Here is a 72,089-nt window from a genome sequence, read left to right on the forward strand (position 1 = left end):
AGGCATCCCTATGAGGGAAGTATATAGCAATACAAGATTTCCCAAGAAACAAGAAAGGTCTCAAATACACAATTCTAATCTTACAACTAAAGTAGCTGGAGAAAAAAAGCAAATAAAGCCTAAATGCAGCAGGAGGAGAGAAATAATAAAGATTATAGCAGAAATCAATGACAGAGAAATCAAAAGAACAGTAGAACAGATCAACAAAAGTAGCAGCTGGTTCTTTGAAAGAATTAATAAAATCAATAAACCCCTAGCCAGACTTATCAAAAAGAAAAGAGAAAGGACTTACATTAATAAAATCATGAATGAAAGAGGACAGACCACAACCAACACCAATACAAACAATTATAAGAACGTATTATGAGCAATTATATGCCAACAAATTAGGCAATCTGGAAGAAATGGATGCATTCCTAGAGATATATAAATCACCAAAACTGAAAGAGGAAGAAACTGAAAGGCTGAACAGACCCATATCAGCCAGGAAATTGAAGCAGTAATCAAAAAAATCTCTCAACAAAAAGTGAGGCAAGGTGGCGGAAGAGTAGGGCCTTCGTTTCATCTGGTCCCCCAAATATAGCTAGATAACTATCAAACCATCTTTAATACCTATGAATTCAACCTGAGATGTAAAGAAAGAATGGCTGGAACTCCACAAATAGAAAAGTGACCACTACTTGCAAGAGAGGAACAAAAAGCCTCCAGGAACAAAGACCTCACATGGCAAACTGCTTACACTGAGCCTGGCCACTCCACCCAGACATAGACACCTGACAATGAGTGCAGCAGGCCCCTTCCCAGAAGACCAGCTGGAGGAACAGGGGAACAGCAAGTTTACTGACCAAACAGGACTAAAAACCTCCAAGACTAGCGGAAAATAGTATATAGAACTTGAGGGCTTTCTTATGATTATCTTTCAGGTTAAAATTTTCCAATATTCTTTCTTTTTTCCCATCTTAGCTATAATATTTTATCAACTCTTCATTTTTAAGTTTTTTTCTTTTTTAACTTTATATTTTACTACTACATAATATAGATATATTCTTCATTTTTTGCTTCCTTTCACCATATTCAATTCTATTTTTATGTATGCTTTGCTTTTTTAAAAAATAATTTTGAAATTAAGTACCTTCTAACATACAGACAAAAATACACTCAGAACCAAGTGGATCACTGTTTTGGTCTACTCTATGAGAGTATATTCTCTCTCCCTCCCCACTTCCTCCCCGCTTTTTTTGTTTTTACTGCTGTTTCTCTATATGTTTTGCTTTTTTATAATTTTGGAATTTATTACCAGGGTGAATGAGGCAGAAGAGAGAATAAGTGACATAGAAGACGGGATGATGGAAAGGGAGGAAGCTGAGGAAAAGAGAGAAAAATAACTAAGAGCCATGAGGAGAAGCTCCAAGAATTAAGTGATAGTTTGAAAAAAAAATAACATCCATATTACTGGGATTCCAGAGGGTATGGAGAGAGAGAGAGGATCAGAAGGTATATTTGAACAAATCATATCTGAGAACCTCCCTAATCTGTGGAAGGAAACAGACATTCATATCCAAGAGATAAAGAGGACCCCTCCCAAAATCAACGAAAACTGATCAACACCCCAACATATAATCGTGAGGCTTGCAAATTTCAGAGATAAAAAGAAAATCCTGAAAGCATTTCGAGACAAGAAATTCCTAACAGATAGGGGGAGAAATATTAGATTAACAGCAGATCTATCCACAAAGACCTGGCAGGCCAGAAAGGGCTGGCATAATATATTCAGGGTACTAAATGAGAAAAACATGCAGCCAAGAATACTTTATCCAGCAAGGCTGTCATTCAGAATGGAAGGAGAGATAAAGAGTTTCCAGGACAGACAGAAACTGAAAAAATATGTGACCACCAAACCAGTCCTGATAGAAATATTAAGAGGGATCCTATAAGTGAAGAGGGAGCCCAAAGAAACACAATCTGCAGAAACATAGACAGTACAGGTAATACAATGGCACTAAATTCATATCTTTCAACAGTTACTCTGAAGATGGATAGGCTAAATGCTCCAGTCAAAAGACACATGGTATTAGACTGTATAAAAAAGCAATACCCATCTAGATGCTGTCTATAGGAGACTCATTTTAGACCTAAGGAGACCTTCAGACTGAAAGTGAAGTGGTGGAGGACATGTACCATGCAAATGAACCTCAAAATAAAGCTGGGGTAGCAATCCTTATATCAGATAAATTAGATTTTAAATCAAAGACTGTAGTAAGAGATGAAGAGGGACACTATATCATATTTAAAGAACCTAACAATTATGAATATTTATGCCCCTAAGGTGGGAGCAGCCAATTACATCAACCAATTAATAATCAAAATAAAGAAACACATAGATAATAATACATTAATAGTAGGAGACTTCAACACTCCATTCACAGCAAAGGACAGATCTTCTGAGCAGAAGAAACAAGGGCTTTGATTGACACACTGGACCAGATGGGACCAGTGTATATTCACAGATATATATATAACATTCCATCCTAATGCAATAAAATACACATTCTTCTCAACTGCACATGGATCTTTCTTCAGAAAAGATCCTAGACTACAAACTAGGCCACAAATCAGAACTCAACCAATTCCAAAAGATTGGGATTATACCCTGCTTATTTTCAAACCACAATGCTCTGAAACTTGAACTCAATCACAAGAAGAAATTTGGAAGGGACTCAGACACTTGGAGGTTAAAGAGCATCCTCGTAAAAAATAAGAGGGTCAACCAGGAAATTAGAGAAGAATTAAAAAGATTCATGCAATGAGCACTGGATGTTATACTATATGTTAGAAATTTGAATTTAAATTTTTTAAAATGTTAAAAAAAAGAGATTCATTCAAACTAATGAAAATGAAAGCACAACTGTCCAAAATCTTTGGGATGCAGCAAAGGCAGCCCTAAAAAGGAACCACCTTTCAATACAAGCCTCTCTCAAAAATTGGAAAAATCTCAAATACACAAGCTAAACTTACACCTAAAGGAACTAGAGAAAGAACAGCAACTAAAGCCTAAACCAAGAAGGAGAAGAGAAATAATAAAGATTAGGGCAGAACTCAATGAAGTAGAGGCCAGAAGAACAGGAGAACAGATCAATGAAACTAAGAATTGGTTCTTTGAAATAATTAATAAGATAGATAAACTCCTAGCCAGACTTATTAAAAAGAAAAGAGAAAAGACTCAAATTAATAAAATCATGAATGAAGGAGGAACAATCACAAGCAACACCAAGGAAATACAAATGATTTTTAGAATGTATACAAATCAAAACCACAATGAGATACCACCTCACACTAGTGAAAATGGGGAAAATTACCAAGACAGGAAACAACAAATGTTGGAGAGGATGTGGAGAAAGGGGAACCCTCTTGCGCTGTTGGTGGGAATGTGAACTGGTGCAGCCACTCTGGAAAACTGTGTGGAGGTTCCTCAAAGAGTTAAAAAATAGAACTGCCCTACAACCCAGCAATTGCACTGCTGGGGATTTACCCCAAAGATACAGATGCAGTGAAACACTGGAACACCTGCACCCCAATGTTTATAGCAGCAATGTCCACAATAGCCAAACTGTGGAAGGAGCCTCGGTGTCCACGAAAGATGAATGGATAAAGAAGATGTGGTCTATGTCTACAGTGGAATATTACTCAGCCATTAGAAACGACAAATACCCACCATTTGTTTCGACATTGGTGGAACTGGAGGGTATTATTCTGAGTGAAGTAAGTCAATTAGAGAAGGACAAACATTATATGGCCTCATTCATTTGGGGAATATAAAAATAGTGAAAGGAAATAAAGGGAAATAAAGGGAAAGGAGAGAAAATGAGTGAAAATATCAGTGAGGGTGACAAAACATGAGAGACACCTAACTCTGGGAAATGAACAAGGGGTAGTGGAAAGGGAGGTGGGCGGGAGGATGGGGTGACTGGGTGATGGGCACTGAGGGGGGCACTTGGTGGGATGGCCACTGAGTGTTATGCTATATGTGAGCAAAGTGAACTCCAATAAAAATATTTTTAATTAAAAAAATAAAAAAGAATGTATCATGACGATTTATATGCCAACAAATTAGGCTGTAACAAGTAGATGCATTCCTGAAAACTGTAAATTGCCAAAACTGAAATAGAAAGAAATAGAAAACCTGGACAGACCAATAACTGGCAAGGAAATTGAAGCAGTTATCAAAACCTCCCAAAAAACAAAAGTCCTGGGCCAGATGGCCTCCCACCAGAATTCTACCAAACATTTAAAGAAGAATTAATACCTATTCTTCTGAAGCTATTTCAAAAAAATAGAAATGGAAGGAACACTTCCAAACTCATTCTATGAGGCCAGCATTATCTTGATCCCAAAACCAGACAAAGACCTCATCAGAAAGGAGAATTACAGACCAATATCCCTGATGAACATAAATGCAAAAATTCTCACCAGGATAATAGCTGATAGAATCCAATAGTACATTAAAAGGATTATTCACCATGACCAAGTGGGATTTATTCCTGGTCTGCAAGGGTGATTCAAATCCACAGATTAATCAATGTGATACACTACATTAATAAAAGAAAGGACAAGAACCATATGATTCTCTCAATAGATGCAGAGAAAGTATTTGACAAAATACAGCATCCTTTCCTGATTAAAACTCTTCACAGTGTAGGGATTGAGGGAACATATCACAATATCGTAAAAGCCATCTATGAAAAGCATACAATGAGTATCATTATCAATGGGGAAAGACTGAGAGCTTTACCCCTAAGGTCAGGAACATGACAGGGATGTCCACTATCACCACTGTTGTTCAACAAAGTACTAGATGTCCTAATCTCAGCAATTAGACAACAAAAAGAAATAAAAATCATCCAAATTGGTAAAGAAGTCAAACTCTCACTCCTCACAGAATGACATAATTCTTTATGTCAAAAGCCCAAAATTGCTAGAACTCATACAAGAATTCAGTATTGTGGCAGGATACAAAATCGATGCACAGAAATCAGTTGCATTTCTATACCCTAATAATGAGACAGAAAAAAAAAAGAGAAATTAAGGAGTCAACCCATTTACAATTGCACCAAAAACCATAAGATACTTAGGAATAAACCTAATAAAAAAAAGACAAAGGATCTATACTCAAAAAACTATAGAACACTTATGAAAGAAATTGAGGAAGACACAAAAAAAAATGGAAAAACATTCCATGTTTGTGGATTGGAAGAACAAATATTGTTAAAATGTCTACCCTACCTAGAGCAATCTATATGTTCAATGCAATCCCTATCAAAATACCATCAACTTTTTTCACAGAGCTGGAACAAATCATCCTAAAATTTGTATGGAACTAGAAAACATCCTGAATAGCCAAAAAAAAAATGTAGAAAAGGGAAACCAAAGGTGATGGAATCACAACACCAGACTTCAAGCTGTATTACAAAGCTGTAATCATCAAAACAGACTAATAGAACAATGGAACAGAATGGAGAACCCCAAAATGGACCCTCTCAAGTCTATGGTCAACTAAACTTTTAACAAAGCAAGAAAAAATATCCAATGGAAAAAACACAATCTCTTCAACAAATGGTGTTGGGAAAATTGGACAGCCACTTGCAGAAGAATGAAACTGGACCATTTCCTTATACCATACACAAAAATATACTCAAAATAGATGAAAGATCTAAATGTGAGGCAGGAATCCATCAAAATCCCAGAGGAGAATACAAGCTGCAGCAACTTCTTACTAGACATGTCTCCAAAGTCCAGGAAAACAAAGGCAAAAATGAACTATTGGGATTTCATCAAGATAAAAAGCTTTTGCACAGAAAAAAAAAAACAGTAAACAAAACTAAAAGGTAACCTGTGGCATGGGAGAAGATATTTGCAAATGCCTTATCAGATAAAGGGCTAGTATCTAAAATCTACAGAGAACTTATCAAACTCAACATCCAAAAAACAAATAATCCAGTCAAGAAATGGGCAGAAGACATGAACAGACTTTCTCCAAAGAAGACATACAAATGGTGAACAGATACATGAAAAAAATGCTCAACATCACTTGGCATCAGGGAAATACAAATCAAAACCACAATGAGATACCACTTTGCACCAATTAGAATGGCTAAAATTAACAAGTCAAGAAACAACAGATGTTGGTAAGGATACAGAGATAGGGGAATCCTCTTGCACTATTGGTGGGAATGCAAGCTGGTGAAGCCACTCTGGTAAACAGTATGGAGGTTCCTCAGAAAGTTGAAAATAGAGCTTCCCTATGACCCAGCAATTGCACTACTAGGTATTTACCCCAAAGATACAAATGTGGTAATCCGAAGGGGCACCTGCACTCCACTGTTTACAGCAGCAATGTCCATAACAGCCAAACTATGGAAAGAGACCAGATGTCCAAGGACAAATGAATGTATAAAGAAGATGTGGTGTATATACACAATGGAATACTACTCAGCCACCAAAAAGAATGAAATCTTATCATTTGCAATGACATGGATGGAACTAGAGGGTATTATGCTAAACAAAATAAGTCAGAGAATGACAATTATCATATGATCTCAACTCATGTGTGGAATTTAAGAAACAAAACAGAGGATCATAAGGGAAGGGAGAGAAAAGTAAAACAAGATGAAATCATAGAGGGAGACAAACCATAAGAGACTCTTGACTATAGGAAATAAACTGAGGGTTGCTGGAAGGGTGGGATTGAAGGGGTAACTGAGTGATGGACATTAAGGAGGGCACATGATACAATGAGCACTGGGTATTATTTAAGACTGATGAATCATTGAACTCTACCTCTGAAACTAACACACCGTATATTAATTAATTGAATTTAAATTTTTAATTAATAGAAATAATTTTTTAAAAACAGAAATTCTGGAGCTAAAGAATACAATGAGTGAACTGAAAAATTCAATAAAGAGATTCAATCATCTAGAAGAAAAAAAATCAACAAACGCAAAAAGAGGTCATTTGAGATTACTCAGAGAAACAAAGAGAAAAGAATGAAAAGGAGTGAAGAAAGCACATAGGACTTAATTAAAATCACCAGAAGAAATGATACACATTATCAGAGTTCCAGAAAAAGAAGAAAAGGACAGACGCCTATTTAAAGAAAAAATGGTGGAGAATTTCCCACAACGTGAGAGGTTGACATCATGAGTCACGAAGCCCAAAAGTTCCCAAAGAGGTCTACAAGGAGACACATTTAATTTTTAATTTATTGAAAGGCAAAAAGAGGGCAGCCCTGGTGGCGCAGCAGTTTGGCACCGCCTGTGGCCCGGGGTGTGATCCTGGAGACCTGGGATCGAGTCCCGCGTGGGGCTCCCTGCATGGAGCCTGCTTCTCCCTCTGCCTGTGTCTATGCATCTCTGTGTGTGCGTGTGTCTCTCATGAATAAATAAATAAAATCTTTTAAAAAAATGAAAGGCAAAAAGATAATTTTGAACGCAATTTGCCATGCACAAAGAAGCCTTTCAGTGGTTTTCTCAGCAAAAACTTTGCAGACCAGGAAAGAATGGGATGATCTATTCAAAGTATTTAAAGAAAAAACTGCCAACCAAGAATACATGGCAAAACTGTCCTTTAAAAATCAAGGATAAAATAAAATAAAATAAAATAAAATAAAATAAAATAAAAATCAAGGATAGAAAAGGTTTTCCCAAACGAAAACTGAAGGAGTTTATCAACACTAGACCTGCCTTACAAGAAGCACTAAAGGAAGTTTTTCGAGTAGAAATGAAAAGATGCTAAGTAACATAAAAGCTTACAAAAGTATAAATCTCTGCTGAAGGTGAATATAAGGACAAACAGAATATTGTAATACTGTAATGGTAGTGCATAAATCACTTTAACAGTAGTATATAAATTAGAAGACAAAAACAGTAAGGATAACTATAACCACAGAAATTTGTTACTAGAAACACAATATAGAGAAAAATAGAATCTGTCATCAATTACATAAAGTAGTTTCTGCAAGCAATTGAACTTAAGTTGTCATCAGCTTTAAAAAGATTGTTATAATTACAAAATGTTCAATGCAAACCCCATAGTAACCACACACCAAAAAAAGTACAGTAAAAAAAAAAAAAAAAAGTACAGTAGATTCACAAAAGATAAAGAGAAAAGAATCCAAACACACCACTATTTATAAAAAATAAAATAAAATAAAATCATGCAGACAGCAATAGGAGGAACAGGAGAACTACAAAAAAGGCAAAACAATTAACAACATGTCAGTAATAAGTCTTTACCAATCAACAAATACTCTAAATATACATGGACCAAACTCCCCAATCAAAAGACATACTGAATTGGGAGGACAAGACCCAATTACATGCTAACTACAAGAGACATACTTTAGATTTAAGGAAACACAAAATTTGAGAGTGAAGGGATTAGTAAGGTAGTCCATGCAAATGGCAACAAAAACAGGCATACCAAAACTTATGTAATGCAGCAAAAGCAATACTAACAAGGAACTTGACAGCAATAAACACTTACATTAAAAAAGAAGAAAGATTTCAAATAAGTCAACCTAACTTTATATACCATAGAACTAGAAAAAGAACAAAGCCTAAAGTTAGAAAAAGAAGAACAAAGCTCAAAGTTAGAATAATAAAGATTAGAGCAAAAGTAAATCAAAGAAAGAATAGATAAGCGATAGAAAAATCAACAAAACTAAGACTTGGTTTTGTTTGAAAAAAATAAAATCAACAAATCTTTAGCTTGACTAAGGAAAAAATAGGAGACTCAGATAAATAAAATCATAAATGAAAGGGCATACACCACAATGGATACCTAAGAAATAAAAAGAATCAAAATAGATACTATATTTTTAAGACTTATTTATTTATTTGAGTGGGGAGGGGTAGAGAGAGAAGGAGAAGCCCCAAGCAAATTCTTTGCTGAGCATGGAGTCCAACATGGGACTCAATCCCACAACCCTGAGATCAGGACCTGAGTCAGATGCTTAAACAACTGTGCCACCCAGGTACCCCTGGAAACAATACTTTAAAAAAAAAGAAAAAGAGTCTTAAGAAGTTATTATGAACAATTATATACCAATAAATTGGATAATGTAGAAGAAATATATAAATTTCCAGAAACATACAACCTACCAAAATTGAATCAAGAACATCTAGAACACCTGAACAGACCAATAACAAATAAGGAGATTGAATCAATAATCAAAAACCTCCTAACAAAGAAAAGTCCAGGACAAGATGGATTCATTGGTAAATTCTACCAGTCAAAGAAGAATTAATATCAATCCTTTTTAAAGTCTTCTCAAAAAAAAGAGGAGACATGGGAACACTTCCAAAGTCATTTTATGAGGCCAGTATCACCCTGATAGTAAAGCCAAAGACACCATAAGAAAACAAATACTAGCAAACCAAATTCATCAACATACTTAAAGGATTCTGAGGGGACGCCTGGGTGGCTCAGCGGTAGAGCCTCTCTGCCTTTGGCTCAGGGCGTGATCCTGGGATCCAGGATCAAATTCCACATTGGGCTTCTTGCGGGTAGCCTGCTTCTCCCTCTGCCTGTGTCTCTGCCTCTCTCTCTCTCTCTCTCTCTCTCTCTGTGTGTGTGTGTGTGTCTCTCACGAATAAATAAATAAAATCTTAAAAAAAAAAAAAAAGGATTCTGCATCAAACCAACTAGGATTTATCCCTGGGATGCAAAGATGGTTCAATGTATCAAAATCAATCAAGGTGACAGACTATATTAACAGAATGAACAATTAAAAACCACACAACCTGGGACACCTGGGTGGGTCAGTGGTTGAGCATCTGCCTTGGGCTCAGGTGTGATCCCTGTCCAGGGATTGAGTCCTGCATTGGGCTCCCTTCGAGGAGCCTGCTTCTCTACCTATGTCTCTGCGTCTCATGAATAAATTTTTTAAAATCTTTAAATGAATGAATGAATGAATGAATGAATATAAAAACCACACAACCATCTCAAAAAATAAAAATAAAAGCCATGTGATCAACTTGATAAATGCAGAAAAAGCATTTGAAAAAATTATGCATCCATTTATGATACTCTCAACAAAATAAATGACATAAAAGAAATTTAATGCGATGAAGACCATATATGAAAATCTCACAGCTAACATCATGGGCAATGAGGAAAAACGGAAAACTTTTCTTATAAGATCTGGTACAAAAATTAATTAATTAATTAATTAATTAATTTAAAAAAAGATCTGGTACAGTGCAAGGATATTCACTCTCACCACTTCCATTCAACATAATACTGGAAATCCTAGTCAGAGCACTTAAACTAGAAAAATAATTCACACATATACACACACACCACCTTGTGCCCTCCTATATGGCATAGAAGAATCAGCAGTTAATCAGCCTGAAGTCCCAGCCTAAGATGAGGATTTTATTTCCACAAATGGTGACTTCTATTTCTCCAGAGCATCACACCCTACACATTAAGAAATGACTGAAGACATTCATTTTGGTCTATAATGGCCAAAAAAATCCTCAGGAACAAACCATGTAAAGCGTTGAACATATTTTTTAAACATTCTTATAATTTATCATAGAAGGGCACAGACATAAAAACAATAAAGAGTTATTTGAGGAAAGGAAGCTCTAATATAAGACTAGTGGAGTTCCAGAAGGAGGAGATAGAGAAAATGGAACAGAGGGCAATATTTGAAAAGATTCGTAAGAATCTCATGCTCATGGGGCACCTGGCTAGCTCAGTCAGTGAAGCATTTGACTCTTCATCCTGGAGTTGTGAGTCTGGGCCTCATGTTGTGTGTAAAGATTACTTAAAAATAATACCTTTTTTTAAAAAAATGCTCATAACTGATTTTAAAAATCATTTATTTATTCAACACATATTTTTGAGTGTCCACTATACATCTGACAGTGTTCCAAAACTGAGGATATAGCAAAGTCCAAAACTGTTAAAAATTCCTGCCATAATGAGCTTATACTCTGGTAAAGATAATACAGATGGTAAACAAGATAAATAAAATGCACACCATGTTACATACTGATATGCACAAAAGATTAAGGGGAGGTAGAAGGTCAGAGATTACCATTTTAGATGGCATACTCAGGGAAAACCTCAGAGATGGAGCATTTTCAATAATGGTCTGAAAGAAGTCAGGAACCGTGCAGATAGATAGGTAGGAGAAAGGCAGTTGCAAAATTTGTGGTTATACCTGTCCATTTCTAGGAAAAGCATAGAGGCACAGAGTTGTAACAGAAGGAAAAAGCGGGAGACTGATAGGAAGTACAGTGTGACATAATAGGGGTGAGACATCCAGATCATACAGAGAGAGCTCTGCAGACCCATATAAGAATATTGGCTTTGACTCTCAGTGAAATTGGAGGCATGTGAGCAGAGAAGTAACATGGTCTGCCTTACAGTTTAATAGAACCCACACACACACACACACACACACACACACACACACAAAAAAAAATAGAACCACACTAGCTCATGTGTGCAGTCTAGGCTGGAAAGAAACAAAGAAAAGATGTAAGGACGGGATACCGGGCTGGCTTAGTCAGTAAAGCATACACTCATGATCTCGTGAGTTCCAGCCCCACACTGGGCATAGAGATTACTAAAAAAATAAAAATTAAAAAAAATAAATTCAAGGAGACCACTTAGGAGGCTCCTACAGTAATTCACTAAAGGGATGAAGGTGGCAGCAGGTAGGGAGGCAGAGGGGAAGAAGGACTATGGCCCAGGATATCCAGATGGAATGGATGTGAAGTGTGTAAGAAAGACTCCCAAGGATAATTCCAAGTTTTTGGCTTGAGCAACAGGAAGTAATTGCCACTTACTGTAATGGGGAACATTTTTAAAAGATCCTTCTAGTTTGGGAAATAGGAGGAACTCAAATTTGGACCTGAAATTTGGACTGCCTATCATTAGATTGACATACAGAAAATTAGCAATATACAACCATTTTGACCTACAAAAATAAAAATTGCATATGATTCAACTTAATAGATATCCAGGAGAAAAATGCAGCTGCATACTGTTGGGAAAGACACATGAAGGAGACTCATGTTTGGGGGTCACCAACATACTTAAAGGAAGGCTGTGAAAGTTGACAGGAAAAAAGAAAAGGCCAGAAAGAGGTCCTGGGATGAGAAGCAAACAGCTAAGGAAACTGAGATGAAGCCAGAGACACACTGGGGAAGTGTGAAGTCTTGGATGCCAAGGGGGATAATGTTTAAAAGAAACAGTGATGGTGTAAAGTGTTGCTCCTAACTCAGGATGAGAACTGAAAATTAACCACTGGATTTCATAATGTGGGAATCACTGATGACCTTAATGAGAGTGCTTAGAGATGACTGGCATGGACAGAAGTCTGATTATAGTGGGTTCAAGAGCAAGTGGAAGAAGTAAAATTAAAGAATCCAAGTAGAGTCCACAAATTTGATAGTTTCAGCATATGAGGAAAGAGAAAATTGATGTAGAAATGGAGGAGAGGAGCACTTGGGTGGTTTAGTTGGTTAAGCAACCTACTCTTGATTTCAACACAGGTCATGATCTTAGAGTTGTGAGATCAAGCCCCATGTCCGAGGGCTCCAAGCTCAGTAGGAAATCTGCTCAAGATTCTCTCCCTCTCCCTCTGCCCTTTCTCTCTCTCTCTCTCTCTCTCTCTCTCTCATAAATAAATAAATAAATAAATAAATAAATATTGTTTTAAAAAGAAACTGAAGGAGAAAGTCATGTCAGCAGAGTTTTTGTTGAAGATGGAAGACTTTACCTCTCAATTATACATTGAAGATACTGAATTGGTGAAGGTAGTAAAATTTGATGGTGCTGGACAGAGAGGAGGGGATTGGTAAAGCAATGTCCTTGAGGAGGCAAAATGAGAGGAGATGAACTGCACAAATGGAGAAAGTGGGTTTTGCTAGAAGCACAACATATCACTTATGGGAAGAGGACAAAGGGCAAAATATATAATCCCAGTGGAGCTTAATGAATGGCAATTATGAGCATTTTCAAAACTATTTTTTGATTGCTTCTATCATCTCAGTGAAAAAGAAAATGGTGGCCATCTAGGAGAGAAAATAAGGGATGAGGTATCAGGTTTGCAGAGAGAAGCAAGCACACAATGCTCATCTGCAAGACTGAAAAAGTGAATGAAACAGAGCAACACAGATAACAGGGCAGCAATTAGTAGCCTACTTGAGGTTGTTGATCATGAATTTAGAGAAAGATTAGTCAGTGGGGTTGAGTATTTTCTTCCAGCCCTACTTCGCTGCACAAATGCAACCACAGAGTAACAAATGTATTAGTCAGCAAAGCAGGAACCAGGAAAGGGAGATGAAGATATAAACATGATAATTATTTATAATGACTGTCCATGGAATTTAGATTCCAGGTAAAGAGGGAAGTGAGAACCTGATGGTGTCAGTTTCAGTGAAAGGTGGTAGGATCAATGGAATTTTCCAGAAGGGCCAGGAGGACTGATTAAGTTTGTATATTTAAAGGACTAAGCTAGGAAGTTGGGAGGTGGTGCTCTGAGAATACAGTGTTTGAAATTGCAGTTATGGAGAAGTTACAATTTGGAGTAACGGCAAGGTCAAGAGTATGAGTCAATGAGGAAAGAGGACAAAATTGCTGAAGGGAAAGAGAAGTCAGAGGCCAAGATTTGGGGGGGAAGAGAATCCATGAATATATTAAAATCACCACAAATTACAACAGGAGTAGGGTGAGTGAGAATCATAGTGAATCAAGGCTAAGTCTTCAAAGACTATGACAGAGACATTTGCTACACATACATTTGATAAATGATGGGTATACTGTATGTCTTAAAGCCAAATTTTTTAAACAATATTTTGATTGTTTACAGATTGTGGTAATACTATGAAGGCCATAAAGAGAGTGATGAGATAGAATGAACAAAGAAAACCATTTCAAATAAGATGATCATGAATGGCGTTTTTGAGAAGGTGCTATCCAAGTTGGTCTTTGACAAGGAAGGTACCAGCACTGCATAAAACTGAAAGAAATGCTGAAACCCATTTTTTAAATTAAAAAAATGGAAGATAGGAACATTTCAAAGAAGAAGATATAAGAATTGCCAATAACAAAAAAGAAAGAAAAATGGCCAATAAGCATAATGAAAAATGATCCACCTTGATTGACAATCAGAAATGCAGGATGAAAATACATTTTACTACATCAGATTTAAGAGTCTTACAGTAAGAGATGTTTGCAAGGATGTAGTGAATTAAAAACATACTCTGCTCATATAAGTGTAAACTATGAAAAACATTTTGGGAAAAACAATGGGAGAGAAGCATTACCTATTAATTTGAAAAGACACACATAGCACCAATTAGTTATCCATTCCTAGGTATATACACTAAACATGAGTAAAGAGTCCATGATCTAAAACCAGGCAAGTCTGCATTTGATTCCCACATCTAACCCAAACTAGGTATCTAATTTTGGATAACTCAGCTTACTACTCCTAGTGTCGGCTGTTGTGAAAAATGAAAAGATCATTTGTTTTAAATAGGGCAGGAGGAAACTTTTGTAGGTGAGTTATGTTTATGGCATTGATTGTGGTGAGAGTTTCACAGATGTTCATTTCTTCCAAATTCAATTGTATACATTAATATATACGGCTTTACATATGTCCAACATACCTCAATAAAGTGCTGTGTGCTTTTTTTTAAAGAAAATGATCTTTTTTAAACAGTAGAATGGTAGATTTGTCAATCATTGCTCAAGAAAACAATTTAATTATATAGTTTTAAGTTCTATTGATATTATTGATAATTTTATAACCTTAACCCTCAGGAAGAAAGTTCCACAAATATTTTACTTTGGCATTGAAACAGGAGTGTTCCTAAAGAGAAATCAGTATTTTCCATTTACTCCTGAAATGATAGACCAAGCTCTAAAGAAATTTTATGGAGCATTTGGGTAAGTCCATTTTATGGGGGAAGATGGGGGAGGACTGGGGCCCATCTAATGGAGTGGTCTTTTCTCTAAATGGATGAAATCACAGGAAAACAGTAGTCCTAAAGATGAACAAAGTTTGAAGTTCTATTATTGGTATATCTTTTTTTTTTTCTAAAGTTGGGTTCCACAAGTTTTCTGCATCCTAGAGGCCCTCGGAAGTCTTCCCCTCGCCACAGCCTGGGTCACTGAGGGCGCGGGGCGGGGCCTCGGAAGGGGCGGGGCCTCGGAAGGGGCGGGGCCTCGGAAGGGGCGGGGCCTCGGAAGGGCGGGGCCTCGGAAGGGGCGGGGCCTCGCGTGACATTTTGCGACTCTGGTTCCGCCGCGTCCTTTGAAATGCCATTGGCTCAGACCCGTCGGTGTGAAGAACCTGCGATTCCGACGCCGCCCGAGGCCAGGCCCTGCACCGCTGCTCGCGCCACCAGCCCCCGGCCCGCGGGCCTCCCGGGAGGCGCCCCCCGAGTCCCGGGCATCGGGCCGCGTCGCCCCGCGCCCCCCGCCGCCTCCCCTGGCGTCCAGACCCGGCACCGCGTGCGGGACCCAGGCCCCGGGAGCGCCGCCCGCAGCGCCGGCCCGGGGATGGGCAGCCGGCCCCGCAGCCCCAGCGCCCACCCCGAGCCCTGCTGGGGACCGCCGCGCGGAGGACCCGGCCCGGCCAAGCGCCGCCGCACCCCGGAGCCCGAGGGCCCGCAAGGCATGGAGGGGCCCCCGGCCGCCGGCGCGCTCGCCTCCGTGGTGGTCCTGGCCGCCGGCTCTGCCCTGCAGCTGCTCCTGGACGACGTCGACCTGGTGCTCGAGCCCGAGCCCACGTCGGTCCTGCAGGTGTCCCTCGGGGGCCTCACCCTGCTGCTGGTCCCCGAGGCCCTCCTGCGCGCGGGGGGCCAGGGCCACCCGCCTGCCGGCCCGGAGCAGGGCGCCGTCCCGAGCGCGCCCGGGCACCAAGCCGCCGGCCCGCACGAGGCCCTCTGCGCGTCTGTCCCGGACGTGGCCGCCCAGGAGGAGGCCTGTGCGGAGGACGCCGACCCCGAGCTCCCGCCGCCGCGGGCGGGCCCCACGGCCGGCTGGGCGCCTGAGCTGCGGGCCTGCGCTGGGGGGGTGGCCGGGCCGCGCCCGTGCCCGCGCCCGCGGGCCCCCGGCCCTGGTCCAAAGAGGCTCTCTCCTCTCCGCTACTTCGACCTGGACCCCCACCTCCTGGAGCCCTTCCCCGGCTCGCCACTCCAGCCTCTGCCGCCCTCTCCGAGTCCGGGTCCCCACGTGCGCCCCCAGCGCCCTCCAGGACCCTCCCCCAAGGCCCGGAGACGCCTGTTCCAGGAATGAACGGCTCCCGCAGCCTCTTGCCACCCAGCGAGCACCTTCCAGCATACGCACAATTCTGGCAAACCCGCAGGAGGCCCAATGGGATTCCCAGCATCCTTTACACCGAATTTTCTACAGCCTGGAAACTGCACCTCATGTGCAAGCAATTCCTTTCTCCCTGCAGACTGGCTATAGTAGCAAATGAAGATGTCAGAAAGATAAAACAGATTCTAGATCTCATCTGTGAATTCGAAAATCTGCCCAGAGATGCCAATGTGTTTTCAGAAGTCTGGGCTTCTTTACAAGAAAGGCCCTTCCGTTCCCCTCGTTTGACATCAGTCATCTTCTCTTTCTCCAGCACTATACACCGTTGCTCTCCTGGTTCTCTCCAAGAAATCACTGGATTTCTCATGATATGAGTTTCTTGTATATTTTCCCATGAATTAATAAGGACTCTAAGGTGTTTCTCTTTCTTGGTGTTTCCAGCTGCTCTTCTGGGAAACCGCAAAATAGTCTGATGGTTACCGTAGGTAATAGTAAAATGTTTGTTCATAGCTACATTTTACATGCCTGAAATTCTCTTCCAATCCGTTTCCTTTTCACTATGAGTACTTTGGATTTTATCAGATATTTTCAGCATGCATTGAAATAGGTATTTCTTTTTTAAATCTGTTCATCGGTGGTTACTAAATGTAATGTAAAATGTTTGCGTTCCCGCTATTCCACATTGTTTTAGACATTTCAAATTCCACCCTGAGGTGTTTTTTTTTTCTTATGTAAATAAAACCTGTAATTTTTTTGAATTTAATTTATTACCATATTTGCTTCACATTTTTGTAAAAGAAATAAACTACTACTGGTAAAGCTGAAGTCAACAAAATGATTTCATTTTTGAAGAACAATACTATTTAGATTTCCCAACGTACTTTCTCCACTCTTCTGTACCTTTTAATTCTCATATTACACTCTCAAGTCTAGCCTCAGTTTTCCTCTTGCTGAAGAATATCCTTTAACAGTTCTTTCCACTAGATCCTATTTTGGTAAACTATCTTGGTCTTGTAAATCTGAACATGTCTTTGTATGGTAAACTCTCTTAGTCTTGTATGTCTGAAAATGTTTTATTATGCATTCATTCTTACTTCTAAAAATGATACTTAACTACTTTGAATATATTGGTTTACTATTCTGCCCTTTTTTGTGGCTGTTACAGGCACAAAGTCTTCTGCCAATCCAGTTGTTATTTCTTATATAGGTGGCTTGGCTGTTCATTATAGCATTTTTAATGTTTCTTTTCCTTTGGTATTCTACAGTTTTACTGTAACATCTGTAGGGTAGAAACTATTTTTATTTGGCCTGATGAAATTTGATTAACTATCAATGTGGGAAATTTTCTCTTGCCTGAAATCTGACAAAATTTTATGCTTTATCTTTTGAAATATCTCATGCATCCCATGTCTGGAAATCTAGTCAGATACATAATGGCACTGCTCAGTCAATCTCCCATGAATCCCAACATCTTTTTTTTTTTTTTTTAGATATTTAGTTACCTATGTAATCTCTATGCCCAATGTGGGGCTTGATCTCACAAGTCTGAGGTTATGACCTAAGCCCAAACCAAGAGTCAGACATTCAACCAACTGAACCACCAGGCACCCCTACCTTCTTTCTGTTTCAACAGTTCCCCACTTAGTATTATAAACTTCTGGTTTTGTTTCATAGATGGTATTCCATCTTTTATACTTTGAAATTTTTTAACATCAGTTAAAACTCTATTACTTCAATCCCTTATTTGCTCTTAATCACATTAGAGTGCCTTGGGTGCCTTGGGTGATTTTCATTGGTAAGCATATTTTTTCTTTTATTCAGCTTTTATTACACAATTAGAGACTGTTGTGATTTTTATTCAATTTGGGATCCTGATTAGAATAAGAACAGTGAGAATTATGCCTTATAAACATTACATTATTACTACATCACTGTGATATGGCTTCACACTGATTGTATATAGAGAAAAAAATAAGAATTAAGGCAATAGCCACATGTGCAAACCAAGCACAATACCCTGACACAGTCCTTAGTAAAAAGCTCTTTTGGTTAGGTGATGGTTGATATTGCTGCATGCAGGTCAGTCATTGAAGCATATGCTTCATTTATTTAAAAAATCTCTCCTACTGGCCCATGATAGCCAGAAGAAGCTTTCGGTAATCTCCACTTGTGTCACTTGAACTCATTGTGCCCAGTGTCTTCTGATACATCTGACTGAACACCTGTTTTATTTGTACAAGATCAATCTCACTTCAAGTGACCATAATCCTGACCAGGGTGGAGTCATCTGTGCCAGCACCTTTCATAGAATAGTAGAACCTCTCAGCAAAGAAGGCTCAAGACACATTGCAAGATAGTCTTTAAATCACTTTCAACATTTCCAGAAAATTCACGGGCAACACTACTTAGCAAATCTTGATTAGCCACCCTGGAATAAGCCTCTACAGTAGCTTTCAGCTGAGGAAAGCTTCTTGCGGCAAGAATCATGTTAAAGCAAGATTCATCTGTCCCAAGTCTCCCCTCACCAGCTTGATAGAGATGTTGAGCATCTTCCTGATCCACTGGTGGTTAACATTCTGGTTCTCACCACAATTTCCCTGGCACATGGATACAAGTAAACGTTCAAAATGCCCTGATGTGTCTGACCTAATGTCCTTTTCAAGGTTTTGTCCAAATTCTGATTGATAACATCTGACAATCTCTCGGATTTTCTGATTTGTTCTTGTGCACAAAATTGCAATCAATACACGTTCCTGAGTTCCTGCTCCCTTCATTGCATTCTGTAAACTCCAGCCATCATAATATGTAGATGGCATGAATAGAGCAAGGATCAGTTCTTCCATATTTCCACTTAACTCTGATTTGAGGTCTTTGATTAAATCCTTGCCATATATGGTCTTCAAAGCTGCTTTAATTTTTTTGCCTCTGATCATTGGAACGGTTGACCACAACGTCCACAATTGCCTGTTCGTCTGTCCCAAAACCCTTCATTGCTTTCCAAAGAATTTCTGCATTTCTCATGGCGTCAAAGTTGGCAGCTGGTCGGATCGTTCCTTGGGTTTCCTGAGTCGTTGCGGCAGGCTGACTTGGGTAAGGAGCTTGTCCTCCAGGATACTGAGATGGCATCTGTCCTCCAGGAAAGCCACCAGGTAGTTGGACCTGTGTTGGGCCACCACAGTAAGACTGTGAAGGTGGCTGTGGAGCACCAGAAAAGGCTGCTCCAACTGGTGGGGCTCCAACCCTTGGCCTGGAGGAACTCCAGGATAGAATTGAGCTCCCCCTGGTGGTGGGGCACCAGGATAGCCTCCGGGGGCTGGATAACCTCCAGGGACAGGATAGCCCCCAGCTCCCACGTAGCCACTACTTGGGGGTGGTGAGTAGGCACCTCTTCCCATTGGAGGAAAGCCACTAGGATAAGGATACAGACCCGAAGTGGGGAAAGAGGACTCCTGACCTGCAGGAGGATGTCCAGGGAAAGGTGGGTAGCCTGTTGGGGCTAGTCTGGGCATGGCATTCTGGCCCTGGGGAGCAGCGTCACAGCCTAACCCTGGTCGCCAGCAAGATCGGTAAGCACATTTTGAGTGGGAATTCATCTTCTGCATCCCATGGTTAAAATTTTTAGTTTCCACTTCCTCAGAACCAAGGATCTTGAAACTCTTGTAATTTGTTTCCCTGGAAAACCACAGGCCTAACCCCCCAAATAATCACACAGTGGCCATTCCCAGTTTCAATTTGTCTTTCTCTGATCAGCTACAGGCACAGGGCATCCATTTTCAGCACTATGTGAACCTAATAGTCCAAAATGTCTTCAAAAAACCACTCCTGAAACTTGTGGATAAAAATTATTTTAATATTTTTAAGGAATATCATAACTTATAAAAATGTAAAAGAAATCCTCAAGGCAAAAATAGATAACATATCACAAATCCAGAGAGGAAAGTGGGTACTCAAATAAGGCAGTACATAGGAGTATCTAACATTCTTTGGTGACCTAAAGCTTTGGTTTTAATGGCCTTTTTATCAAAGAGAGAAAATAAAATTCAGTCACATAGCCCTGAAAAAAATTCCAGGCTTCCAGAAAGTGATATCTCCAATATGTAATCTAATAAGCAAAAGAGAAAAAAAATACAAAAGTAGATGGGACTTAAATGTATCTGTCTCAGTCTTAACTCCAGGTAGAATGAAACACAATCTGCTAGGGGTGGAGAGATCTGAAAGTTTAGTTTAAAATGCTCTCTGGTAAATGGCGAACCTGACAAAAGTAAAACAAGTGTTCTCCAATGGGAATACACCTTATAATCAGGGTTAAGTATCTTCTCAGAGATAACCTTCCAGTGATTCTGAACTCACAATCCAAAATCAAAGAATAAGAGTGCCTGGATGCCGGTCTGGTTAAGCTTCTGACTCTTGATTTCTGCTCAGGCCTTTCTTTTTTTTCTTTTTTTCAAACACTGTATTTATTTATTCATGAGAGACACACACACAGAGAGAGAGAGAGAGAGAGAGAGGCAGAGACACAGGCAGAGGGAGAAGCAGACTCCATACAGGGAGCCCAATTTGGGACTCGATCCCAGGACTCCAGGATCACGCCCTGGGCCAAAGGCAGGCGCTAAACCACTGAGCAACCCAGGGATCCCCCTTTTTTTTACCCTCAAATGGCTGTTGAATTTATTTGCTTGATCAATAATGGTCCTGGCAAAAATTAGTTAGCCAATGCTAAGACAACTGTAATGAAATACTAATTTTAAAAATCCATGACACCTTGATAGAAATCAGAGTTTGCATAAACAGAAAAGAAATCTTCAATATTGCCAGCAAATGTGAAATGAATGTAATAGGACTGACAGGACAGCAAGGCTGCTTTTATAAATTTATATTTGACACATGACCATATTTTCAGTCACCATAAAATAGTATGCTGACTTCTATAACAAAGATTTTTTTCGTACAAAAATCAAAGAATGGCCAACAAGTCACAACAGTACAATAGGTAGAAAATAAAAAACCGCATCAAACAGGTGCTGAAAATAAATAGTAATTAGGAGAGGACAGAGCCCTCATGGGAGGGGGGTTGTTTCCATCACCTTGGGTGTGCTGTGAGAGCTGACCTACCTCATGAGTGCCATTTATTCAGACAGAGCACCTTTAACTGAACAGAGGTGCCTGAGAGCTGACCTCCAGATGCCTCAATCACCAGAGAGGTTGAAGAAGCAAGAAAACGGGGTTGGGGATCATAGCTATCATTTAAAGGAAAAGTGTTTTTCTATTGCTGAATCTTGTCAGTTGGAGTCCATCAGCAGTTTCACTGAGATGATACAGGTAATTGAAAACTTTCGTTTAAGAGAATATACGGCTTATTCAGGCGAAGAGACTTTTACATTCTAGCCCAAGCAATTAATTTAAGTCATTCTGTGTTTAATGATCTCAGGGTGGTTAGATCAAGCCCTGTGACTGGCTCCATGCTCAATGGGGAGTCTGAGAGTCTCTCTCCCTCTCCTTCTGCCCCTCTCCATGTTCATGCACACAGTCTCTCTCTCTCTCTCTCTAAAATAAATCAATAAATAAAGAAATCAAGGAACAAGAGGCTGCTGGGAAGATGGTGGAGTAGGAGGACCCCGGGCTCATCTCATGGGGCATGGCCACCTATGGAACATCCACATTGGCATAAATAACCCAGAAAGTGACCCGAAGACTGGTAGAACCGACTCTCCACAGCCACAGGTAGACAAAAGGCCACAGCGAAGTGGATCCACACTCTCTGATATGTTCTTGGCCAGATCCCATCAAAGTAATGCCACAGCCGGGCAGTGTGCAAGCAGCCCAGGCAAGGGCTGATACCACCCCAAAGCGAGTCTTGCTCTAGGGAGAGGGGAAGATAACCACACACACCAGTCTGACTGCGACACCAGCAGTGGGCTGGGGGCAGGCAGCTGGTCTGACTGCCAGCCCCAGCCACCAATAAAAGCTTCACAGGGGACAACACAGGGAAAGTGCCTTGCAGTTTGGTGATATAGTGCATCTCTGGCAAACATCTGGTCTGACTCGACACAAGCCCAAGGCAGATCCAGACTGGCTAACAGCACAGGCATGAGACTCTGCCCACAATAGGCAGTGAGCCACCATAGCCTGGACTGAAGGCAAACACAGCTCAGCCCCAACAGTAGGACACCCTCGTAGCAACACACATAGGAGACACCCCTGTAGCATCATTTTCTGGTAAAAAGGAGACATTGCACTGGGGGAACTATAGGATCTCTTCTTCATAAAGTCACTACCTTCGTGTGCAGGAGATATAGCTCACTTTCCTAACACATAGAAACAGGCACAGCAATAGACAAAATCAGGAGACATAGGAATATGTCCCAAATGAAGGAATGGAACAAAATCATAGCAAGAGACCTATGCAAAATGGAGATAAGTAGTACGTCTGATAGTGAATTTAAAGTAATACTCATAAAGATACTTGCTAGAATTGAGAAAGGAGTGCAGGACTTCCATGAGACCCTCCACAAAGAGATAGACAACCTAAAAAAGGACCAATTACAGATAATGAACTCACTAAATGAAATTAAAAATAGACCACCTGGAATAAATAGCAAACAAGAGGAAGTAGAAGAACAGATCAGCAACCTGAAGGACAGAGTAATGGAAAGTAATCAAGCTCAGCAGATGAGAGAGAAAAAAAACATGCAAAATGAGAATAGACTCAGGGAACTCAGTAACACTGTCAAGCATAGTAACAGTCGCACAATAAGGATCCCAGAAAGAGAAGAGGGAGAAAAGGGGGCAGATATACTTGAAGAAATAATAGCTGAAAACTTCCTGAATCTGGGAAGGAAAGAGAAATCTAGATCCAGGAGGCACAGAGAGCCCCCCAAAAAAATCAACCCAAAGAAGAACTAAGACACAAAGTAAGTAAGATGGCCAAAACTAGTGATAAAGAATTTTAAAAGTAGCAAGAGAAAGGAAAGCAGTTACCTGCAAGGAAAACCCCATAAGGCTATAAGTGGATTTTTCTACAGAAACTTTGCAGGCCAGAAGAGAACAGCACGATATATTAAAAATGTTAAAAGGAAAAAATCTGCAGCCAAGAATACTCCCAGAAAGGCTTTCATTCAGAATAGGAGGAAAGATAGAGTTTCCCAGAAAAACAAAAGCTAAAGAAAGTCATATAAAATTTTTAAATTTTTTTTAAAAAGGGGGGGATCCCTGGGTGGTGCAGCGGTTTGGTGCCTGCCTTTGGCCCAGGGCGCGATCCTGGAGACCCAGGATCAAATCCCACAACGGGCTCCTGGTGCATGGAGCCTGCTTCTCCCTCTGCCTATGTCTCTGCCTCTCTCTCTCTCTCTCTCTCTCTGTCACTATCATAAATAAATAAAAATTTTTAAAAATTTAAAGAAAGTCATGACCAGGAGCAAAACCAGCCACGTCCCTGTCACACATGATGCCATCAGCCTGTGGGTCCCAAATCCGTAGTCCAGCTGCCCTCCTGCCAAGTCAGCACCTACTGCCAGCCACCTGCTCAATGCCAACATACCTTCACCCTAGATTGACAAGGACTCAAACTAACACCCTTCTCCTCAAATTCCAGCTCCTGTACTAAAAAGTCTGTGCACAAAAGTGGGCATAATTATAACAGCAGAATGAAGCAACCCAAATAGTAACACTAATTCTCTGGAATATACATAATGGATAAAAGGAGTGTCCTAGGCTGAGAACATCTCCAACAAACACATCAAGGAACAATATGTACAGCATGACTCTGGTTACTAAAAGAAACAAATCCGGGAAAAATAAAACAAGACAAAATTAGAGAAGGAATGATGCTTGGGTGGCTCAGTGGTTGAACAACTGCTTTTGGTTCAGGGTGTGATCCCTGGGTCCTGGGATCAAGTCTCGCATTAGGGTCCCCCCAGGGAGCCTACTTCTCCCTCTGCCTATGTCTCTGCCTCTCTCTGTATATCTCTCATAAATAAATAAATAAAATCTTTTTATAAAATCAGAGAAAGAGACAAACCATAAGAGACTCCTGAAAATGGGAAACAAACTGAGGGTCCCTGGAGGGGACAGGGTGGGGGGATGGGGTAGCTAGGTGATGTGCATTAAGGAGGGTACATGATGTAATGAGCACTGGGTATTATATAAGACTGATGAATCACTGACCTCTACCTCTGAAACTAATAATACATCATATGTTAACTAAATGAATTTAAATTTTAAAAAAGATACAACCTCCCCCAAATCAAAGAACATATAAGCAAACAACCCACCATAAGTGAGAATAGATGACATCCAAAACAAGAAAAAGGAGAATCAGTTCTTCAAATCATAGAGGTTGATGAATTATCATATATAAAAATATTTCCTTAAAGAGTTTATTTGACAGAGAAAGAGCAAGAGGACAAGCAGAAAAGCGGGACAGAGAGGGAGAGGAAGGAGAAGGCTTCCCACTGAGCAGGAAGCCAGATGTAGGGCTCAATCCCAGGACCCTGGGATCATGACCTGAGCCAAAGGTATATGACTCAGTTGGTTAACTGAGCCATCAGGCACCCCAAAAGTATTTTTAAATAAATTTAATTTGACTACGGACACAAAAAGGGGCAACATAAATGTAACCAAGAAAAAATATCCAAAAATATGGCAGCTTTAAACAAGAACTAAAGAAAACTTCTAAGGACTGAATATATAAACATGGAAGTAAAAAAAAATACAATAAATGGGTTAAACAACAATGTAGATAGAATTGAAAATGGAAATACTGGACTAGATAAATCATCCATAAAACTAAGGATGGTAAAAACATAAAATAGAAAAGAGAGACAAAGAAACATTATCAGAAAGAGAGCAATTTTACACGACCTTTGGTGATAGAATCGAGAGAATAGGGAAGTAGCATTATTCACAGAAATAACTTTTTTTATTTTTTATTTTTTTAATAAATTAATTTTTTATTGGTGTTCAATTTACCAACATACAGAATAACACCCAGTGCTCATCCCGTCAAGTGTCCCCCTCAGTGCCCGTCACCCACTCACCCCCACCCCCCGCCCTCCTCCCCTTCCACCACCCCTAGTTCGTTTCCCAGCGTTATGAGTCTTTACATTCTCACAGAAATAATTAATGCGAATTCTCCAGATATGATGATAGAGAAAATCATTCATTCTTTCATTCATTCAACAAATGTATATTAAGTACAAGCTATGTACTAGGCACTCTTCCAAACTCTGAGACTACAGCTAAGGATAAAACAGTTAAAAGTCACTGCCTTCATGGAGTACAATAATTCACACAGGAAATAATGCTGCCTTACATTAAAGTAGTCATAAGAGGAGTGGTATGAAGCAACATGTAGTTGGAAATATTTTGAACATAGAGAAAACTGGATTTCTTTTTTTTTTTTTAAGATTTTATTTATTCAAGGGAGAGAGAGAGGGCACCTGAGCAGAGGAAGGGCAGAGAAAGAGAGAGAATCTTAAGTAGGCTCCATGACCAGCGCAGAGCCTGACTCGGGACTGAATCTCATGACCCTGAGATCATATCCTAGGCCAAAACCAAGAGTCAGATACTCAATCAAACTGAGCAACCCAGGCACCCAGAGAAAATTGGACTTTCTTAAAGCGAAAGGTGGGACAAAGTCAAGGATAACACAAAGGAAAACTTGAGGGTTTGGGGCCTCAGTATAAAAGGGATAGAATTGTTATCTTCTAAGATTTGGAAAGACCTTGAGGGGAACAGATATAGAAAAAATAAGATCTATTCAATTTTGAACATGTGTTGTGTGAAGTGCCTGTTACATAACCAAGTGGAGATATTGAAGAGGATGTGAAATAGAGGAGTCTGGATTGCATGGGAGTGGAACAGGATGGAGATAATACCCGTGTTTTGGAAGAACATCTAAAGGGTGTTTTGAAATCACCAAGAATTATGAGAGCATCAATATGGGAGGAGTGACAAAAAGCCAAAAGTAAAAAATATTTAAGGAGAGAAGGAGACGAGCCCTGGAGCTGGGAGAGTAGAGAACTACACTAAGAGAGATTAGAGGCTGGTTACACTCTGATGACATGAAACTCAGGAAGGATGGATAAATGGTTTGGAAGCATCAATGAGGAGCAAGGAGAACATACACCACACCTCTAGCCATGTGTACGAAGAGTGTGAGAGAAAACACAGGCTCCACTCCAAAAGCCTCCAGGGAAATCATACTATTTAGAAGAAGGAGGTTTCAATTATAGCAGAAAGATAAAGAGACTATCAGGGAAGTTCTAGATTTTTGGCTGTGGTTAATTTTGAGCTCCAGAAGGCAAAATTTTAAAATGAAGGAGATGTAGAGGGCTAGGAGGCAGTGAGAAAATACCATATACTGAGTGTCTGAAGATTGTAATCTGGGATACGAGGGATGAACGGATTCTTACCATGAGCAAAAGTAAAAGGCATAATGGGATTAGTCTTCATGCTCCGATGGCAGATGGCAATAGCAAGACTTTCAGCACTGAAGACAGGAAAAAAGAAGCATTTCCAAGAATATACATAGTTCTGGATATAATTCAGTAGCCTTATTCAGGAAGCACAATAACTTTCAAGATTGATAAACTGTAAAAATACATGTTTAGACGGATTATCGTAAGCCCACAAATTCAAAGAGAATATTTTTGTACACAGAAAGAAAAAGCAACTACAATGAAGACAATCAGACAACTCGCTTTTCAAAACCAACAGTGGAAGCCGGTACACATAACAGCAGCAGAGTATTATTACTAGACAACAATTTTTTGACCTGGGATTTTTCACTTAATGAAACTATCTTTCAAAAATAAGCATAAACAAAGATTTTGTAGACCAATAACCCTTATTAAGAAGATATAGCAATTTAATTAGTACTGTATTAATTGTTATGTACTAAATGTATCAAATGTAAAGTATTGATTAAAAGCCTTAATGGTGTGAAATTGCCTCAGGTTAGACAATTAAATCAATGCAACAGAATAGAAAAATCAAACCACAAGAACAGGTAGGATGGCTCATTTAGTTGAAGGCCCCAAAAGACTAAGAGCTCTTTTTCTTCATTTCCTTAAAAAACCTGCTACTGCGCTACGCTGGACGTAATCTCCTCTGGCGAGGAGGCGGGGCTTCCGTTGGGACCGCCCCCTCCCGTCACCTGATTTCTATTCCTAACCCCGCGCGCTCAGGTCGGTGGGAGGGTCACAGAGGCTAAAGCCTGGAGACCGCGGCTGCGCCACCAGCCCCCGGCCCGCGGGCCTCCCGGGAGGCGCCCCCCGAGTCCCGGGCACTCGGGCCGCGTCGCCCCGCGCCCCCCGCCGCCTCCCCTGGCGTCCAGACCCGGCACCGCGTGCGGGACCCAGGCCCCGGGAGCGCCGCCCGCAGCGCCGGCCCGGGGATGGGCAGCCGGCCCCGCAGCCCCAGCGCCCACCCCGAGCCCTGCTGGGGACCGCCGCGCGGAGGACCCGGCCCGGCCAAGCGCCGCCGCACCCCGGAGCCCGAGGGCCCGCAAGGCATGGAGGGGCCCCCGGCCGCCGGCGCGCTCGCCTCCGTGGTGGTCCTGGCCGCCGGCTCTGCCCTGCAGCTGCTCCTGGACGACGTCGACCTGGTGCTCGAGCCCGAGCCCACGTCGGTCCTGCAGGTGTCCCTCGGGGGCCTCACCCTGCTGCTGGTCCCCGAGGCCCTCCTGCGCGCGGGGGGCCAGGGCCACCCGCCTGCCGGCCCGGAGCAGGGCGCCGTCCCGAGCGCGCCCGGGCACCAAGCCGCCGGCCCGCACGAGGCCCTCTGCGCGTCTGTCCCGGACGTGGCCGCCCAGGAGGAGGCCTGTGCGGAGGACGCCGACCCCGAGCTCCCGCCGCCGCGGGCGGGCCCCACGGCCGGCTGGGCGCCTGAGCTGCGGGCCTGCGCTGGGGGGGTGGCCGGGCCGCGCCCGTGCCCGCGCCCGCGGGCCCCCGGCCCTGGTCCAAAGAGGCTCTCTCCTCTCCGCTACTTCGACCTGGACCCCCACCTCCTGGAGCCCTTCCCCGGCTCGCCACTCCAGCCTCTGCCGCCCTCTCCGAGTCCGGGTCCCCACGTGCGCCCCCAGCGCCCTCCAGGACCCTCCCCCAAGGCCCGGAGACGCCTGTTCCAGGAATGAACGGCTCCCGCAGCCTCTCAGCAGCGGGCTTCAGGCACTAGTGATCCTCGGTGACGCACTGTGAGCACATTCCGCCCCTCAAACATGAAGCACCTTCGTGGTAGACAGTGGGCAGCTACGGTTTTTGTTTTTGTTAGTTTTTGTTTTGTTTCTTTAGCTAAAATGCCTTGACTGGTAGCAGGCAAGGATGGATAGATAGATAGATAGATAGATAGATAGATGATAGATAGATAGATGATAGATTCCTTCTGGTAAGGGCCTTTAGTTTAGCACGGAGAGTAGATCCCATATAGCCAAGGATGAATTTTTAGATCCCTTGCCTGTGTTGGCTGCATGAGCTGTTTCTTCCACCTCTACCATCTTCAGCCAACCCTATTCTTATTTCACCCCTACACTTGCTTCAAATTCATGTCATTTTTAATTTATTTATTCATGAGAGACACAGAGAGAGAGAGGCAGAGACACAGGCAGAGGGAGAAGCAGGCTCCTTGCAGGGAGCCCAATGCGGGACTGGGCTGAAGGCTGTGTTAAACCGCTGAGCCACCCGGGCTGCCCCATATCCCCCTTTTTTTTTATCACCTCCTAATGCATCTGTCCTTCCTCTCCATTTCACATTGTTTTTCCTTCCCTTTGTGATGATTTGCCTGTATGAATTCCTCAATGTCCTTGGCGGTGTTTCTGATCACCAATCTTTTTTTTTTTTTTTTTAAGCATGCACAATATTTATTAAGAAGAGCTTTGTGAAAAAGAGGCCAAATAAAAGCAGAAAGAGAGAGCTACCTTGAAGTGCTGCAGATCTAGAGACAGCGTCAACAACCTCTTCGGAAGTTCTGGAGTTAGAATGGTCACAGTTGTCTCAGGAAAGGCTAAAATAGCCCAATTCCCTGATCAATCAGCCATTGGGTGTGAGGAACCAGGGAAGAATCATAGCCCAAGGCAAGGCCACTTTCTTCAGCTGAGACACTTTCCAAAGGGATGACAACTGAAAGCTGTCTGTCTGTCCATAGCATTCCTAGCACTTATGGAAACAATTCTCATTGAAGAGGAATCTGGGTGGCGCATCACACTGCCCACTACAACATCATATATCGATCCTGTTTATCATAATAGCCATCTCCATTTATTCTGATCTTTAATTATAATTAAAGATTAAATTACTGACTAGCAGTAAAGAAATTATAATTTTCTTCATATAGGTCTTGAATATTTGGATAAAGACTGATCACCATTTTTTTCTCTTTCTTTTTGCTTTCCAAAATCCTTTCCCTGAACCTGGTCAACCAAGATAAATGTGTACTTAATAAATAAATGAATAAATAGCACACAAATGTAATGCATTGGGTTTTTGGAAAATATTTCTAAAATTAGAATGTAAAAAACCAGTGAAAATAATATTTAATAAAAAGAGGAAAGGAGAAGTTATGACATTGTTTCATTACAGAAGCAGACTGTACAATGGCATGTTCTCCTATAGTTTAACAATCAAATGGGTAGATCTTTCAAGTTTTTATTTAAATTACAGTTAGTTAACATATAGGATAATATTGGTTTAAGGTGTACAATATTGTGATTCAGCACTTCCATACATCACCTGGTGTTTACAAGTGCCCTCCTTAATCCCCATCACCAGTTAACCCATCCCCCCCCACCCATCTCTCCTCTGGTAACCATCAGCTTATTGGCTATAGTTAAGAGTGTTTCTTCGTTTGCCTCTCTTTTTTCCCTTTGCTCTTGTTTTGTTTCTTAAATTCCACATATGAATGAAATCATATGGTATTTGTCTTTCTCTGACTTATTTCACTTAGCATGTTCTTCAGCTCCATCCATGTCACTGCAAATGGCAAGACTTCAGTCTTTTGATGGCTGAATAATATTTCATTGTACATATACACCACATCCTTTATCCACTCATCAGTTGATGGACAGATGGGCTGTTTCCATAATTTGGATACTGTAGGTAATACTGCTATAAACATCAGGGTGCCCATATCCCTTTGAATTTTTGTATTCTTTGGGTAAATACCTACCAATGTGATTGCCAGATCATAGGGTAGTTCTATTTTTAACTTTTTGAGGAACTGCCATGCTATTTCCCAAGTGGCTGCACCAGTTTGTACTCCCACCAATAGTGTAAGAGGGTTTTTTCCTCCACATCCTGGCCAGCACTTGTTGTTTCTTGTGTTGTTGATTGTAGCCATTCTGACAAGTGTAAGGTGATAGCTCATTGTGGTTTTGACTTGCATTTCCCTGGTAAGTGATGTTGAGTTTCTTTTCATGTGTCTGTTAGCTATCTGTATGTATTCTTTGGAAAAAAATGTCTATTGGTGTCTTCTATCCATTTTTAATCGGATTATTTGTTTTTGGGTTGTTGAATTTTATAAGTTTTTTGTATATTTTGAATACTAACCCTTTATCGGATATGTAATTTGCAAATACCTTCTCCTCAAATGGGTATTTCTGAATTTCATGGTAGTCTGGGCTTTACTTTGGTTTCTTCTCAGGGTGAGAAGAACGGCTACTCGTAAGAAGGCACTACGCTTCACAACATAGACATTTGGTCTAATATATTATTAAGCATTTTTTCATACTTATAGGCCCACCACCCAGAATTGGCAGCTCTTATTTCTGAGCTCTTCTTTGTTTAATGTCTTTTTTCCTCCAAAGAAAATAAATTATTATAGATAATGTAATCTGATCTCCATTTCCTATCCGCACTCCTCATTGCCAGAAGATTTTGGGTATCATTCTAGTCAATATATAAATGCTACATGTATACATGTATGAATATAAATAATCAGTGTTGGAATCCCTGGGTGGCGCAGTGGTTTGGCGCCTGCCTTTGGCCCAGGGCGCGATCCTGGAGACCCGGGATCAAATCCCACGTTGAGCTCCCAGTGCATGGAGCCTGCTTCTCCCTCTGCCTGTGTCTCTGCCTCTCTCTCTGTGTGTGTGACTATCATACATAAATAAAAAAAATTTTAAAAAAATAAATAATCAATATTTATGTTTATAGACAATTAAGTTTACATAACTAGCATCATGTTCTTCAGTTTACTTTCCCCCCCCCCCACTTTGTTTACAAATCATTCTCTATAAATACAGGTGACCCTTGAACAACATGGGTTTGAACTGCAGAGATCCACTTATATGTGAATTTTTTTCTGATAACTATAGTATAGTATTTTCTCTCCTTATGATTTTTGTGATAACATTTCCTTTTCATTGGCTTACTTTATTACTATATTTTACTTCATTTATACAATACAACATATAATACATATAACATACAAAATATTATTAAATTGACTGTTTATGTTATCACTGAGGCTTCCAGTCAACAGTAGGCTATTAGTAGTTAAGTTTGGAGGGAATCAAAGTTATACACAGATTTTTGACTGTGTGGGGCTTGGCACCCCTAATCTTCTCACTGTTCAAGGGTCAACTGCATCTATATGGTTCATTTCTCCTAAAGATTTCAGTTTCCATCATATGAATATGCCATATCTTATTCATTAATTTATTAATGGATATTTGTATTCACAGCTTTTAACATTACATACTCCAGTAAACATCTTCACACTTGTCATCTTATGCACCTGAGGAAGTGTTCCTATAGGAAATACACCTGGGAACTGTATATATGGGTGGTATGATCTTGTACATTTACAGTTTTATAAGATGGAGTCAAATTGTTCTCTAGAGTGGTTGTAACAATTTTTTTTAATTTTTATTTATTTATGATAGTCACAGAGAGAGAGAGAGAGAGGCAGAGACACAGGCAGAGGGAGAAGCAGGCTCCATGCACCGGGAGCCTGATGTGGGATTCGATCCCGGGTCTCCAGGATCGCGCCCTGGGCCAAAGGCAGGCGCCAAACCGCTGCGCCACCCAGGAATCCCTAAACAGCCTCTAGAAGTCTTTCACCACACAGTATCACCAAACTTTACATTGTTTGCCAATAGTATCTCATTTTTAATGCAATTTCCCAATTACTGGTAAGATGATGGAATTTTTCATATGTAATTGGAATAATACTTCAAAAATAATTTCAGATATATTTTCATACACTGCAGATCTTATGTCTCTCAACTTGTCACTCATTAAATCTAATAAGTCTAACCTTTTCAGTGGGGAAAACAAGTACAACTGAGATTAAAGCAGTTAGCTGTCAGTCTAGAGTTTCAAAGCCAACTCTTTTTAGCCCGTTACTAAACAAATATGAGAATTACATTTTCTCCACAGAAAAATTGCATCTTCATTTCCTAAGCAACCTTTCACTATCAACAGCCAATTTGGGAACTTCGAACATAGAGTTTTAATAGAAATCATTGTGCAGGGATCCCTGGGTGGCGCAGCGGTTTGGCGTCTGCCTTTGGCCCAGGGCGTGATCCTGGAGACCTGGGATCGAATCCCACGTCGGGCTCCTGGTGCATGGAGCCTGCTTCTCCCTCTGCCTATGTCTCTGCCTCTCTCTCTCTGTGTGTGTGACTATCATAAATAAATAAAATTTAAAAAAAAGAAAGAAATCATTGTGCAGAGAAGACAGAGGAGTTCTTTTTTGTTTCGTTTTGGTTTGGTCTGGGTTTAGTTTTTTGTTTTTTTTTTTTTTTTGTCTGTTTTTTTTTTTTAAGATTTTTTATCTATTTATTACAGACAGAGAGAGACAGAAAGACAGAGATAGGCAGAGGGAGAAGCAGGCTCCATGCAGGAAGCCCGACGTGGGACTCGATCCTGAGTCTCCAGGATCACGCCCTGGGCTGAAGGCGGTGCTAAACCGCTAAGCTACCGGGTCTGCCCTGTTTTTAAAATTAGTTTCAGAGGTGAAAATTAGGGATTCATCAGCTGCATATAACCCCCAGTGCTCATTATATCAAGTGCCCTCCTTAATGACCACCACCTATTACACTCTTCCTTATTCATTTGGGATTTTTTATATATTCAAGATACTAATCCTTTATTTGTTTTATATTTATAAATATATTCTTCCAGTGTATCACTTGTTTTTTAGCCTGTTTAATTGTACAGAGCTGTGTAACTCTCCTATGCTGAAATTTCACAATCTTTTATGTTTTTACTTTTTGTGTCACTTTTAGAAGTCTTTCCTAGGGAAGAAAATAAAGGTATTTCCCACACTCTCTCCTGATAATTTTAAAGACTTGGTTTTTTTCCAATTCAGTTTTTTAATCTCTTAGGATTTTATTTTTGTGTATAGTTTGAAGTACGGATTAAATTTTTTAGATTAAAAGTTATTATCCCAAAATCTGTTATTTAATAATCCATCCTTTCCAGTTTATAATGACAATTCTGTTCTGTATGAATTTCATATATGATAGCAAATTAAACACAACTTTCCTTAAACAAACAAACAAAAAACCTGAGTGAGTTTGCCACCAGTATACCCTCTCTAAAGGAAATCCTAAATAATGTACTTTAAACAGAAGGATAGTGATCCCAAGGTGAAAGTTCTGAGGAGCAAGGGGAAAAAGAACAAAGAGAGTGGTGCATATATATACATATATACATGTATGTATACATATATATACTTGCACATATATAAATTTAAATGAATAATGGCTAACTAAATCAATAATATCTTAAAAGGATAAAAACAAAAAAATATAGATATAGGATTAAAATATATGCTAGCCATCAAGTGAATCAGGAAACAAATCAGACTAGGAGAAAATATTTGCAAAAGATGTATTTAGTAAAAGACTGTTAGTTAAAATATACAAAGAATGCCTTAAACTCAACAATAAGAAAATAAATCAATTCAAAGAGGAAAGCTCATAGCAATAAATGCATACATTAAGAAGCAAAAAGGATCTCAAATAAACAACCTAACTTTAACTTCATGGAACCATAAAAAGAAGAATAACCTAAGCCCAAAGTTAGTAGAAAGAAGAAAATAACAAGGATTAAAGCAGAAATAAAAGAAATAGAAACTAAAAGACAATAGAAAAGGTTAATGAAACTAAGAACTTTTTTTGTTTTTGAACAGATAAACAAAGTAGACAAACCTTTAGCTAGACTCACCAAGAAAAAAAAGACAGAGGACTCAAATAAATAAAATCAGAAATGAAAGAGATATTATTAGATTTTTTTTAATTTTTTTTTAATTTATGATAGTCACAGAGAGAGAGAGAGAGAGAGGCAGAGACACAGGCAGAGGGAGAAGCAGGCTCCATGCACCGGGAGCCCGATGTGGGATTCGATCCCGGGTCTCCAGGATCGCGCCCTGGGCCAAAGGCAGGCGCCAAACCGCTGCGCCACCCAGGGATCCCGATATTATTAGATATTATCAGATATTCTGATACCACAGAAATACAAAAAAAAGTCATGAGAGACTACTATGAGTAATTACAAGCCAAAAAATTGGACAACTTATGAAGAAAAAGACTAAACTCCTAGAAACATTCAACCTATCAAGACTGAATCATGAAGAAATAGAAAATCTGAATAGACAAATTACTAGTAAGGAAATAGAATCAGTAATCAAAAACCTTCTAACAAATAACAGTTCAGGACCAGATGTCTTCACTGGTGAATTTTACCAAACATTTGAAGAAGAATTAACACCAATCCTTTTCAAACTCTTCCAAAAAATAGAAGAGAGGGGAACTTGCGAACTCATCCTATGAAGCCGGACATTACACTGATACCAAAACCAGTCAAGGACATACTATAAGAAAAAAAAACAAAGTTACAGGTCAGTGTTCCTGATGAATGTAGATGCAAAAATTCTCAACAAAATATTGAATTGAACAATTCAATATTGAATTGAACAATACATTAAAAGGATCATTACACCATAATTCAGTGGGAATTATTCTAGGGAATGCAAAGATTGTTCAATATCTGCAAATCAACACTGTAATGCACTGCATTAACAAAATGAAGGGTTAGATCCTCTCAAGAAAGGCAGAAAAAGCACTTGACAAAATTCAATATCCATTTATGATTTTTAAAAAACCTCTCAAAAAGTGGGTATAGAGAGAACATACCTCAATATTATAAAGGTCATATAAGACAAGCCCATAGCTAACATCATACTTGGTGAAAAATCAGAAAGCTTTTCCTTCAAGGTCAGGAACAAAATAAGGATGCCCACTCTTGGCACTTTCATTCAGCATAGTATTGAAAGTCCCGGCCAGAGCAATTAGTCAAAAACAATAACAAAAGTCATCTAAATCAGAAAGGAAGAGGTAAATTCTCAGCATTTGCAGATGACATTATATGTAATATAGGAAATCCAAAAAACTCCACCAAAAAAAACTTAGAACTAATCAACAAATTCCGTAAAGTTTCAGTATACAAAATCAACATACAAAAATCAGTTGTGTTTCTATTCACTAATCAGAAAGAGAAGAAAACAGTCCCATTCATAATTGCATCAAAAAGAATAGACTAAGAATGTTTTAAAAAGAGATGAAAGACCTTTATGCTGAAAACTATAAGATATTCATGAAAGAAACAGCAGAAGATACAAATAAGTGGAAAGATATTCCATGCTGATTAATATAAAAAATATTACTAAAATGTTCATTTCCAAAACAATCTACAGAAACAATGCAATCTTTATAAAAATACCAATGGTATTTTCACAGAAAGAGAACAAAGAATTTTAAAATTTGTATGGAACCACAAGAGATTCCAAATAGCCAAAGCAATCTTGAGGAAAAAAACAAAAACAAAAACACAACAATAACAAAAAAGCTGGAGGCATTACACTCACAGATTTCAAATTATAGTACAAAGCTATAGCAGTCAAAATATTATAGTATTGGCACAAAACAGACACATAAATCAGAAATAAATGCATAGAGAATGCATTAGAGATCCCAGAACAGAAGAGAGTCCAGAAATAAACCCATTTATATGTGCTCAATTAATTTGTTTTTTCTTTCTCTTCTTTCTTTCTTTCTTTCTTTCTTTCTTTCTTTCTTTCTTTCTTTCTTTCTTCTTTCTTTCTTCTTTCTTTCTTTCTTTCCTTCCTTCCTTCCTTCCTTCCTTCCTTCCTTTCTTTCTTTCTTTCTTTCTTTCTTTCTTTCTTTCTTTCTTTCTTTCTTTCTTTCTTTTTCTTTCTTCCTTTTTTCTTTTTAGGTAAAATCCACCCCCAATCTAGGGCTTAAACTCACAACCCTGAGATCAAGAGTGACTCTACTGACTGGGCCAACCAGGTACCCCTGGTCAATTAATTTATGACAAAAAAGCAAAGAATATACAATGATGAAAGGACAGTCTCTTTAATAAATGAAGCTGGGAAAACTGGACAGCCACGTGCAAAAGAATTAAACTGGACCAGCCTTTTACACCATACACAAAAATCAACTCAAAGTGCATTAAAGATTTGAATGTAAGACCCTGAAACCATAAAACTCTGAGATAAAACATAGCGGGTAAGCTCCTTGACTTTGGTCTTCGCTATGTTTTTTTTTTTTTTTTCAATTTGATTCCAAAGGCAAAGGCAATAAAAGCAAAAATAAATAAGTGGGACCATTTCAAACTAAAAACCTTCTGCACAGCAAAGGAAACCATTAACAAAATGAAAAGGCAACCTACAGAATAGGAGAAAATATTCACATATCATATATCTGATAAGGAGTTAATATCCTAAATATATGAAGAACTCATACAACTCAATAGCAAAAAGCAAACAAAAATAATTTGATTTAAAAGTGAGCAGAGGACCTGAATAGACATTTTACCAAAGAACACACACAGATGGCCCAACAGGTTTATGAAAAGGCGCTCAACATGACTTATCAACAGGGAAATGCAAATCAAGACCACAATGAGCTATCATCCCACACCTGTTGGAATGGCTGTTATCAAAAAGACAAGCAATAGCAAGTATTGGCAAGGATGTGGAGAAAAGGGAACCCTTGTGCACCTTTGGTGGGAATGTAAATTGGTGCAACCGCTATGGAAAATAGTATGCAAGCTCCTCAAAAAATTAAAAGTAGAACTACTATATGATCCAGCAATCCCACCTCTGGGTATTTATCCAAAGGAAACAATAACACTAATTCAAAAAGGTATCTGCACCTCCATGTTCATTGCAGCATTATTTGCAGTAGCCAAAATGTGGAAACAACCTAAGTGCCCATCAATGGCTGAATAGATAAAGAAAAGAAAAAAATATATATATATACATATTATATACAGTTGACTCTTGAACAAGATGGGTTTGAACTGTACAGGTCCACTTATGTGTGGGTATTTTTTTTTTCAATAAATACAGCACAGTACTACAAAAGTATTTCCTCTTCCTTATGATTTTCTTTTTTTTAAGATTTTATTTATTTATTCATGAGAGACACAGAGAGAGAGAGAGAGAGAGAGAGAGAGGCAGAGACACAGGCAGAGGGAGAAGCAGGCTCCATGCAGGGAGCCTGACGCGGGACTCGATCCCAGGTCTCCAGGATCACGCCCTGGGCTGAAGGAGGTGCTAAACCTCTGAGCCACCAGGGCTGCCCTCCTTATGATTTTCTTAATAGCATTTTCTTTTCTCTAGTTTACTTGATTGCAAAGATACAGCATACTATATATATATATATATATATATATATATATATATATATATATATAAAACGATGTGTTAATCAAGTGTTTATGTTATTAGTAAGGCTTCCCATCAACAATACACTATCAGTAGTTAAGTTTTTGGAAAGTCAAAAGTTATATTCAGATTTTTGACTATGCAAGAGTAGGTGCCCCTAACCCCTGAGTTGTTCAGATTGTTCAACTATATAAACAATGGAATATTATTCATCCATAAAAAGGAAATCCTGCCATTCATGACAGGGATGGACTTTGAGGGCATTATGCTAAGTGAAATAAGTCAGACATAAAAGATAAATACAGTATGATTTTACTTAATATGTAGGATCTTAGAAAAATTCATAAATATTGAGAACAGACTGATTGTTGCCAGAGCTAGGAGGAAGGATGAGGCAGGAGGGGTGAAGGGAGTCAAAAGATAAAAACTTTCAGTTATCAAATATATAAGTCCTGGGAGTGTAATGCATGGTGACTATAGTTAACAGTGTATTGCATATTGGAAGTTACTAAGAGAGCAGATCTTAAAAGTTCTCATCACAAGAAAAAAATTTTATATGGTGATAAATGTTAACTAGACTTACTATGGCTATCATTTTGCAGTATATACATATATTGAATCATTATGTTGCACATACACGAAAAGAAAAGAGTAGAATCAATCTCATTTGCAATTGCACCAAAAACAATAAGATAATTAGGAATAAATCTAAAGTAGTAAGATATCTATACTCTGAAAACTATAGAGCACATATGAAAGAAATTGAAGAGGACACAAAGAAAGGGAAAAGCATTCCATGCTCATGGATTAGAAGAATAAACGTTGTTAAAATGTCTATACTACCTGGGGATCCCTGTGTGGCTCAGTGGTTTAGCGCCTGCCTTTGGCCTAGGGCATGATCCTAGAGTCCAGGGATCGAGTCCCAGGTCGAGCTCTCTGTGTGGAGCCTGCTTCTCCCTCTGCCTGTGTCTCTGCCTCTCTCTCCTCTGTGTGTGTGTATGTGTGTGTCTCATGAATAAATAAATAAAATCTTTTTTAAAAAAGTCTATACTACCCAATGCAATCTACACATTTAATGCAATCTCTATCAAAATACCACCAGCATTACAGAGCTAGAACAAATACTCCTAAAATTTGTATGGAACCACAAAAAACCCTGAATAGCCAAAGCAATTTTGAAAAAGAAAAACAAAACTGGAGATATCACAACTCTACATTTCAAGCTATGTAACAAAGCTGTAATCATCAAGACAGTGTGGTACTGGCACAAAAACAGACACATAGATCAATGGAACAGAATAGAGAACCCAGAAATGGGGAATCTTGGGTGGCTCAGCGGTTTAGTGCTTGCCTTTGGCCCAGGGTGTGATCCTGGAGTCCTGGGATCAAGTCCCACATCAGGCTCCCTGCATGGAGCCTGCTTCTCTCTCTGCCTGTGTCTCTGCCTCTCTGTGTGTCTCTCATGAATAAATAAATAAAATCTTAAAAAAAAGAGAGAGAGAGAACCCAAAAATGGACCCTCAACTCTATGGTCAAATAACTTTGACAAAGCAGGAAAGAATATCCAATGGGAAAAAAAATCTAACAAATGATGGTGGGAAAACTGGACAGCAACATGCAGAAAAATGAAACTGGACCACTTTCTTACACTATACACAAAAATAAATTCAAAATGGATGAAAGACCTAAATATGAGACAGGAAACCATCAAAATCTTAGAGGAGCACATAGGCAGAAACCTCTTTGACCTCAGCCATAGCAACTGTTTATTAGATATGTCTCCGGAGGCAAGGGAAACAAAAGCAAAAATGAACTATTGGGACTTCATCAATATAAAAAACCTTCTGCACAGTGAAGGAAACAATCAACAAAACTAAGAGGCAACCTATGGAATGGGAAAAGATTTTTGTTTTAGCTTGAAGTTACTGTATCCATTTGTACTTCTTGCTGAGAAAGAAAATAGAATCTTCAAATTCATTCTTTAAAAAACCATCATGGGGCAGCGCTGGTGGCTCAGCAGTTTAGCGCCGCCTTCAGCCCGGAGCCTGATCTTGAAGACCCAGGATCGAGTCCCACGTTGGGCTCCCTGCATGGAGCCTGCTTCTCCCTCTCGCCTGTGTCTCTGTCTCTTCTCTCTCTCTCGAATAAATAAATAAAATCTTTTAAAAAAGAACTTTAAAAAAATAAAAAATAAAAAAACCATCATGTCTAACTTGGTTCACCTAGGGTCAAAGTGAGGGAGCAACAAGAATGGTGGGATTGGGCAAGGGCAGGAGATGGAGATATTGTAGGACTGGATAACCATGGTATGGAGAAACTGAGGACCAGGACTACAGGACACAGTGGTCCATGTTAACAATGAAGAAAGAAAATTGTGCTGAATGGGCAATACTGTTGGGGCTTTTAGTTCTGGCATTAGTCGTAAGTACCTGGTCTCCAAAACTCTCCTTACCAAGAACCTATCATACTCCCTTTTGACAAAGAATGATTTCTGAACATGACAATCACACACACACACACAAACACACACACACACACCACCACCACCACCACTACTGTTAAAATACTATATTTTTATAAGAGCTCAAGAATAAGTTTTATGGCTTTCTTCAAATTAGTATAGTTCTTAAAATCTCATTTTCAAACGTATGACAATAAAGCATACAATAAGGTTGAAAGGAATGGAACTCTTTCAGGTATTTTTCCCTGCCCATCAAACTCAGGTAGGGAACGGAAGGACTCACTTTCCCAGAGACTTTGTCAGAAGTCTGGCACCCTATCCTTCCCCTCCCCTCCCCACAGACCTCTGGACACTGCATTCCAGAAGCTTCCATGCCTTCCCTGACCACTGACCATGATTATCTGGGGCCAGGTTAAATACTAGCAGTTGATGATGGGCACCTGCTATGTATGCACACTTCTCAACCTGATTTCATTCAAGCTGCTACTAGCCCTATTGTTCTCCTCATTCTACAGATGAGAAAACTAAGGCTCACGGGGTATTAAAATGGGGTGCCTAAAATCTCCTAGCTTTAAACAGTGAAGCTTCACTGTTTCAGGTGAGGTCTAGAAGGACAGCAGCCCAGAGGCCCCTCCCTGGAGATAGTCTTGTGAGGATCCTAGGACACATCCCTGGCAGGCTCCTCTGTCCAAAAGCAGGAAGCATGGAGACTTCTGAAAAATCCCTCCCTGGAGAGAATCAGGCAATGATGAAGGGGCAGGGAGGGGTAGCACTCCGAGGAGAGAACTGGTGTAAGTTTTGAAAAAAGCTTTTACGCTAGGAAGAAATGAGTCTTAGGCACATAGACTTTGGAACAATATAAGTAGCCATCATATCTCCTTGAGCTGCATGACTCTGTGGTGTTGGGACCTCACTATCCCCATCTGTCAAGTGGGCAGGTGTCAGGCTAGATTCCCTCAGGCTAAAGCTGGGAGACATCTATGAGAGGTCAGAGCAGACGGTGAGAAAGACATGGAAGAGGGCAAATGAGATAGAAAATGGGAAAGAAGGGCAATCTCACCTGGCCAACCTGCTCAGCCTGCCTCTCCCAGGAAGCCTTCCCCGAAGCCCACCTCCATGGCCCTATTCCAAGCTCCGCTTAGGCACTCCGCCGGGGCCCAGCACAAGGCCTGCTCTGGATAAACGGAATGTTGGTGAAGTGAAGAAGCAAATTTGGGGGGAGAGGACACATGAACAAATGAGTTGCCTCCACTGGGGGCCAGCAGGTGCTGGGAAAGCCCCGTGGAATCGAGCCGACTGAGCGTGCGAATCAGTGACCTGTGAGTACACAAGAGAGCGAGTTGGTGAAAGAAGGACCAAGACTGGGCAGCTGCCTCCCTAGAAGGGGGCTTGGGAGGGACACACCAGCTGGCTGGTTCTGGGGGCGGGTGCCAGCATCGGGGGCCCAGAGGCAGGTCCAGAAATGGAGTTCTGAATGCAGGCTCGGTGCCCCCGAGGCCTGATCAGGAGCTAAGGTTTGGAAAGATGCAGGAAGAAGCTGGAAAGCCAGAGCAAGTTGGTGAAGACACTCCTTGACACCCCCAGCTCTGCACCTTGTGAACTCCTGCTCATCCTCCCACAGTCAGCTAACTGCCTCTGACTTCCTTCTCCAATTATAAACAGCCAAATCTCTTCCATCGTAACTTTTTTTGAAGTGACTGTCCAGCTTCTGATCACTTTTCCCACCGGCTCTATTCGCTCTGGGGGGTCAGGGACAGTGCACCATTTTACTGAATGGCCAGCTCCAGCTTTGGGTCCGGCACACCGCAGGCACTCGGGAAGTCCTCATCAAATACAAGAACAAGTGAGAGAGGGCAGAGGTGGTGATCTGGAAGGCAGTCCTTTCAGGGCCCCGGTGGAGGGCGGCCTGCTGAGGACAGATGGGTGGGGAGAGGCACCCCTGCAGTCTGACCCCAGACGCCCAGAGAAAAGGGGAGCACCCAGGCTGACAGCGGCTGTCTGGAACCACTCAGCATGCTCCAAGCAGGCTGTCAGGGATTCTTTGCCCTGGCTTCAGGGCCAAGCTGGGAAATTGTTTCAACCAGCTTGCCCTGCCAGGGCCTGATATCATGCCACCCATTTTCTCGCCCTCTGCTGTGGTTTGGTGATCAGGGATTTCGCCTGTGGCTCATTCTCCAACACACAAGCCCAGATGAGCGGCGCGTTCTTCCTCCAATTCGCACTTGGAACCAAAACATCCTGGCCCTGGTTTTACTTTCCCTCATAAGCCCTTGCGCTTCCCTGACTGAGGGTCCCTCTGAAATCCTAGAGGTTTGTTCCCAAGCGGTGTATTCCATACACAGCTTGAAGTGGGATTACAGTAGAGATAAATAAAAGATTAGTTTCCAAGTTTTGGGACTAAATAAAGGATCAGATTCTTGGTGATTGGGAGATAAAAGGAATTTTTGGGTTTGCTCATGGATGAACCAATTCAGAAGCAGTTTGGGGCGGTGGGTGGGACCAGGAGCTCAGTCTTCCCTGGGGTCTTTTTGTGGGCTTCTCTCACTACCCACCCTAGCCATCTGGTTTCACTTCTGGGACAAGGCTGAGCAAGCTAGGACAGCAGAGAGCCCAAGCAAGGAGGCTGGTTAAACCCTCTGATCGGGCCAGGTGTTGAATCAGGGATGGCTGAGCATAACTGGTTCCTACCCTGGATTCGGAGGGTCTTCCAAGTCCCACTGGAATGTAATGTCCAGATAACACACTGCGCTTCCCTGGAAGATACTGGCATGACAATCATAACTCTCCAGAACATCACTAGCAACCCAGGATTCAGTAAAAGCAGCCCTCTGGCATTGGATATACTCTCTGTTTTTTAAGATTTTATTTTTTTAAGTAATCTCTACATACAATGTGGGGCTCAAACCCACAACCATGAGATCAAGAGTCGTGCAATCCACCGACTGAGCCAGCCAGGTACCCAGATATACTTTTATTTTTCACACAAGTTTAACAGCATTATCTGTCTCATTTGTCCCTAAGGCCTGACAGATTTGGTGCAGCAATTTAGAATGGAGAGTAGAGTCCCTGAAAGAGAGACAACTGAATATCAGAACAGGGAGAGGGCACCATAAAAAAACAAGGAGAAGGGTTGTTTAGCGGTTTAGCGCCACCTTCAGCCCAGGGCATGATCCTGGAGACCAAGGATCGAATCCCACGTCCGGCTCCCTGCATGGAGCCTGCTTCTCTCTCTGCCTGTGTCTCTGCCTCTTTCTCTCTCTCTCTCTCTCTCTCTCTCTCTCTTTGTATCTCTCATGAATAAATAAATAAAATCTTTAAAAAAAAGGAGAAAAAGAACTCAAGAAGCACTTACTGTGGGCCATTAAAAGGCCTGACAAAAAAAAAAAAAAAAAAAAAAAAGGCCTGACAGGGGCACTTGGGTGGCTCAGTGGTTGAGTGGCTGCCTTTGGCTCAGGTTGTGATCCTGGGGTCCTGGGATCGAGTCCCACATCAGGCTCCCCACGGGGAGCCTACTTCTCCCTCTGCCTGTGTCTCTGCCTCTCTCTCTGTCTCAAATGAATGAATGAATGAATGAATGAATGAATGAATAAATAAATAAATAAATAAATAAATAAATAAAATCTTAAAACAAAAAAAAGGCCTGACAATCTCCAGATGGTGTTTTGCATTCTGAGTCCAACAAACCAGCCTAAAAATTAGGCTGTGCCCATCAAGCTTTATTTGTAAAGGCAAAGAGTCCAAATGGCTTCCATGCTTAGGTGACTAATAGTACAAAGATCTTCTCTTCTAAAGTATGAGTTCAGTTGATTAAGAGTTAATATCTGTAGAACATCCCATTGGTTGGAGAATCCCAATTCCCCATTGGTTTAGGAAATTAAGAAGTTGCTCCAGTTGGATTTATATTAACAGTATTATATCAGTATGGTAATACTAGTAGTAGTGGTAGTACTAGTAGTAGTGGTAGTACTAGTTAGTAGTAGTAGTAGTAGTAGTAGTAGTAAGGAAAAATGGGCATCATCTTATGAGAATTTACCAGGCACTATTGTAAGTACATTTCACATATTAATTTGTTTAATCCCTGTAAGAAGCCCTGAAGTTAACAGAACTTGTTAGCGGTAGGTAAAAGGCTCTGGGAGGATAGGAAAGAATCATAATTTTTAATTAAATTTATTGTGAATTTTTAACAAGAGCTCAAAATCCAACTATCTCTTAGTAATTCATGAATTCAGTCTGAATGATGATGAGGACAACAATGATGAATATGACTGTGAAGTCAAATAACTTCATCTAAAAATATGTTTGTTTCTCTTTTTTTTTAGGTGGGGGGAGCAGAGAGAGAGAGAGAATCTTAAACAGGATGCAGGGCTCGATCTCACAACCCTGAGATTGTAACCTGAGCTGAAATCAAGGGGGCGGGGGAGGCCAGTCAGAACCAGAAGGACCTGTAGCAGACAACAAATTGTTCAGGAATATCCAAGAGGTTGTAATTATCATTTTAACTCTAACTAGTTGGCAGTGATTGCCTCCATGTGTGGGGGAAGGCTCTGCAGCCACATCCAAGATCACTGACAAAAATGCTTCAATTGATTAATCATGCCTATAGTGGGTGCAGAACTAGAGAGTGCCTGCACATGGACTGCATAGGCACATTGGTCCTATATATGGACAAATCTTAGGTTTTATTGATAGGGAAACTGAGGCCCAGAGAGACAGAAGCTGTCCAAGTCTCAGACCAGGGGCTAAACTAGTACCAAGGTCTCCAAAATTGTAGTCAAAGGTGCTTCACGACTATCCAGTGCTGCCTTTCCGATTCAGCCAAGATGAGTAAACTGAGGAATGGATTAAATAGTCAGGAATCAAAGATCTTCTGGTGTTGGTGGGAGGGTCCTGTGTGGCTCAGGGGAGGCAGAGGGGGCTAAAATGATAAGAGGACCGACTAGGGAAGTGGCCTTCCCATTTCTCCCTGACCAAGGGCAAAAGGAAGAAACCCACATTACTGAGCCCTCACCTGTGCCAGGCACCATGCTAGTCACATCAATTATTCCATTTAATCCTTGCAGTTAACCTGTGAGGAAGCTCCATCTTGCAGAGGAAAAACCGGAATGGGAGAGGCTAAGTGACTAAGCCAAGGTCGCATTACTCAAGTGGCTGAGTCAGGACAGGCTCCCAGATCTTTGTGGCTCTACAGCCCACCCACAACTACGCAGGGAGGTTTAGAGTATATGCTTTGGGGTCAGAAAGACCTTATTTTGAGTCCCAACTCTACCACACACTAGCTCTGTAACTTTTAGCAGGTGTCTTAACCTCTCCATGCCTTAGTTTCTTCATCTATAAAATGGGGAGATAGTAGGGCTTAGCTCAGAGGGTTGTTGCTAGCATTAAATGAAATAATATATGTGAAGTGCTGAGCCAAATTTGGCACACAGTAAATGCTCAATAAATGGTAGCTCTTACTGTTGCCCAGGCACCACACCGCCCCAGACTTACCACCTAACACCTGCCACCCAGTGGTGGCCCAGATGTCCCACTTACAGAAGGTCCCATTCTTAGGTCATCTTGTTCTTTTCGCTGTATCCTACAGCAGGAGTTAGAACCCCCAGAGCCCCATTTGCAAATGTATGCAAGTACTAAATCACAGGGAGTGTGTCTTTGGAGAAGTTAGGAAACCCATTATCCACAGACAGACTCACCTCAGAGCAACTGCCACAAGATGGCAGCCATAAATCAGCATAACTCATCCAAGCCACACCCTGGGCTTCTCTGTCAGACAGGGACTCTCCCACCTCTGTTCACACCACATCAGTGACTACAGGTCCTGGCAATGCGCAGAAACTCTTTAAAGCTGTTGCCAAGGCTATCATTGCTTTCCTGACCTTCATTAGAGATTATTAGCACATCAGAGAGGGATGATTAGAGTTTTAACCTAAGAAAGTGAGATATTGTGCTTTTATTTACCCTTTAGTGCCCGAGAACAATTGACGAGTTTCTTATAAATGCTTCTTTGATGGATTAAGTGTCCCCAAAATATATACTTAAATAAAAGGGTTAGTGAGAGGAACAAATAAAATTAACTACTTGTGTCTGTGGTGCAATTGCAAATAAGGGAGCTGCTGGCTAGGGACACTGCAATCTGTTTTATGTCTTCTGATGACATTTAATCTACAAAATACATGGGTTCTGAATCTGGGCCTTGGCAGTAGAAGGCAGGGGTCCCTATTTTCTATTTTCAGAAATCAGATCCAAAGGAATAGCGAACTTAGAAGGCCTGAGACCCCCACCTCCAATGGGTTCCAGTGTGTGCTGGCATCCCCTCTGACCCCCTGACCCACGAAGGGGCACCCCTACCCTTCATTCCACAAAATGGCATCTATTGTGCTTTATATGCATTGTCTTATTGAATGCTCCTCAAAAAACCTTATGCAGGTAGTGTAACTACTGCTATGGTCCCCATCTTATAGGTGAGAAAACTGGAGCTCGACGATGTTAAGTAATTTGCCCCAAGTTCACAGCCAGGAGGTGGCAGGTCCAGGAGGCAGACTGAGTCTCTGACCCCAGTACTTAGCTTCTGACAGTTTCATGATTCTCTCTCTCCTGCTACCCAAGGAAATCTTAAGCACCATAAAGGTTCAGACAGTGAGGGTACAGAGTGGAAAGACCGTGGTTACTACCCTTAAGAGCTTTTCCATTTATTGGGGGGAGGAATAATTGTCACAGTTCCTACGATGAAGCTGGGACATGTTTCACAGAGAATAATCTAAGATGAGGAGGTTCTTGTGCCAAAAGCCCAGGACCTAGAGCTACTTTCCATGGCTCACTTCTCCCAGAATCCCAGAGACGTGCTATTTTGACTGGTGTTTCACTGTATCAGACAATGGGGGAGAGCTGGGCAGTGTTCTGATGACAGAGCCAGCATGGTGTAACCTTGACTTGACCTTGATGTCTACCCACAGATATCCTGGTCCAGAGGTAACACAATCTGTCACCTCAGGCAGGAGCCAATATCAAGAATGGGGTTGCAGTCATTGTGTTTCACCCTGTGAACTGCTGTGACCAAGAGAAGCACTTTCAAAGGGCAGCTGATAAAATTGCTGTTTTGACCCTCCTTTTAGCTGTAAACCAGACACCATCAAAATAGCTTTTCTTTTTATTAGCTACATTATTGGAGAAATAGTGAGGGATTGATTTCATAATTGATTCTCCAAATAAAGATAATGTCTGCGGAGGAAGCAGGCCAGAGCTGACCAAGGATGGATACGTGTGTGTTCGCCTGCACTATGGTGTGGCCGTGTCTCATCTCAGAGCACTTGGTCCCCTCAGACCCTCTGTTCAGTCTCTGTAGACAAGCCCTCTTTGCCCCCAAACCTCATGGAATGCAGTCATCTGAGCACATCATCCCTACTTTCAGCCTCAAAGCAGCAAACTCTAATGGAACAGCTATTACAGTGACAGCCCTCAGAATGAATTTAAAGTTTAAAATAAAGTTATTCACTCACTTGGATATTCAGCAAATGCTCACTGAGGACCAGGTAAGGTGCTAGGCCCTGGGGATACAAAAGGCATCAAAAAAAGCTAGTCCCTGCCCTTACACATATATAAGCTAGTGGAGGAGGCAGGCATAAACAATCATACCAGCAAGAATAAATTACCAAAAGTAAAATGATAAATTACCAAAGATGATGTATTTGGAAGGGTGAATGGGGAGCGTCAGTGATGTACACGGGTTGGCAATGAGGGAGAAGTTCAACATGACTCTGGTGCCATTCACCAGGCTTGGGACCCTGCAGAAGGGCCAGGCTGGGAGTGCAGATGGTTATGAGTTTAGTCTTGGGTAGGTACAATTCTGGGAGCCTTGGCATCATCTAAAAGAGATGTCAGGGGGCGCCTGGGTGGCTCAGTGAGTTAAGCATCTGCCTTTGGCTCAGGTCATGATCTCGGGTCCTGGGATGGAGCCCCAGGTCAGGCTTCCTGCTCAGTGGGGAAATCTGCTTCTCCCTCTGCCTCTGCCCATCCCCCCACTTGTGCGTGTGCTCACTCTTTCTAGAATAAATAAAATCTTAAAATATAATTTTAAAAAATTAAAGGGGTGTCAGATGAATAACTGCATCATGGGTTTGAGGGTCTAAGGAACACTCTGGCCTGAAAATAGACATTTGGGAGTCAGGTGACAATGGAAGCCAGGCGTGGATGAGGCTAATGGGTGGAAAAGGATGAATTGATGAGAGTATTAGGAGAAGTAGGTCCTGGGGAGCTCTAGCACTGAGCAACCCTCCAGGTCTCCCCAGTAAGGAGATATTGCCGCCCTTTCAATGATATGGATTCCAGTTCTGCCATCTTCCCCGTGTGTACCCTGAATCCGGTTACTTAACCCTGCTGAGCCTCAAGACCCACACCACAGGGACCTTCCAAATACCTTTACATCCTATCATCTCTCCATCTCTGCTGTTAGCCCTTTAACCAAAGTACCATCATCTTTGGTAATTTATTCTTTTTATTTTTGGTAATTTTTTCTTGCTGGTCTGATTATGTACTCCCAGTGCCCAGCGCCCAGCCCCACCCCTCAGTGGAAGGGAACAAGGGCTTCCAAACCTGCTGTTGCCCCTCAGAGGGGTTCTCAGCCTGGGTGCACTCTGGAACCACCAGGGACCTTAACAGGATCCTGATGCCCAGGCCCACCCACAAACACTGATGTAATTGGTCTGGGTGACCTGTCGGGTGTGTATTTTTCAAAGTTCCCCAGGTGATGTTAATGTGCAGCCAGGGGTGAGAATCACTAGTTTAGAACCAAGAAAGACAGTGTGGCCAAGACTGGTGAAATCATCCCCTGGCTGTGTACACAACACCATGACAGGAAGGGTTTCTCAAGCATCGCAGTTGGCCGCTCTGATTGGGCTCCTGTGTTTCAAGACGACCATCTGTAACAGGAGGAGGGGACTCCTTGCCTCAGAATTGGGGATCTGTGACCCTTAGAAGCTGACAGCACAGACTTAGGAATCAGACACCCTGAGTCCTAGCTCCCTCTTTTAAGGCTGCTGTAACAAAATACCATAAACTGGGTACCTTATAACCAGCAAAGATGTCCCACAGCTCTGGAGGCTAAGAAGTCCAAGATCATGGTCCCAGCAGATCTGGTGTCTGCTGTGAGCCCTCTCCCTCGTTCCTAACCTATGCCTTCTTACTGTGCCCTCACATAGTAAAAGAGACAAGGGAGCTCTCTGCCTCTGTGACCTAATCCCTTGCTAAAGGCCCCACCTCTTCAAACCATCACATTGGGAATTAGGTCTTCAAAATATAAATTTGGTTGGGAGGGGGATACAAACATTCATCTATGGCATAGGCTTTGGAATTGGGTAATCACTGAAGCTTTCTGAGCCTCAGTTTCCTTCCCTATGAGAAAAAAAAAAAGCATAGAAATCTGCAGTGTGGACCTGTCACAGGAGGGACTTACTAAAATCTCCATACACAGTACCTACTCATAGAAAGTTCTCAGAAATCATTACAGGTATAATTTTATCAGTAACAAAGTTCTTTCCATCTTCCACAGGCTCTCTCTCTCTCCCTCTTCTCCTCCTGTCTTTTATTCTCCAGATACCCTCTGATCACCCCAAAATGTTGAACAGTGCCAGGACCATAGGACATGCCCAAGAGGGATGCCTGGGTGGCTCAGAGTTTGATCATCTGCCTTCAGCTCAGGGCGTGATCCCAGGTCCAGGGATTGAGTTCCACATTGGGCTCCCCTCCATGGGCCTCCTTCTCCCTCTACCTATGTCTCTGCCTCTCTCTGTGTGTCTCTCATGAATAAATAAATAAAATCTTAAAAAAAATAAGGACACACCCAAGAAATAAAAATAACAATAGCTACCACTTGTTAAGTACCAACTACATGTAAGTACCAACCATTCTAAAATGGTTTAGAATTTCACACAGATGTGGGATCCCTGGGTGGCGCAGCGGTTTGGCGCCTGCCTTTGGCCCAGGGCGCAATCCTGGAGACCCGGGATCGAATCCCACGTCGGGCTCCCGGTGCATGGAGCCTGCTTCTCCCTCTGCCTGTGTCTCTGCCTCTCTCTCTCTCTCTCTCTCTCTCTCTGTGTGACTATCATAAATAAATTAAAAAAAAAAAAAAAGAATTTCGCACAGATGTTCACAGCAACAGTACAAGGCAACTACTCAGATCCCCTATTGCCAGGTTCTGGGAGTTTAGGCAATGAAATTGCCCAGTGACACAAGTATGTGGGGGCAATGCAGGCGTGTCTAACTGGAGACAGAGATCCCCCTTGTCCCTTGGCCTAATACTGCAACAAGCTATTTTTCACAACCCGCTTATTGGTCCGTGAATATTTTCAGATTATTCTGAAATCACAGAATCTTCGTTTACAGACCAGGAGGGGGTGCTGTCAAACTGTGCTCCATAGGGCCCAGGCTTTAGTGGGGTACCCTGATATGCTTTGGGAAACATGTGGACTGGTTCTGAGACCTCCAGCACCTACTTTAATGAGGGCGACCTCCCTTCTATCGGGAAAATCAACAATTTACAGATGGGGAAACTTCCAGTTACTTGGAGGCAGAGGCCTTTCTCCTCCCAAAATGCAAAAGGCACATGACTTTCCTAGTCCAGAGTTCACGCCATGGGACCAGGCCACCATTTTTGCCACCACAGGGGCCCTTCCTCTGCCTGGTGGGCTGCCATTAGGACATGTCAGGAAGCGCCCCACCCCACAGGCCAAGAGGCCTCACTGCCCTGTTTGTCCTCGATTCCCGGGTCATTCCTATCAACCTTGCCGGCTGTGGTGTCAAAAAGTGCAGGCCGGCACTGAGAGCCGGGTCACCATGAGCTGCAGGGCTGCCCACTGGAGCCCCCTGTTTATTTTCCTTCCTGGACACACTGGTGACTCAGTGTTTGAAAAGCTCCAATGAGGCTGGAATGAGAGTCTGCAGGAGAATGGACAGTCACCTCACAGAGGCCTGCTGGTGATTTGGAATGTCCTTTAGAAGGCTTTTTAATAAACTTTGTTTGTATCTGCCTTGATGAGGAACACATTTGCCTGGGACTGTGCAGGGATGTTTGGTTTCGAGGCTTCCCTTTCTTGGCCTTAGAAGTTCTTGGTGGCAGTGGCTGCCTGCAGGCCCCTGGGACTCCCCTGTGGAGGGCTGACCTGCCTCCAGCTTTGTCCTAGTAACTTTAGTCGTGCTACACTCCCGGCCCCCGGTGTCCCTGATAAACTCCAGAGCACACAGTGCAGGGTCAGTAAGGTTTGAAAGTTCAACAGGAAAAAAGGTCCCATTACCTTTTTTTAAGAAGCTTCCAGGCCCAGCACTGGAATTTGTTTTTTTTTAATCCATCAAGTCATGCCTCTTTGACTCCTGCCTCTCCCTGTCCTCTGCTTTTCCAGCCTACATCAATTGTGAGAATTCATTTCAGTATCTTACACACCCAGCAGTTCTCAGCCACACGAACCCCCATTAAAATAGGCCACCATTTAGGAGCCTGTTCCTCCCACTGGGTTTACCTCCCAGGCAGGAGCAAGCACTGAGCAGCTGCTCTCCTAGGCTCCCCACTCGTGGTAAGTGCACGGAACTCTGCTGAACTGCTCCTGTTCACGACAATGCTCTATTTGTCCAAAGAGGGATTAACATTCAATCCCAAGTGCTCTGTGGTCCCAGGTATGTGCACGGTGATCAACTGTACTCTGGAGAAAGGGTGGCCATGGTCCTTGTTTCCATTTGGTTCTGGTATGCACAGAGCAGAGGGTGGGCCAGGTAAAATAGTCTGGTTGGTGGGAACTCAAGGGACAAGAAGGAGGCAGCAAGGCAGAGCTTGTGGCCCACTTATTCAGGGTGATTTTCATGTGACCCCACGGATCAAATGCCCACCATGACTGACCCACTTGCCACAAATAACAAGAGCATGGAGAAGGGGTGGCAAGGAGAGGAACAGGTAAGAAGCCAGGATGATTTACTGAGACCATAGTCCGTGATCTGCTGGGAGTGTGTGCAGTGCCAGAGGAAAAGTGGTGTCCTGTCAGTCTCTGGAGTCCGACAGGCCTGGATTTAAAGCCTAGCTCTGCTCCTGCCTGTCTGTGACTTTGAGCAAGTTGCTGAGTCTCTCTTCACCTCAGCATTCTTGTCCATGAAACAAGGGCACTTTCTCAAAGAGTTTTTGTTTGTTTGTTTGTTTAAATTTTTTTTTATTTATTTATGATAGTCACAGAGAGAGAGAGAGAGGCAGAGACACAGGCAGAGGGAGAAGCAGGCTCCATGCACCGGGAGCCCGACGTGGGATTCGATCCCCGGTCTCCAGGATCGCGCCCTGGGCCAAAGGCAGGCGCCAAACCGCTGCGCCACCCAGGGATCCCAAAGAGTTGTTTTTATAGCTAGAAATGGCATTAAGGAGGGCACATGATGAGATGAGGACTGGGTGTTATACTATATGTTGACGAATTGAATTTAAATAAAAATCTTTTTAAAAGGTGAAAAACAAATGACAGGGGATCCCTGGGTGACTCAGCGGTTTAGCGCCTGCCTTTGGCCCAGGGCTGGTCCTGGAGACCCGGGATCGAGTCCTGCGTCAGGCTCCTGGCATGGAGCCTGCTTCTCCCTCCTCCTGTGTCTCTGCCTCTCTCTCTCTATGTCTATCATAAATAAATAAATAAATCTTTAAAAAAAAAAAGAAAAACAAATGACATGTGATCCCTATGTATGTACATGCATAGAAAAGAATCTGGAAGGATAAACAGCAAAGAGAGAGGAAGGGAAGGGAGATGAGGTGGGGCTGAAACTTGGGAGATAAGGAGGACTTGCACTTTCCCCAAGCAGGTAAGGGTAACAACAGTTGAGGGGACAGTGAGAGGAGGAAGGAAAAAACTGTGTGTGGGTGTGTGTGGGGGGGGTGTATGTATGTGATTTATTGTATAATATGCTTAGCACATTGCACATGGTCAATGCTTAATAAATAGTAACTATTCATACTCATTTTTTCTCCAACCAATAGTCCTGGGTACCTATGGATGTGGTAAAGGGCCTGTCATCATCAAAAGCCCCTTGTAGAAGTCCCTTTTGATTCTGACCGGGGACAGAGAAAGGCGTTTCAGTCAAAGGGCCCCTAATCCCTTTTTTATTTTGGTTCAGAAACACCACCAGGAGAGGAAGCTGGATATGTGGACACTCCATGGGTCACTTTCTTGTTATGAAATCCGAGAGTGAGCAGTTCCCGCCTAGCTAGCAAACCTGCCGTCTCCCTTCCAGCCTCCACTGGACCCCCTCTCAGGCTGGGGTCCCCCTGGCCCGGTGGCCCACGGTGCCTCCCTCCCGATGCCATCCTGGAGGGGCAGCCCAGATATGCGGTACAAAAACACCCCAGCAGCAGCCCACTTCATAACATCACGTGTCCAAATAAATGGAGCTGTTGACTCAGGCTAATTAGATGAGGGCCTTTCCTAAAGAGCAATGTGTGTGAAGCTAAGAAAAACAGGATTCTCAGAGGAATTAGGCCCCTAATCCCTGGCTTCCCCCAGCAGAGCAGCAGCATGGAAGAGCTGGGGGCCTCCCAGAGATACCCTGTCAAGGAGCCAGCCAGAAGGCTGCATTCCCATTCTGCTGTCTGCCTCCAGGCTGCTCCATCCCTCCTGAGCTGTAGGGTTGGTGAAGGATCCCCACAATCCCCACAGGGCTGAGCTGTGGGCAGCTGGGCTTGGTGAAGGATCTCCACGATCCCCTTACTACCACCCCATGGGTTCATTTTGACCCCAAGAGATGAGTACCATCTCAATCCATGGCCGCCCAGGCTCACTTTCTAAGTATAAATTGATTAAAGGCAGAGATGTATTTACAGGAACACCCCTCCAACCCCACAACACACACACACACACCATCACCATCACCATCACCATCACCATCCAAAAGATAAAAGTAGGAAAATAAGAAGGATGTGCAGGACACCTGGGTGGCTCAGCAGTTGAACATCTGCCTTTGGGTCAGGGTGTGATCCCAAGGTTCTGGGATTGGGTCCTGCATCGGGCTCCCTGCAGGGAACCCGCTTCTCCCTCTGCCTCTGCCTCTTTCTGTGTGTCTTTCATGAATAAATGAAATCTTTAAAAAAGAATAAGAAGCGTGGGCTATAAGGCACCTGCAACATGTCAGCCATCTCACCAGGCCCAGTCATGTCTCTTACTGTGGGAGCCTGCGAGTGGGGACTTCATTCAAGCCACCTCTACATATGGGGCAGTCAGGATCCAGGGCTTATTGTGAGGACTAAATCAGGAAATGTGAAGGGCTTGCCCCTTGCCTGGCCCACAACAAATGCTCTATCAACAGTCTACCACTGCCCATAAGGCTTGAGGGACTCACAGAGAGGTGCTTGGGGTTGTGTCCCCCTGCCAGAACATGGGGAGCTTACAAACTGGGGAGATAAGACAGACTTTAGAAAGGCATCTGGGCATCCCCAGCTAAGAAGCAGGACAATTGAAGTTTAGAGGAGAGAAAGAGATTACTTAACAGCCAAGGTCAGGGAGGGCTTCCCGGAGGAGCTAACATTCCCAGTGGACCACTAACAGGTATGTAGGGTTTGGACAGGTGAAGAGGGTAGTCACTTGTTGGAGGAGACAGGTGGCTCAGACAGCTGGACCCCTGAGTGGGCCAAACAAAGCCCTTGGTGGAGGGATCAAGGCCCAAACGGGAAGTTTTGCATTCATCAAACTTTTTACCTCATACCATGCATAGCCAATGTGATCCTGCCTCCTCGTCTTTACTCACACTATTCCTTACCACCTGCCTTCATATATACCCAAACTCACCTTCTCCTAGAAGCCTTCTGTGTGGGAAAAGCATGTTTTAGAGTCAGACTGGGCTTGGGCAACTCCTTTAACTTCGTTATACCTCGTCTCTATACTCATACTTATCTGTGAAATGAGAAAAATATCTATCTCCAAGGCTGTACCGAGAATGAAATTACATAAGGTATATAGAGTGCCAAGTAGGTGTCTAACACACAGTGGGTTCTCAGGAGCACTTGTGGTATGAATGGATTCAAAGCCATATAACTTCCAAACTTCCCCTCGACTCTACACAGAAAAGCCATCTCTTCATCCCGTGAAACCCCAATCCCTCTTGCCTCCCATACTTGCCAGTATAGGCTTCTCCCTGGAATGCCCTTCCTTCTCTCAACCTAACCAAATCCCCCATAGAGGCCCAGCTCAAGGCCCAACTCAGCATCCTCAGGCCTGACATCACACGGCCTCCCAAGGGTATACCCAACATTATACACTGCTCTCTCAGAGGGCATGTCTGTCCGGCCATCCACTCCTGGGGGGGCAGAGACCCCTGCACCTTCCTTTGTACCCTCCAGGACCCATCCAGCACCCAGGACAAAGCTGCATACACACTACATGCTGGGCAGGGGCTGCTACTCAAATGTCTTCAAGGACCAGTCAGGTAACACTAATGATGGACGCATGCCTGGTGGCACACAGTGGGGCACAGTGGGGCCTGTGGCAAGCTGGGGATCCTTGCTGGATGCTGACTGGTTATCGAGTGGCACAGTGAAGAGGCTCAGCAGAGACAGAAGCCCTAGATCTCTTGCTTGCCAGGTGACTGTAGCCAGCTAGCTTCCCTCTCTCCGGACCACAGGGACACTGTGCAGAGAAGCTAACAAACCCTTCCAGGCAGCTCCCAAGCTGTGAAGAAGATCAAATAAGCCGGGACTTATGAGAACACTTTGAAAGCCTGAGGCTCTGTGGAGATCTGAGGGACCATGTTCAGAAGTCCTAACATTTTCCCCAAACCAGGCCCCAAATCCTAGATGATCAGGAACAGGTGTATGGTTAGGGGAGCTTAAAAGGTCCCTGCTGCCCTGCTGAGAGCCGCCTCCTATCTCTGCAGGATCTCTGGCGGCCCTGGCTCCGCAAGGGGGTTGTAATTGGGTCCCTCTGGAAAACAGCAGAGGCAGCTTAGGGCAGCTGGAGGCGGCGGAAACCCTATCCTCTCCAGAGCCCTGACATTCTCATCGGCTCCTTTCCTGCCTGCCAGCCAAGCCTACAGCTTCCTGGGACCACCTGGCTTCCCCGCCCTCCTCTGTTCCCATGGCTCCCTGCTGCTCCCTTCCACTGCCCTGGCAGCCAGAAGCCAGCAACTGGAAGTGCCCCAGGGCTAGTCTTCCCTCCAAGGTCTTGGTGGCATCTGCCAAATGGCACAGTGACCTCCTCAACCCCCAGCTCCAACGTCACTCTCACCTCCCAGGGCAGGGAGGCACTGAACCCCCACCTGTGGCACAGCTTGACCCCAGACACTGAGGCCAGCTATCACTGGTCACCAGAAGCACAAGCTGCCCGTGAACAAGTGTGCTCACTGGCTTTGCATCAAAGATGCTACTGTGATAGTTACCAGGGCTCAGGCACCTGCTATTTGTCCAGTGCCTTCCAAGTACTCCCAACTGCTCCGAGACTCGGTTTCATTATACCCACTTTTCAGACAAGGAAACTGCAACTCAGAGAGGTGAGGTAACTTGCCAAGAAGCAGGAATACAATTCAGCCCCAGTTCTGACTACAAGCTATATGCACACACATCCTATCAAAATGCCTCACAAACTTTACCAAGCACCTACTCTGTGCTAATCTCTTTTAGAGCACAGAGAATATAATGGTGCAGAAAACATATATGATCCTGCCTGCATGACACTTAGGAAGTAAGAGGAGATAAAGACACAAGGGTCTAATTGGAGAAATATATAAGCACAAGTCATGATAAACACTGTAAAAACTGTACCAGGAAGCTCTGCCCTGTGTGGGGGTCAGTCCTGAAGGAGAAATCTATGGTAACTAGGAGAAGCCAGAGTGCTGAGGGGCATGTGGGCATAAGGGATTGCTTCCAGATGCAGAGAAGCCCTTAAGCTGTGAAGAAGAAAGACAGGAACTGAAACACCAGAGGGACTAGAGTGCAGGTAACCCAGGAAGAGATCCTCAGAGGAGGCTGGAGGACAGCAGGACCAGACCACTCTGGGCTTTATAGGCCAAGATAAGGATTTCCTATTGTCCTCAAGAGCGCACGCACGCATGCACACACACACACACACACACTGCTCATCTGATCCAATCATTTCCCCTTCTAGAAGCAGGAATCAGGGCTCTGGCGGGCTAAGCTCCCTCTCAGACCCAATCCAGGCCATAGCCCTTGTCTTATCCATCTCTGGTTAGGAACCCAGCAAGCTTCTCTGAACAGAAACATCCTAAAGCCCGAGCCCCACCCAGGTAGTGAGAAGCCTATCACCTAGCAACCAATGAGAGCAATAGGTCCCCTAGACTGTGTGACTGAACACAGGTTCACTTGAGGTTCACAGAGTGTGAAGCTGAGAACCCAAATGTATGCAAAGTAAAAGGCTGTGCTAACCACTGTTCATTATCCTATTCTTTTTATTTTTCTCTGTTTCAGTCTTTCAAAACCTAAATAAAAAAAGAAAAATTTGGGGGGGATCTGTAGTACCCTTATGGAGGGTAATTTGGTAATATCTGTCAAAATCACATGTGCATGATCTATGATCTCTTTTTTTTGTGTGTGTGAACTTTTTACTCAGGTAATTCCACTTCTAAGATTATACTTACACACACGCAGAATTAGATATATTTCTTGAAGAACTGAAGGAAGATCCCACATACATATCTGCTTTTAACTGCATACAATAATTCAAAAGAACACACAAACAAACAAACAAACAAAAACAAAAGAACACACAAGAAGCTGATCATATTGCATGCCTGTGAAAAGGAACTGACTGGTTAGACAACTGGGGCAGGAAAAACATGTGTACTTATAAATTTTACACCATGCATCCAGATTACCTATTCAATAAATTAGGATCTATATGCACATGGAATATTACTCAGAAATAAACAGAAAGAACTATAGAGATGAATTCAACAGCATGGGTGAATCTAGAAAATATTACATGGTGCAGAAATCAGATACAAAAGACATTATACAGTATAATTGTACTTACATGAAGATCCAGAAAGAAAAATCTAATATGTAACGAGAGAGACCAGATCAGTAGTTTAGGGATATTGGGGGTGGGGTGGGGGATTGACTGGAAAGAGGCACAAAGGAACTTCTTGAAGTGATGGAAGTGTTCTATACCTTGATTATTCATTACATAGATGTTTAAATGTGCCAAAATTCCCCCAAAATACACACTTAAAATAGGCACATTTTATTGTATGAACTTTATACCTCAGTAAAGTTGAGTTTTTAAAGAGGAAAATATATATGTGTGATATAAATCAATAAACAACAAGAGTCCAGCATTGAGAGCCTAATGGGAAAAGCACTTCATAACAAGCCTGACCTCACCCAGAAAGTGATGGTTAGAAGAGTCACAAGAACTCCCTGATCCAACCTGCCTACCCACACCCAATTAAGCTCAAGTCATTTTTAAAAGCAGGTTTTCTTTTATCAATCCAACAAATCATCTCAAGACCCAAACGTGAACATTAGGAAGCTCATGGGTCGGCCCCTGCCCTGGACCACTGTGTGTCTGTCAGCGAGTGATCTCACCCAGCAGCTCCAACCAGCAACTGCTCACCAGGAAGGGATCAGCCCTTCCCAAGCCACAGCTTCTTAGACCTGGAGGGAATCTTCACACTTCTCCTATGACAAGGTCCATGCAATCACCACCACAAGACATGACCCAATTATTTTGAGCAGGTCCTTCCCCATTGCCCAGCGAAGCTGTTATCCCATCTCTCAGTGACACATGCCATTCGTTCCTCCCAGAGCATCAACAGCCTGAACAGATGGCCAAGACAGTGTTCTGCTGCCCCTTCAGTTGTCAATCTGGATATCAGATTGGTAGAAGAAAGACTCAGGACCTGAGACTCTGCCAATAGAAGTCAGAGAGCAGCCACAGGGATGGACCATGGGCTGTGCCCAGAATCTGACACCCAGGGCCAAGAGGAGGGCAGTCCTGGGCTGTCCCCAGAAGCCAGGATTCCCATCTCCTCCCTCCTCTCCCTTCCCTCTCCCACTGTAAAAACAGGCTTCTGTTATTCCCAGTAAACATAAATACATTTATGTTTACATATATGTACATATGTGTTTAATTTATCTGTGTATAAATATACGTGTACATGTTATACATATTTCTTTTATAATATATTGTTTTATTATATATTATAAAATATATTTATATTATTTATTTATATGTGGTATATATACTGTTCCTGACCCGAACACCTCTCTAGCTACTGCTCTTTGTCTCCCCACTTTTCATCTACCATCTTAAGAAAACCAAGAGTTCATTCTCTGCACTTTCTCATCTCTCTCAACTAACTGTAATCTGGCTGCTACACTACTCTCCCTAGTGTGTCACAGAAACTGTTATAATGGGATACCTGAGTGGTTCAGTCCATTAAATGTCCAACACTTGATTTCAACTCAGATCATGTTCTCCGGGTCATGAGATCAAATTCCATGTGTAGGGCTCCACACACTGAGCTTGGAGTCTGCTTAGGATTTTCTCCCTCCTGTCCCTCTGCCCACCCCCACCCACTCACACATGCATGCTCACTCTCGAAAGAAAGAAAGAAAGGAAGAAAGAAAGAAAGAAAGAAAGAAAGAAAGAAAGAAAGAAAGAAAGAAAGAAAAACTGTTACAACAACAGTATTTATTAAAATGTTTTAGCAACTTTATCATGATATCCAAAAACTGAATACAGATCAGGTGCTTAACAATAGAAAAATGGATAAACTGTGTTATGGCCAAACAATGAGCTACTACTCAGCAATAAAAGTTAACATACTATGGATAACACACACACACACACACCGTGAGTCAATCTCAACATCATTATACTGAATGAAAGAATACTTACCTAAAAAAGTATACCTGATAAGAATCCATTTACATGAAAGATGCCTGGGTGGCTCAGCAGTTGAGCATCTGCCTTCAGCTCAGGGTGTGATCCTGGGTCCAGGGATGAAGTCCCACATCAGGTCCCCTGTTTCTACCTCTGCCTATGTCTCTGCTTCTCTCTATGTATCTCTCATGAACAAATAAAATCTTTTCTAAAAATAAAAGAATCCATTTACATGAATCTTTAGAACAGGGAAAACTAGTTTTTTGGGGGGGGGACAGCAAAAGAGTGGTTACCTCTGGGTGAGTGCCAAGATTGACTGAGAAGGGGTAGGAGAGAACGTCTTACAGAGGTGATAATGTTCTGCATCTTGGCATGGGTTTGCATTACACAGGTGTATGCATTAATCAAAACTCATGGATGGTAAAGCTAATATTGGCTCCTTTGTAACTAGTGAGGGAAAAAAACCATAAACAAATATTTAATTCTAGTTAATGATATGCATGTTGAACTGTTTAGGAATGGAGTATACTAATGCCTGAGACTTCTTTTGAAATGTATCAAAATGTAAGATGGGTAGATGGATGAATAGAAGGATGGGTAAATGGGGGGCACCTGGGTGGCTCAGGTAGTTAAGCATCTGACTCCTGATTTGGGCTCAAGTCATAAGCTCAGGGTTGTGAGATTGAGCCGCACGTCGCGGTCCATGCTCAGCAGGGAGTCTGCTCAAGATTCTCTCTCTCCCACTCTCTCTGCCCTGTCCCACCCCACCACTCTCTCTCTCTCCAAAATAAATAAATCTTTTTTAAAGAGAGAGAGAAGGATAGGTAAATGGATAGATCTATTAATAAAGCAAACACAGAAAAATGATAATTACAGAACCTGGGTGGATAGTATATGTATTATGTTAAGATTTTCATAACAAAATGACTGAGGGGGAAGGGAGTTATGAGTTCTCTAGGTCTACTCATAACTTCCTACATGCTATGGTAGGGGAATCAGAGAAACTTGGGTTCAAATCTTGCCAAGGCCATTTCCTACCTGTCTAATCTAGGACAACTCTTAAACTTGCCAAGTCTCAATCTCGTAACACATGAAAGAAAGCTGATGAATAACATCTCTGTCACAGAGTTCTTGTGAGGATGATAGGGCGTGGAAAAGTTCATTGTGACCAAAAGCTATAGAGAAAAAAAAGTCTTCCATTTCAATCTCACAGAAATTCTAGACTTAAAAATAACTTTAAAATATCCATTTTTTCAACTTCTAGCTCTCAAGAAAGAGAAATCCCAGGATACCAGAAACAGAGGGAACTGAAAGCCGGAAGAACATTTTAGCTAACTCTTTAAATAGGGGGCAGAGGGCTTACAGGCTGGAAACTCTCTCTAAAGATGAGAAGCTTCAATTCTCACCACCTTACAGGGATTAGAGACAGGGCTTCAGGATCATTCAATTTAAATTAGGAGTATCCTACCTAAAGTCAGGACTTCGGAAGAGCTTCACCCTTAGTGAAAAGATGGCTAGGAAACTCCCCCAGCAGCCCAGAGACAGAGTCTCTTCCTGGTCTACCATGAGAAGCAAAACACCAAGCTTAAAAAAAAAAAACACCAAGCTTACACCAGGTGATGGTTCAGAGTTGGACATACACAACCTACATCGTGCAGATATGCCAAGTCAAATAGTTAACAAATACACAAAATACAAGCAAAATAGAACCTCTCTGTAGGGTCATTCCTACAACTCAGGAAGTACAGAAGTCACAGGGAAAGAAACCACCAATAAAAATGGCAAATCGTATAAAAAAAAAGTTTACCATGAACAAGAGCTTTCAAACACAACAAACAGGAGAAATGGCCTATCAAGAGCTTCTGATAACTAAACATCCTGAGAGAAAATAAAATCACATATTTAAAATAATAAAAAAGGAAAAGAGAAGAAACGGAAACCATAATGAAATACCAGACAGGTTTTCTGAAGAACCAAATAAAACTTCTAGAAATGCAGAATTAAAATTTATATCATTAAAAAAATTTAATACATGAGTCTAGTTGTAGGTTAGATGGAGACAAAAAAGAATTACTGAATTAGAAACAGTTATGAGGAAATCACTCATAAGATTGCAAAGAAAAAGAAAGCAGTGGGAAGTATGAAAGATAAGAGAAAAGAAAGGGAAAATGAGAAGGTTTGACAAATATGTAATAGGAAAGAACAAAAGGAATGGAGGATAAGTAATATTAAAACATATAACAACCAAGAATTCTCAATAATGATAAAAAATATTAATCTTCATAAGGAAAAATCACTCCAATCCCCAAGCTAAGTTATATAAAAACAATTCCATGCCTAGACACATCATATTAAAATTTCAGACCACCAAAATAAAACTTTAAAAGCAATAGAGAGAATAGACACATTATCTACAAAGGAACAATTGGGTTTACTATAGGCTTCTCAACTTCTCTACAGATGCCAGAAAGTAATTGAATATTCCAACTATATTCCAGTGCTAAAGAAAAACATCAACTTCAGTGTTCTATATCCAGCTATATTAACATTTAAGAGGGAGAATGAAATTTTTAAATTTCAGCAAAAGACTTACTACCCATAGACTTTTGGTGAAAGCATTATGAAACCATCTACTTCAGGAAGAAGAAAATTGAACTCATAAGGAAGGAAACGTGAGCAAAGAAAACAGAAACATTCAGGTTACTCTGAACAAGCAACAACTGTAAAAATGCACAGATAATAGTGACAGAATCTTAGCACATAGTAAGTGCTTGACAAATGTTTATTGGTTGGTGATTCTTGATGGGGTGCACCTGTTCTGAGACATAATTCCACATATGTTTTCAGCATGAACTCAGAAGCACTTCAGCTTGTTGTTGTCACATTTTAGTTACTTCTCTATTCCAAGAATGTTTATCATTACTGACCTACCAAGAGTATCTCTTCATAAAAAACACAACTCTGGGGCACCTGGGTGGCTCAGTCAGTTGGGCATCTGCCTTTGGTTTTGTTTTGGTTTTTTTTAAAGAATTTATTGGGCCAGCCCTGGCGGCTTAGCGGTTTGGCGCCACCTTTGGCCCAGGGTGTGATTCTGGAGACCCGGGATCAAGTCCAATGTCGGGCTCCCTGCATGGAGCCTGCTTCTCCCTCTGCCTGTGTCTCTGCCTCTCTCTGTGTCTCTCATGAATAAATGAAATATTTTTAAAAATAATTTATCTATTCACGGGAGACACAGAGACATAGGAAGAGGGAGAAGCAGTCCCCCAGTGTAAATCAGGAATGTTTATAGGAAACTGTTGGGAACTCTACTGTTTTTAAAACAGGCATTTGTGGGACTCAGCACAGTGTATGAAATCACTACCCTCTAAAAAAGTGGAAAAGGAGCCAGGTGGTCAAACTTAAACATCATCTTGTTAAAGCATATTTTATTTCAGTATGAAAAATTCAGTATCAAGGACTATACTACTACGTAACTAGGAAATTCTTTTTAAAAATTGCATTTAAAACAATCACTGGGAACTTGATCCACATCAAACCCTTTTCTTTTCCTCAAACACCTTAGAAGCCTGAGCTTCTAAGAATCATGTGGCAGTGTGGTGGGCAGTGAAATGCCACAGAGAAAGTATTCAGTGTGGTTAAAGGCTGTTTGCACCATTAAGGACCCGCTGGACTGTAGTGATTCTTGGGGCCAGAGTGGCATTGCGTTTTTACAAGATAATGATGTGTGTCATGTGTTTGCATGTTTCTCGGCTTATTGAACTTTTGAACAACCAGTTTACTGGCTCAAAAGATTTCTCAGAATATCTGTAGCAATAGCAGCATAACAGTTTCCATTCTGTTTAATAGGGATGAAATTAATTCTTAATATCTGCTGATGCCAGAATCTGGGTTGTGTGATGAAAAGATAATTTCATCTTGTCTTTTAAGTATATGTTTTAAAATAATAATTTCTGTGTCTGTATAAGGCACACTGCGGAACAGCTCTGAGAGCAACAGTTTCTCATTAACTCTTTCTGACCAATAGTGCTGGCACCGTTGCTTCCTCTTTGGGAAGAGGAAAGGGAATGTGAACAGGTCAAACAATCTCAAATACCCAAATGCAATAGCATAAATAAAGTATTTATTTTATGCCTCATTATATTATTATTTAATTTTTAGGTAACATATTTCTTTTGGTCTGTTAAGGAAAGATGCCATGAGTAGAGAATTCAGCTCTAGTTTGTTTAAATCCTTTCATTGCATTTTTTTACAGTGGCTTGCTATTCAGGATAGATACTCTTCTATGCAGCTTTTTTTTTTTTTTTACCTTTCCAAATATTAGAAGATAAAAATTATGCAGTGATTTGTTGAGATATGGACTTAATGGTGCTGCTTTATCAGTTTGCTTCCAATGTGGCCTCCTACCCAGAGGCCCTAAGACCCGTGGAAATGAAAAGGATTTCAAAAATGTTCTATTCCTACCTTAAACCTACCAGCAAACTAGGATTGTGATAGTAATGAATGATACGATGAAGAAAGTTTGACCAAGTTTTTTTGTTGTTGTTCTGAATTTGCAATGTAATTTCTACTCCCTTTTAAGAATGTTGATGTATGGATGTGAAGATGCTAGAGATAGAAGATGCTCTGATATTCATTATAAGTGTTCCTCCACCTGTATGTTGTAGAATTTCAAATTGGTCACTGATCATATTTGTTTGGTAAAAATGTGTTAAAATTACAACAATCTTTTAAAAAGATGATGCAGTTCTATATTTATTGTGCTATGCCTGGTCCTAGGTGGAGCCAGTTAAACAAGTTTCATATGTATTTTTCCAGTGTTAAATCTCACACATTGTACCCTTTGGAAATTTCCTTCCATCCTGAAGAACGAATAGTAGAGGCCATATATATTGCCTCCTTATCCTTGAGATTTCACTATCTTTATGTTAAAAGTTGTGTATAATTGTTAAAATCTATGAAAGAATAAAAAGTGGATTTAAATTAAAAAAAAAAAAAAAAAGAGGGAGAAGCAGGCTTCATGCAGAGAGCCCGATGCGGGACTCAGTCCCAGGACTCTGGGAGCAGGCCGGGAGCCAAAGGCAGATGCTCAACCACTGAGCCACCCAGGTGTCTCTGGGCATCTGCCTTTGGGTCAGGGCATGATCCCAGAGTCCTGGAATCAAGCCCCACATTGGACTCCCTGCTCAGTGGGGAGCCTGCTTCTCCCTCTGCCTGACACTCTCTCTACTCTCTCTCTCTCTCTCTCTCACTCAAATATATTAAAAAAATTTTTAATGTAGCTCTGTTTTGTCATTTTATCTTTCTGATTTTTATCATCTTCTATGGGTGGCACAGGAAATTCTAATTTGAGTGCAGACTACCATTCTGAAACTTAGTAAGTTTTTGTTGAAATGGAAAAAAAAATTCCCACCTGCTTCTTCCAAGAAGAATGCCCTTATTGCCCACCAAACTCCAGAGTACTCAGAATTTATTTATTTATTTATTTATTTATTTATTTAGTAAGCTCCATGCCCAATGGGGGCCTTGAACTCCACAGCCCTGAGACCAAGAGTCACATGTTCTACTGACTGAGCCAGCCAGGCACCCCCAGGGTAGTTAGATTGTTGCATGGTGATTTAGGGCTCCAAGTATAAATGTTCCAACAACCAAAGTCTGAGAAATTGCTCAGTGTCACTTCTACTGTGCCATTTTGGTCAGGGTAGTGATAAGCCCACCCAGGTCCAAAGAGAGGGTGCATAGACCCTACCTCTCTTTTTTTTTTTTTTTTAATTTTTATTTATTTATGATAGTCACACACACACACACACACACAGAGAGAGAGAGAGAGAGAGGCAGAGACATAGGCAGAGGGAGAAGCAGGCTCCATGCACCGGGAGCCCGACATGGGATTCGATCCCGGGTCTCCAGGATCGCGCCCTGGGCCAAAGGCAGGCGCTAAACCACTGCGCCACCCAGGGATCCCGACCCTACCTCTCAAAGGGAAAAGTGTCACAGAACTTGGAGGCCATATTTTAAAACTGTCATCTGTGAGGCTCCCAGGTGGCTCAGTGGTTGAGCGTCTGCCTTTGGCTCAGGTCGTGATCCTGTGGTCCTGGGATTGCGTCCCTCGTCGGGCTCCCTGCGAGGAGCCTGCTTCTCCCTCTGCCTGTCTCTGCCTCTCTCTCTCTGTGTCTCTCATGAATAAATAAATAAAATCTAAAAAAAAAAAAAAAAACTATCCCCTGCAATTGAAACACAGCCGAAATCTGGCACAACTACAAGTGAGAAGAACAAGTAACGACAACAGCAAAATCTATAATTTACCGAGCATATATACTGTGTTCCAGATACTTTACTTCTATATTTCATTTATCCTTTTACATCAAACCTGTGAGATAAGTCGGAATAATACTCCCCATGTTGCAAAGGAGGAACCCGCGCTCATAGAGCTGGTGTGAATGCCCCAGGTCTGGCAACTAATGAGTGGTCCGATCCAAGCCCACCACAGCCACACAGCAAGGCCATGCTTTTCCCCACCCTGCTGTACTAATTCTTAAAGTCACTGAGCAGTGATAACTCCCTCTAGTCCTCGCTCACGGGGGTTGCCTGGGAGGAATTCAAGCCTGCATCCAGCCATCAGGATTGGGAGGTGGCATCCCAGAGCAGGGGCTTCCTGTATAAACAGGAGGCGCATGGGAAGCGGCGCTGTGGTGCCGGGACAATGGGCAGCAAGCAGGCAGGGCCTCCTGTCTCCGGTGGGCGCTCAGGGCTGCGGGCGGCTGGGCAGGAACAGCTGGGGCCCTGACTCCCTGATGCCTGGCCCAGGAGAGGAACTGCCCCTCTCATGGCTTTTCCAGGAGGAAGTTCCCCACTGGTTCTCGGGAAGCCCTTCCCATCACAGGCCTTGGCTGTGCCTAGACCTCCTCTTTCTTCTTCAGGAGCATGTTGTCTTTAGGGCTAATCTGGGATACAGGCCTCCTCTGAAGTCCCCGTGGCCTGGAGGTTTGAAGGGTGTGGGCAAGAGAGGCCGGCCTCAGATGCCAATCCGGGAGGCAGCCACCTCCGAATGTGCACTTAGGAAAAAAGCAGAGCGCAGTAAAATACAAAAAACAAAACCAAAAAAATGGGGGTCACGTAAAGCAGAGAGACCTGACTCCACATCCCAGCTCCAGTTCTATCAGCCGCAGGACCTTAGGCAAGACATTTAACTTCTCTGAGCTGCAGTTTACGCATTTGTGAAGTAGAGAAAACACTATCTGAAAAGAGTTGTTTAAAGATCACACGTAGGGAGGCCTGGGTGGCTCAGCGGTCGAGTGTCTGCCTTTGGCTCACAGGATCCGGGATGGAGTCTCACATCAGGCTCCCTGCATGGAGCCTGCTTCTCCCTCTGCCTGTGTCTCTGCCTCTCTGTGTGTGTGTGTGTCTCTCATGAATAAATAAATAAATCTTAAAAAAAAAAAAAAAAAAGACCACACGTAATAGTGTGTGTAACCGGTACCTCATAAGAGTTGCATAAATAAAAAATAAGAAAAAAGACTTGCATAAATAGGAACTAGAAGTATTTAAAGTACATAAGAAGTCCCCACATTAGTCTCACAACTAGTCTACACAGCATCTGAATATTCTCCATCACAGAGACTCTGTCACCACTGGAACACCAATCACTCCATCAGGAGCCAGGTGCCCAAGGCTCCAGGGAACCAGAGAGGGTAAGTGGAGGGAGGGTCCTGAGCAAGCCTGACCAACTTCTTCCCAAGGTCACACCCTTGGTGACCTCCAGCTTCTTTGGCTGCTCCCACTCAGGCAAATTCCAGGCTCCCCATTCTACCTACCCATCTCTCTCCTTCAATGTTCACTTTTCTCTCCCCACACCTTTCCTGCGTGACTTCATCCTGCTCCACCTCTCTCCTGAGGCCAGGTTTGTGTGTCCCAGTACCTTCCAGACATCATTACCTGAATGCCCCTCAGGCACCTCAAATGCAGCATGTTCCACACAATCATCTGAGCCAAGAAGCCTGTGCCTCCAGCCTTCCCTGCCTCAGGGAATGGCCAAACACTACATCCAGAGGCCCAAGCCAGAAACTGGGAGTGGTTCTGACTCCCCCAGCCCTCCACCTCCACTCAGTCCAGTCTCACAGATTCCACTTCTTTTTTTTTTTTTTTAAGATTTTATTTATTTATTCATGAGAAACACAGAGGGGGGTAGAGAGAGAGGCAGAGACACAGGCAGAGGGAGAAGCAGGCTCCATGCAGGGAGCCTGACATGAGACTTGATCCCGGGTCTCCAGGATCATGCCCTGAACTGAAGGCGGCACTAAACCACTGAGCCACCTGGGCTGCCCAGATTCCACTTCTTAAATGGCTCTCAGGGTGTGCCCTTGTCTCCATCCACCTGCTCCTTCCTTAGTGCAGGCCCATCATCTCTCTCCTGGACTCACCACACTGCAGCCAGAATCATCTTCCCAGCACACAAGTCCTCCCTTCCACTCCCATTGAACACCTCCAGTGGCCTCAGAATGAAGTCCAAGTCCCTCGGGGGGGTACTTTCAGCCTTCAGTGTTATAGACCTTATCAAGCTGTCCAGCCTCACAGCCCAGTGCCCGCCGCCCCTCCCCCACACTGGATACTGCTAAACCTAGCCACTGGGGTCCTCAGAGACCATCACTCCCTCCCTCAGCTCTGGGCCTTTACATACAAATGTCTTACTGGAATGCTCTCCCCCCACCTTCCCTGGCTCTTACTCATCCCTCAAGATTTAGCCTCAGCATCACCTCCTCCAGAAAGAATACCCCAATTCCCTTGACCTTCCCACATCAGAGTTCTTTTTTTTTTTTTCACATCAGAGTTCTTATCAACCATATTTGCATTTTGCATTTGTCTGTTTATCTATCCAACTCCCCATTAAACTGCTGTCCCCCAAGGGCAAGAACAAAACTTTCTTCTCTAGATCCCCACACCTAGCAAAGGGCCAGTTCAGAGGAGATGCTTAGATAAGTTCATCTGAATTCATGAATGAGTAACAAATTCTACAACCATGGAGTGGCACCTAAAGGCAGTCTTGGGGGGTGGGAGAGAGGGGCAGCAGGCTCAAGCAAACCCACATATGTGGCAGAGGCCTCCTTCCAGATGCCAGATGGCTCCTATAGTTTAAAGTTTGGGAAAACACACACACACACACACAAAATTTTGCCCCCAAACCCCAGAAGTCAAAGAAAATCTGGTGGGATCTTAACAGAAATCTCCTTCCCAGACCTGAAAGATAAAGAAATATTGGGAAGCATTCCGCAAACACAGACTGCCATATGTAATAGGCATTCTGGATGGACCAATTTCCTAAGACTCAACCTGGACACAAAAGGGGTGTGTCTGCACACCCTGCACACAGACCAGGGAAGACACTGGTGCACCTGTGTGCACAACTGTGTGTACAAGTGTGAGCATACAAGCATGCAGCATGTATGTGCAACTGTGTGCATGAGCACACCCAAGCCCACATGATTGTGTTTCCTCTTGTATACTATTCAGATTAAGAAAAGACCATCCCAGGATCCCTGGGTGGCACAGCGGTTTAGCGCCTGCCTTTGGCCCAGGGCGCGATCCTGGAGACCCGGGATCGTATCCCACGTCGGGCTCCCGGTGCATGGAGCCTGCTTCTCCCTCTGCCTGTGTCTCTGCCTCTCTCTCTCTCTCTGTGTGTGTGACTATCATAAAAAATTTTAAAAAAAAACCATCCCTTGACACGTAAGTGACCTGGAAGCCTTGCCTGTGCCACAATCCGTGGGCACCCATTTCTCATTGAAAACTAGGGCCTAAAAAAAAAAAAAAAAAAAAAAAAAAAAAATGAAAACTAGGGCCTGGGCGCTTGGATGGCTCAGTCGGTTAAGCCTGGGACCCCTGATTTCCCAACTCTTGGATTTCCACGGGGGTCATGCGCTCAGGGTCCTAAGGTCCAGCCAGCATAGGACTCCGTGCTCAGCGGGGGTCTGCTTGAGGATTCTCTTCCTTTTTGTCACTGGCGTGCTCTCTCGCGCTCTCTCTCAAATAAATGAAAGAAAAGAAAAGAAAAGAAAGAGAAAGGCAACGAGGGCTCAGGCAGGCCTGTGAAGAAGAACCAGCCATTCCCACGCCAGGGGTTCCCTCCGCGTGGACTTCACCTGGGGGCCAGTGCTGCCCCTCCCCAAAGAACGCCTCCGCGGCACCCTCTTTGGGCCTTAAAAGCCCCTGTGGAAACGTCTCCGGAAAAAAAAATAATAATAAAAATAAAATAATAAAATAAAATAAAATAAAATAAAATAAAATAAAATAAAATAAAATAAAATAATAAAATAATAAAATAAAACAAAATATAAAAAATAAAATTAAATATAAAAAATAAAATAAAATAAAATAAAAATAAAACAAAATATAACAAATAAAATATAAAAAATAAAATAAATAAATAAAATAAAATATAAAAATAAAATAAAATATAAAAAATAAAATAAAATAATAAAATAATAAAACAAAATATAAAAAATAAAATTAAATATAAAAAATAAAATAAAATAAAATAAAATAAAAATAAAACAAAATATAACAAATAAAATATAAAAAATAAAATAAATAAAATAAAATATAAAAATAAAATAAATAAATAAAATAAAATATAAAAAATAAAATAAATAAATAAAATAAAATATAAAAACAAAATAAAATATAAAAAATAAAATATATAAAAAATAAAATAAACAAATAAAATAAAATATAAAAAATAAATAAAATAAAATATAAAAAAAGAAACGTCTCCGGACCCGGCCGCAGCGAAGCTGCAGTCGGAGCCCCCCGCCCCCCATCTCTGGACGTTTGCTCCAGTCCCTCCGGGGACGAGCATCCCAAGCCCGCTTAGCAGGGGGAGGCGGTGAGGGCTGGCGGCGGGGGGGGGGGGTAGGGGGCGCGGACGGTGGGAAAGCCCGCGGGGCTCGCCGAGGGCACCCCGGAGGCAGGACGGCGGCAGGCGACCGCGTTGCAGGCCCCCCGGCCCCGTGCGCCCCCGTGCGCCCCCGTGCGCCCCCGTGCGCCCCGCGGCCCGGGCGCCAGGCCTGCGCGGTGGGGCGCGGTGGGGCGCGGTGGGGCGCGGCGAGCGGGGCCCCGGCTCCCGCGGGCTTCCTGAGCGCGGCGGGGAGAGCGCGCGCCCGCGGGCCCGACCGCCGGCCGCCGCTTCCGGCGGGCCTCGGTGGGGAAGTGGCGCGGCACAAAGCGAGGAAGCCCCCCGCGCTCGGGCGAGCCCCGTTTCCGGCCCGATGGGACGCGGGGCGCCTGGTCCGCGTCCTGCACCCTAGTGCGCCGGCAGGCCTGGCACACCCGGACTTCCCACGCTGCAGGGCCTGTGGGGACTGCCCGTTGCCTTTGCCCTAGAGCCTCCCAGGACCCTCGCCTACCTCAATTCCCCTCTTCATTGAACACGCACATTTGGAGCCTAGATTTGGAGCCTCACTTGTCCTAGCTTCCTTCCCACTCCCAGGGTCTGCCTCTCACAGAACTGTAATTAAATCACGGAGCAATTCATACTAAAGTGTCAATGACTTACAACATTTGAGTGTATAGTCTTTTCTCAGACTAGTCTTCACCTGTAAGAAAGAAGCACTGACGGAGTTACAGGCATTCATTTGACATTTTTGGCCAGACACACAGATACATCAGGCACTCGTATACAAAGATATTAACACAACCACTGCCCTCAGAGAGTTCACAGTCTAGTAGAAGACGGGGAAAAAAATCAATTCAAAAAATAT

General features: G+C 42.4%; 2 protein-coding genes and 1 pseudogene across 2 annotated transcripts; 2 read left to right on the forward strand and 1 right to left on the reverse strand.

The window, feature by feature from the left end:
- Positions 1-15,585: 15,585 nt before the first annotated feature.
- On the forward strand, positions 15,586-17,706 carry LOC144294314 (proline-rich protein 23A-like). The gene has a single exon (XM_077866080.1). The coding sequence runs from the start codon at positions 15,586-15,588 to the stop codon at positions 16,321-16,323; it is 738 nt and encodes a 245-aa protein (XP_077722206.1). The 3' UTR covers positions 16,324-17,706.
- A 621-nt stretch (positions 17,707-18,327) lies between these two features.
- LOC144294315 (annexin A7 pseudogene) lies at positions 18,328-19,837 on the reverse strand (annotated as a pseudogene).
- A 7,905-nt stretch (positions 19,838-27,742) lies between these two features.
- LOC144294316 (proline-rich protein 23A-like) lies at positions 27,743-29,813 on the forward strand. Its single transcript, XM_077866081.1, has 2 exons — positions 27,743-28,540; positions 29,192-29,813. Exon 1 carries the CDS (start codon positions 27,743-27,745, stop codon positions 28,478-28,480), a length of 738 nt encoding a protein of 245 aa, XP_077722207.1. The 3' UTR covers positions 28,481-28,540; positions 29,192-29,813.
- The last annotated feature ends 42,276 nt before the right edge of the window (positions 29,814-72,089 follow it).

The sequence above is a fragment of the Canis aureus genome, chromosome 22, assembly GCF_053574225.1.
Source record: "Canis aureus isolate CA01 chromosome 22, VMU_Caureus_v.1.0, whole genome shotgun sequence".
Classification (NCBI taxonomy): Eukaryota; Metazoa; Chordata; class Mammalia; order Carnivora; family Canidae; genus Canis; species Canis aureus.

What these genes read in the sequence shown, in the direction of transcription:
- LOC144294316 (XM_077866081.1), top strand. Translation starts at nt 27,743, where the DNA reads ATGGGCAGCCGGCCCCGCAGCCCCAGCGCCCACCCCGAGCCCTGCTGG.
- LOC144294314 (XM_077866080.1), top strand. Translation starts at nt 15,586, where the DNA reads ATGGGCAGCCGGCCCCGCAGCCCCAGCGCCCACCCCGAGCCCTGCTGG.